This window comes from Lathyrus oleraceus, chromosome 7, assembly GCF_024323335.1.
Source record: "Lathyrus oleraceus cultivar Zhongwan6 chromosome 7, CAAS_Psat_ZW6_1.0, whole genome shotgun sequence".
NCBI lineage: Eukaryota > Viridiplantae > Streptophyta > Magnoliopsida > Fabales > Fabaceae > Lathyrus > Lathyrus oleraceus.
The window spans coordinates 339287809-339348756 of record NC_066585.1 but is presented as its reverse complement, the minus strand read 5'-3'; the positions used below and the strand labels follow the sequence as shown (position 1 = coordinate 339348756).

The 60948-nt window shown below is 35.1% G+C and overlaps 5 protein-coding genes and 1 pseudogene across 5 annotated transcripts; all 6 read right to left on the bottom strand.

Moving 5' to 3' along the window:
* Window positions 1–15979: 15979 nt before the first annotated feature.
* LOC127103716 (probable 26S proteasome non-ATPase regulatory subunit 3) lies at window positions 15980–16827 on the bottom strand (annotated as a pseudogene).
* Window positions 16813–18716, bottom strand: LOC127103715 (fimbrin-5). The gene is made up of 4 exons (XM_051040949.1): window positions 18580–18716; window positions 18184–18371; window positions 17752–17782; window positions 16813–17665 (listed from the first exon to the last, which is right to left on the bottom strand). The coding sequence occupies exons 1-4, from the start codon at window positions 18714–18716 to the stop codon at window positions 16813–16815; spliced, it is 1209 nt and encodes a 402-aa protein (XP_050896906.1).
* Window positions 18717–20347: 1631 nt separating this feature from the next.
* Window positions 20348–26500, bottom strand: LOC127103714 (probable plastidic glucose transporter 1). The gene is made up of 2 exons (XM_051040948.1): window positions 26478–26500; window positions 20348–21002 (listed from the first exon to the last, which is right to left on the bottom strand). Exons 1-2 carry the CDS (start codon window positions 26498–26500, stop codon window positions 20348–20350), a joined length of 678 nt encoding a protein of 225 aa, XP_050896905.1.
* A 4727-nt stretch (window positions 26501–31227) lies between these two features.
* Window positions 31228–32076, bottom strand: LOC127103713 (probable 26S proteasome non-ATPase regulatory subunit 3). Its single transcript, XM_051040947.1, has one exon. The coding sequence runs from the start codon at window positions 32050–32052 to the stop codon at window positions 31228–31230; it is 825 nt and encodes a 274-aa protein (XP_050896904.1). The 5' UTR covers window positions 32053–32076.
* Window positions 32062–33964, bottom strand: LOC127103712 (fimbrin-5). Its single transcript, XM_051040946.1, has 4 exons — window positions 33728–33964; window positions 33432–33609; window positions 32251–32897; window positions 32062–32193 (listed from the first exon to the last, which is right to left on the bottom strand). Exons 1-4 carry the CDS (start codon window positions 33962–33964, stop codon window positions 32062–32064), a joined length of 1194 nt encoding a protein of 397 aa, XP_050896903.1.
* A 1631-nt stretch (window positions 33965–35595) lies between these two features.
* LOC127103711 (probable plastidic glucose transporter 1) lies at window positions 35596–36286 on the bottom strand. The gene is made up of 2 exons (XM_051040945.1): window positions 36282–36286; window positions 35596–36238 (listed from the first exon to the last, which is right to left on the bottom strand). Exons 1-2 carry the CDS (start codon window positions 36284–36286, stop codon window positions 35596–35598), a joined length of 648 nt encoding a protein of 215 aa, XP_050896902.1.
* Between the last annotated feature and the right edge of the window lie 24662 nt (window positions 36287–60948).

Below are 60948 nucleotides of genomic sequence, written 5' to 3'. Positions count from 1 at the left end.
TTCATGGATTATTTAATCACAATTCCTCAACTAGTTATTTCTTTGGATAACATGTTAGTCTTGCCAAAATTGATAAATTTAATTAGAAAAGATATAGTAAATGAATGATGGACAAAAACACTAAAGTTTTATTAGTGTTTTGAAAATCAGTCCAACTTTACACAAAAAATTATTGTCTTATATTTTTGCTCTTGAATGAGAATTCTAAAAAAGCCATACAATCATTTTTTATCAATAAATAAAAATAAAATAAGGAAATAAAAAAACTAACAATCACTAGTTTTGTAGTAAATCGTAAAACAAAAAAGAAAAAAATAACCTATCTCAAGACCAAGTTATTCCAAACATAAGAGGAGAAGATGGTGAATTGTGATATTCAAAAATTAAAAATAAATTTTAAAATATTTTATTTAGAAAACTAATATGATGGTACAATCAAACGAAAGAGACAAAATGACTAATTAATATAAAAAGAGAAATACAATAGAAATAAAATACACGATGAAAAGTAAATAGATAAGAGATAGAGAGATTGCACCAATGACTTATACATGTCCGATCTAACTACTTGTCCTACTCATGTCTCCGTAAACTTACTCATTAGAGTTTCCCTAAAAGTGACTTGAACATTTTATATGACCAACTCATGAACCTTCTTACAACATATAGAGCTTTTACACATGTTAAGTGTCATACTCCAATTTTGCCCTACATATTTTTGCATTGATTCATTTTCCCAGTTTATTTCCATATGCATCAACACGACGATTTCATCCGGTCATAAATTATACTCAATTCAAAGATCATTCCTCCGCATATAGTGAATAAAGTCAATAATTTGATTTTCCTATGATCATCATATGTCCAGCGTTCATCCATGCCCAATTTCTTTTACAAACGTTTATATGTACTTTACTTGTCTTTATGCATATCTCATGTCATATGCTAAGTTGCTTCTTTTGCATATCTAGGTCAAAACATTTTGATCATTAAGTTTTTTTCGGATCTTCATAAAAATATATAAAGATTTACTTTTGGTTACATTATATATTTGTTTTTTTTGCATCTAGAATTTTAAAGATTTTATTAAGAAAACTCAAATGTATTTAAAGTCATCATATTTTATCATGTTTCAATTAATTAGTATTCTTTAATTTGAATAATTAAAATTTGGAATAATGTGATTAACATAAAAGCAAATCTTATGTTTGGTAACAAAGCAAATCTTAATTTCCTTAACCACAAATAAAAAGCAATGGTGTGCAGCTTTAACTTTTTAGTGATGAAACCTCTCTTGATTTGGAGATATAAATTCACCACCTAAAGCATGTAAAAAAAATAATTAGTTAATTAATTATATCAAAATATATTAAATATTAAATCATCCTAATCATCATTGCCTTGTTATTAAAATTATTTTTTTAATCCTAATCATCAGTGCCACAAAAGCAAAACTGGAGGGAGACCATGAAAATCTCAAGGAAAATAAACTCCAGGGATCAAAAAGTTGGGTTTTAAAATGGAGGAACTAAAAGCTAAAAAAACATCAAACTAGAGGGATCAAAAGTACATTTAAATATTTTTTTTATCATCCATTATCTCATTTTCCACAAGAATATCATCCAAAATTTATTTTCATATTATAAAAGGTGATTGAGGCTCATTTATCACCTAATTAATAACATATTATTCCAAAACTTTATCCAATAAATATATCAAGAAAATAGGCCTAAAAAACCACTCTTGGTAGATTAGCCACTTTAGAAATTAACACAATAAATGTGAAATAAAAACCTTTAAATAACTTCTATAACCCCAAAAGTAACCTCATAAAATCACCTTTAATGTCAAAGCATAAATATTTTAAAAAACAAAAATTATCTTGAGGTCCATGCTTTTAAAACTATCATAGTCACAAACAATTTATTTAACCTATTCTTCACTTAAATATATATCCAACACATATGTAATATAAGAACTATGAGATAAAAAAGGAAGATTCTCAATATATGATCTAACTAAAATAACATACTTAAGGTGATTCTCAAAATGATTGGAGATAACTTCAAGAAGACTAGGAACTCCTTCCACCCGAACGCCATTATCGTTTAGGTTGGTAGTTTAATAATTTCCTATCTATCCGACATTAGCCTATGGGATCTTTTTTTGAATTTGTGTCACCATCCTTCGGCAAGAATGCTAAAATCTTTTTCCACTAGATATTCCTTATAATTGCGTACTTAGTACTAAAATAATTTTAAATGTGTAATTGTTGGACATGACTACAGAATAATCTATTAGAGAAGTGTCATAATCCATATCCAACAATTTTTTTCTTCCAAATTGATAAGATAGGCTCCATGATCCATTAGTCATTGGCCGAAATCTTTTAAGAATTTTGAAAATATATGAAGTTTAGAAAAATCTTTGAGTGTGTATGTGCATTACATTATTACTTTGATAGCTACTCACACTTAATATAACATAAGATCCTATCAAACGTATTCTTTGATAGCTACTCACACTTAATATAACATAAGATCCTATCAAACGTATTAGTAGATAACGCAATAACCACTTGCATGCTTTTTGCAGTTGACTTTATTTTTTGGTGAAAATCTTTAGCTTTGAATATCTTTGGACAAATTATCAGAAATCTTTTTTGCTTTTTGGTTTATTTGATGTGTAAGTATTTCTTTAGTTTACGGAGTTTATCATTTTTCTTACTTTATTTTATTATAATAAAAAATAGTCAAAATTATACTAAAAGTCCTTTAAGTTATTTTTGTGTAACATGTTGGTTCTTTAAGTTTTTTTTAACAACTTGATCCTTTAAGTTACCAAGCGTGTGTATCATTATCCTTTTTAATAGGGTAAATATGCTAATTATAGATGCAATTATTTTGAGTGGTATGAAAATTATGAAATACATCCACAAATACAACAATAGCAGATTTGTAAATATTCAAAATATAAAGAAAATGATATAGGAATAACTCTAATGGACCAAATTATTAAAAAAAGACTTAAAAGACCAATTTGTTACAGAAAAGTAACTTAAAGAATGTCCGGTGTAATTTTACCTAAAAAATAAGAGTACCTTTAAACATATAGAACCACATATCTACCCTTATTATCAAGGACACAAAGATAGGTATAAAATAATAAAAATACGTTTAAAAAACAATAATATATATTTTTTCAAAGAAAAATATTATTAAAACTTTTAAGAGAAAACAAATTTCTAAGGCATACTAGGCCAAAACCCAAAAAATAAAATAAAATAGATTACATTGAACTACCTCGTTAAAAGTCTTATTAAAAAAATTCTTTGGAATAAAACCTTATCAAGGGAAAAAAAGTGTATTACATATAAAATAATAGAGCTAAATAGAATTTAATAGAGCTAAATAGAACTTAAAAGAGTATAGTTTAAAGTTATGTTTAATATAATATTTACAATATACTATATAATAGCTACTTTTTATTAATATATATTTGTAAGAAAAAAACAAGATCTGAATGAGGTAAAAAGTCCATTAAATTTGATTAAAAAGTACAAAGAATCATCAAGAATATATAAAATTTAAGAAATTCAAAATAAAACTGCTAATATTTTATTTTATTTATTTATAATTCATCATTAATTAATAAGAATATAATAGCACAAGCATATAAATCACTCCTAAAACTAAAAATCACAAATTTCAATAAAATATAATTGTAATTATTCATAAATAAAATATATTAATTTTAAATATATTTTAAGGAAAATGGTTCAAATCAATTCCTGGTGGACGATATGCTCTTCCGCCATGTGCCTTCACCTGATGAATATTAAGACCTACTTCAGATGAAAAGATTCGATTGCATGTTGGACATTGTTTTGGTTCTTTTTCGGTGTGAACTCCTTGATGACCATACAAACCATTAAGAGATGTGAAAGATCGGCCACATCCTGGTGCATTGCACTTGTATTCTTTGCTCATTGTTAAACTAAATAAACAAATAAACAATTAAATTATATATATTGAATTAGCATGGGAGATCAATCACGAATATACACCATTGTAAGAATTTGTTTTAACAATATAAATAATTTATTTAAACTTGTTTATGTTTAATCAATATTTAAATCTAAAGTTCATATATATATATATATATATATATATATATATATATATATATATATATATATTGCAAAAACATAAGAATCATAATAATGAAAAACAAACCAGTTATAAGAAATAAAGAAAAGCTAACTATCATTAGTTTTCGAGTAACTTATAAAACAAGAAAGAAAAAAAAAATGTATACCTAGCCTGAGACTTCCTTATTTCACTAGTTTTTCCTTGGATGGTTTTTTTATTGTGTCCTTTTCCAAGAATAAAGGTTCCTATTTATATTAGTAAAATTTGTTTACACAATTAAAAATTCAATTAATTTAATTTATTCTTTGCTAAAATTTATTTTAACGAAAAATCAAATAAAATATTCAAATAGCTATCTTAATCAAATCTTGAGTAAAGAGTAATATTATATTTTAGATTAAAATAAAGGTTTTTGCATTAAAATAAAAAGATCACTCTCACATTTTAGCATTATAAAGTTTTTGTTACAATTTTTTTTGACAAAAATATAAAAGTATAATTCTCACATAAATGGGCTAGTGACAAAATTTAATTAGAAGATATCTTAATGAGATTAATGAAAATCAAATAAGATAATCAATTAATGTTTTTTTGATTGAAAGTCATTAATAATATAATTTTATAATTTTTAATTAATTAATTTCATTATTTTTTATTTTTCATTATATTATTTTTTATTTTGTTATAAATAAAATATAATTTTAACTTTATTTTATAGTTAAGAAAATTACCCGCACATTATTTCAGATTTAAATTATCTCTATCTTATTTTACCTCAACCTCTATGAACATAAAACCACAATATTTAATTAATTTATTATAAAATAATAAAATCATACATATTGAGAGAAACACCAGTGAATTATTTTTAAAAAATTAAAATTTAAAAGACATAAAATATTTTTATACTTAAAATTAGCCGTGATTGGTCCAATTTTATAGAGAAAGTTATGTCTTATATTATTTCTCTTTACATACAATCATTTTATATCCTAAAATAAATATGATATTTTAGATTAAAATAAGGGATTTTGCATTAAAATAAATAAAAACCACTCTCCCATTTTAGTATTATAATTTTTTTGATAAAAATACATATAAATATAAAAAAATCCTAACCAAAATAGGCTAGTGACATATTTTAATTAGATGATATTTTAATGAGATTAATAAAAATCAAAGCAGATAATCAATTTATTTTTTATTCAAATTTACTCATCAATAAAATAGTTTTCATTAAATTTAATTATTTATCTAAATTTTTTATTTTGATTTTGATCATAATATTTTTTATTTTTTATAAATAAAAAGTAATTTTAACTTTATCATATAGTTAACAACATTAGCGACATGTAATTTGATAATCTCTATCCTATTTTACCTTAACCTCTCTCAATATCAAATCATAATTATTTAATTAATTCAATGATAAAAAATAAAAATATACATGTTGAGAGAAATACTACTGAAACATTTAAAAGAGAAATAAAATTTAGAAGAGATAAAATATCTCTATACTTAAAATTAACCATGATTCATGGATTATTTAATCACAATTCCTCAACTAGTTATTTCTTTGGATAACATGTTAGTCTTGCCAAAATTCATAAATTTAATTAGAAAAGATATAGTAAATGAATGATGGATAAAAAAATTAAAGTTTTATTAGTGTTTTGAAAAATCAGTCCAACTTTATACAAAAAATATTTTTGCTCTGGAATGAGAATTCTAAAATAGCCATACAATCATTTTTTATTGTGTTTTTTTTCAAGAATAAAGGTTCCTATTTATATTAATAAAATTTGTTTACACAATTAAAAATCCAATTAATTTAATTTATTCTTTGCTAAAATTTGTTTTAACAAAAAAAATAAAAATAAAATATTCAAATAGGTAATCAAATAAAATAAAATATATTCTTATTTTTAATCAAATTTTGAGTCAAGAGCAATATTATATTTTATATTAAAATAGAGGATTTTGCATTAAAATAAAAAGATCAATCTCACATTTTAGCATTATAAAGTGTTTGTTACAATTTTTTTGACAAAAATATAAAAGTATAATTCTCACATAAATGGGCTAGTGAAATTTTTTAATTAGAAGATGTCTTAATGAGATTAATGAAAATCAAATCAGATGAGTAATTAATTTTTTTGATTGAAAGTCACTCATTAATAATATCATTTTATTATTTTTAATTAATTAATTTCATTCTTTTTTATTTTTCATTATATTATTTTTTATTTTGTTATAAATAAAATATAATTTTAACTTTATTTTATAGTTAAGAACATTACCAGCACATTATTTCATATTTAATTTATCTCTATCTTATTTTACCTCAACCTCTATGAACATAAAATTACAATATTTAATTAATTCATTGTAAAATAATAAAAGCATACATATTGAGAGAAACACCATTGAATTATTTTTAAAAAATTAAAATTTAAAAGAGATAATATACTTTTATACTTAAAATTAGCCATAATTGATGGATTATTTAATAACAAATCTTAAGATAGTTATTTCTTTGGACAACATGTTAGTCTTGCCAAAATCCATAAATTTATTTAGAAAATATATAATAAATGAATGATGGATAAAAAACTAAGAAGTACATATTATTAGTGTGTTAAAAAACCGGTCCAACTTTATAGAGAAAGTTATGTCTTATATTATTGCTCATTACATACAATCATTTTCTATCATAAAATAAATATTATATTTAAGATTAAAATAAGAGATTTTGCATTAAAATAAAGAAAAACCACTCTCCCATTTTAGTATTATAATTTTTTTGATAAAAATACATATGAATATAAAAAAAAATCCTCACCAAAATAGGCTACTGATAAATTTTAATTAGATGATATTTTAATGAGATTAATAAAAATCAAAGCAGATAATCAATTAATTTTTTATTCAAATTTACTCATTAATAAAATAGTTTTCTTTAAATTTAATTATTTAATTAAATTTTTATTTTATTTTTAATCATAATTTTTTTTATTTTTTATAAATAAAAGTAATTTTAACTTTATTATATAGTTAACAACATTACCAACATATTATTTGATAATCTCTATCCTATTTTACCTTAACCTCTCTCAATATCAAATCATAATTATTTAATTAATTCAATGATAAAAAATAAAAATATACATATTTAGAGAAACACTACTGAAACATTTAAGAGATAAAATATTTCTATACTAAATATTAACCATGATTCATGGATTATTTAATCACGATTCCTCAACTAGTTATTTCTTTGGATAATATGTTAGTCTTGCCAAAATTCATAAATTTAATTAGAAAAGATATAGTAAATGAATGATGGATAAAAAAACTAAAAAGTTTTATTAGTGTTTTGAAAACTTAGTCCAACTTTATACAAATAAATTGTCTTATATTTTTGCTCTTTAATGAGAATTATAAAATAGCCATACAATATTTTCTATCATAAAATAAAAATAAATAAAAAACAAAAAAAACTAACAATCAATAGTTTTTTTAGTAAATCGTAAAACAAAAAAGAAAGAAAATTGACCTATTTCGAGACCAAATTATTCTAAACATAAGAGGACAAGAGGGTGAATTGTGATATTTAAAAATTAAAAATAAATTTTAAAATATTTTATTTAGAAAATCATTATGCTGGTACAAATCAAACGAAAGAGACAAAACAACTAATTAATACAAAGAAAGAAATACAATAGAAAGAAAATACACGACGAAAAGTAAACAGATAAGAGATAGAGAGATTGTACCAATGACTTGTACATGTTCGATCTAACCACTTGTCCTACTCCTGTCTCCATAAACTTACTCATTAGAGTTTCCCTAAAAGTGACTTGAACATATTATATGACCAATTCATGAACCTTCTTACAACATATAGAGCTTTTATACATGCTAAGTGTCATACTCTAATTTTATCCTACCTATTTTTGCATTGCATGATTCATTTTTCCAGTTTATTTCCATCTGCATCAACATGACGATTTCATCTGGTCATAAATTATACTCAATTTAAATATCATTCCTCTGCATATAGTGAATAAAGTTAATAATTTGATTTTCCTATGATCATCATATGTCCAGAGTTCATCCATGCCCAATTTCTTTTACAAACGTTTATATGTACTTTACTTGTCTTTATGCATATCTCATGTCACATGCTAAGTTGCTTCTTTTGCATATCTAGGTCAAAACATTTGGATCATTAAGGTTTTTTGGATTTTCATAGAAATATATAAAGATTTACTTTTGGTTACATTATATACTTGTTTTTTTTTTTGCATCTATCATTTTAAAGATTTTATTAAGAAAACATAATTGCATTTTAAGTCATCATATTGCAATTAATTCGTATTCATTACTTTGCATAATTAAAATGATGAATAATGTGATTAACATAAAAGCAAATCTTATGTTTGCTAACAAAGCAAATCTTAATTTCCTTAACCTCAAATAAAGCATGTAAAAAAATAATTAGTTAATTAATTATATAAAAATATATTAAATAACAAATCATCCTAATCATCATTGCATTGTTATTAAAATTATTTTTTAAATCCTAATCATCAGTGCCACATAAGCAAAACGGGAAGGAGACCATACAAATCTAAAGGAAAATAAAGGTTAGGGATAAAAAAGCTGGTTTTTAAAATGGAGGGACTAAAAACTAAAAAATATAAATTAGAGGGATCAAAAGTGCATTTAAGCATTTTTTTATCATCCATTGTCTAATTTTCCACAAGAATACCATCCAAAATTTATTTTCCCTTTATAAAGGGTGATTGAGGCTCATTTATTAGCTAATTAATAACATATTTTGTCAAAACTTTATCCAAGAAATATATCTAGAAAATAGGCCTAAAACAACCACTCTTGGTAGATTAGCCACTTTAAAAATTAACACAACAAATGTGAAATAAAAACCTTTAAATAACTTCTAATTTGACTAAAACCCCAAAAATAACCTCATAAAATCACCTTTAATTTCAAATCATAAATATATTTTTTTAAAATTAATCTTGAGGTCCCGGACTTTTAAAACTATCATAGTCACACACAACTTGTTTAACCTATTTTTTCACTTAAATATATATCCAATACATATGTAATATAAGAACTATGAGATAAAAATTAAGATTTTCAATATATGATCTAACTAAAGTAACATACTTAAGATGATTCTCAAAATGATTGGAGATAACTTCAAGAAGACTGGGAAATTCTTCCACCCGAACGCCATTATCGTTTAGGTTGATAATTTAATAATTTCATTTCTATCCGACATTAGCCTATGAGCTTTTTTTTTGAATTTGTGTCACCATCCTTTGGCAAGAATGCTAAAGTCTATTTCCACTATATATTGCTTATAATTGCGCACTTAGTACTAAAATAATTTTAAATGTGTAATTGTTGGACATGACTTCAAAATAATCTATTAGGCAAGTGTCATAATCGATATCCAACAAATTTTTGCTGCTAAGTTGATAAGATAAGCTCCATGATCGAGTAGTCATTGGCCGAAATCTTTTAATAACTTTGAAAATATATGAAGTTTAAAAAAAACTTTGAGTGTGTATGTGTATTATGTTATTACTTTGATAACTACTCAAACTTAATATTACATAAGATCCTATCAAACATATTAGTAGATAACGCAATAATCACTTGAATGCTTTTTATAGTTGACATTATTTTTTGGTGAAAATCTTTAGCTTTGAATGTCTTCGCACAAATTATCAGAAATCTTCTTGCTTTTTTTTTATTTGATCTGTAAGTATTAATTTAGTTGACGAAGTTTATCATTTTTTTACTTTATTTTATTATCATAAAAAATAGTCAAAATTATATCAAAGGTCCTTTAAGTTATTTTTGTGTAACAGGTTGGTTCTTTAAGTTTTTTTTAACAACTTGGTCCTTTAAGTTACCAAGCGTGTGTACCGTTATCCTTTTTTAATCCTGTTGAGATTAGCCGAATGATCATTTTCACTGAGATGTTTATTTCATCTTCAGTTCATCTACTATTGCCTGTTTTTGTCAGCATAAACACAACATGCATTTACGCATGCATATACATCATGTGTAACTAAATTCATAATTCATATTGCATCCCCTGTGTTGCTTTACTTAACTTGGCTGCGTTTATCCCCCAAGTGATATATATTTCCTCTCTTCAGTAGAGTCGTCGACTTTAAGCAGAAAGTGTATACCCTTTCTAAATTCCCACTAAGTTTATCCCTCATGGAAGATTTTGATTTAGCTTTCCTTTCCATATTTGTATAGGATAAATCTCCAATTTTAGCTCATTCCTCACTGAGAAGAGTCTTGTTTGAATATCCCTCTCCAGCTTATTTATGGATTTAACCTGATTATGACAGGTTTGATATTGAATCTCTCTAGGCCGTAAAAACCTGGATTGATGGTACATTTATTTTGTACTTCCAAATACTTCGATCCCCTATGAAAAACTTGCTTATGGTTCCCCATCAAAGACGAATTTTGTTCCCCAACAGCGTCCTTGTAACACTCCCTTTGAAATTCCGACAATAAGTGGCGGTCTCTTCATTTGAGAAGCTCATTTTGTTCCCGGATTTTGTTTCAAATGAAAAATGGAAGTCTCTTCTCTGAGAAGTTTGTCTCTTCCTAGTGAAGTTAACACACATATCAACTTCCTTATTCTTCCATCAAATGGTTATCTCTCCGGAAAATTCCCGTCAGAGAAGTTTGTCAGAACTCTTTTACCCTTTTCAAGAGGAAGTCTTGATTAAAGAAGAAACTGAAATTTGTTCGTGGCATACAACCCGAATCATTTGGGGAAGTTTATTTACCCTTTTCAAGTGGAAGACTTGATTAAAGAAGAAATTGAAACCCATTCATGGCATACAATCCGAATCGTGTGAAAATTTATTCGACAACAAGTGGCGGTCTCTTTATTTGAGAAGCTTGTTTCGTTTTGGATGACAAATTGGAGTATTTTCCGAGAAGTTTGTCTATCCCCAATGAGATCCTTTCATCAAATGGTTATCTCTCCAGAAAATTTCCGTCAGAGAAGTTTGTTATAGCTCTTTTACCCTTTTCAAGTGGAATACTTGAGTAAAGAAGAGACAAAGACTCGTTCGTGACATACAACCCAAATAGTTTGTTGAAGTTTACTTACCCTTTTCAAGAGGAATACTTGATTAAAGAAGAAATAGAAACCCATTTGCGGCATACAATCCGAATAGTGGTTGAAGTTTATTATCCAACGACAAGTAGTTGTCTCTTTATTTGAGAAGCTTGTTTCTTTCTGAGCGACAAGTGACAGTCTCTTCTCCGAGAAGTTTGTCCATTCCCCATTTGAAGTTTATCAACATATCAATTACTCTTCTGTTAGATGGTTGTCTCTCCAGAAAATTCCCGTCAGAGAAGTTTGTCGAAGATTATCGTTTTGCTTTATCTTCCCCAGAATGAAGTTAACTATGACTAATGGTAATTTCCCCAATAAGTCCGTTATCAAAAATCATCATCTCATCAAATGGCTATCTCTCAAGAAAATTCCCTCTAGAGAAGTTTGATGAGATTTCTTTCAGATGATGCTATTTTCTCTTTACTTGAGAAATTTGTTTCGAAGATCCCCGGTGGAGTCATTGGTTCCCATATCCTATTTAGTGATCACCCTTTTCTCAAATACAAGTCTATTAAAGAAGAAACTGAATCCTTTTTCCAATATTAGAAGTTTGTTCTCATTCAATTATCAGAACCTACATTCTCGTTCCCCGGTGGAGTGTTAATTTTACCCCCTATAATTTAAACATTTCCCCCAGTTTGTTAGCCTTTGGTGTTATTTCCCGGTGTTAGTCCCTTTCCTCTCTGTTTGGTTTCTCCAGCAATAGTGTGTCTCTTGTGGCATCATTACCCACAGAAATTCAGAGTTTTTCATTCACATCATATTGTAAGCATTATTGCGGTATCTGTATTTGAGAAGCTTGTCAAAATTATACCAGAGGTCCTTTAAGTTATTTTTGTGTAACAAGTTGGTTCTTTAATTTTTTTTAACAACTTGATCCTTTAAGTTACCAAACGTGTATACTGTTACCCTTTTTTAATAGAGTGAATATGTTAATTGTAGATGCAATTATTTTGAGTGGTATGAAAATGATTAAGTACAACTAGAAATACAACAATCAAAAATTTGTAAATGTTAAAATATGAGGAAAATGATGTAGGAATAACTCTAATGGACCAAATTGTTACAAAAAAAGACCAACTTGTTACACAAAAATAACTTAAAGAATGTCTGGTGTAATTTTGCGTAAAAAATAAGAGTGCCTTCAAACATATAGAACCACATATCTACCCTTATTATCAAGGACAAAAACATAGGTATAAAATAATAAAAATACGTTTAAAAAACAATAATATATATTTTTTCAAAGAAAAATATTATTAAAACTTTTAAGAGAAAACAAATTTCTAAGGTGTACTAGGCCAAAACCCAAAAAATAAAATAAAATAGATTACATTCAACTACCTCGTTAAAAGTCTTATTGGAAAAAATCTTTGGAATAAAACCTTATCAAGGGAAAAAAGTGTATTGCATATGAAATAATAGAGATAAATAGAATTTAAAAGAGTATATTTTACTTATGTTCCTAAAGTGTTACTAGTGAAGAAGAAGGATGGTAGTATGCGGCTGTGTATTGATTATCGCCAGTTGAATAAAGTCACCATTAAGAATAAGTATCCCCTGCCAAGGATAGACGATTTGCTACATCAGTTGAAAGGAGCCTGTGTGTTCTCGAAGATTGATTTACGATTGGGCTACCATCAAATCAGAGTTAAGAATTTAGATGTACCAAAGACTGCATTCAGAACCCAATATGGCCATTATGAGTTTCTTGTAATGCCTTTTGGTGTGACGAATGCCCTTGATGTTTTCATGGACTACATGAATCAGATATTTCAACCTTACTTGGACCAGTTGTCGTACCTCGATGAAAAATGTGAAAACACGACCTAGCGACGCGCAATCGTACGCTCGCAATGATGGACTGAACAGAGTCGCCACCGAGCTTTATTTATTCCTAAAAAGGAAAGGGGAAATATTGATAAAACCCAAGAAAGAACGACAATGATATTGGTCGTCGCAACCAAATCAGGGTTCAGGAGTCGATTACGCAAGGGGAAGGTATTAGCACCCCTCACGTCTGTTGTACTCAACGGGAACCGTTAGGTTAGTTGTGTGCGTTAGTGTTAGTTTGAAATGTTAGGCTTTTAATTTATTAAGTGAGAAAGAAAGGATGAGAGAAGAATATTTTTGGATTTTCGACGAAGGACTAAACCTAAGTTTTTTATTAGTGGACCTGACAAGATTTACAAATCCTGCTCCTACGTATCTCAACAGAGAAATCAAGGCTTACGTAGTTCTGGGTAGAAAAATGTTTGTTTGTTGGTCGATTTTAGCGGAAGCTACTTTGTGTCAAATCGACGAAAAAATTGTTGGACTACCCAAAATAGGTGGAGAAACATTGCTTTGCATTGTTTTGACACAAAGTACCTTTCGTTTGAGAAAAGGTTTAAGAGTCAATCGCACGGCGGCGAGAAAAGAAATTGATTGGTTTGAAGTGTTTTGAGTAATGGCGAGAACTTGGATGAGCGAGACATCCATCTCGAATCCTAGTCTCAGGAGTGCGTGGTATCCACCACGTTCCATTTCCATCTTATTTGCAAAAATGTTTAATAAGAATTAAGTGTTTTTGAGGTTTGATTGAGAAAGGGTTTGAAGAAACCGCATTGACAATTTTAAATGATAGCGAGAGATAAGATAGGCGAGGCATCCACCTTGAATCTTAATCTCAGGAGTGCACGGTATCCACCATGTTCCATTTCCATCTTTATTGAAAAATGTTTAGATAGGAATTAAGTACTTTGAGTTTTGTTGTGAAAATGACTTGACACTAGATCAAACATTGAGGGACGTTTAAGAGAAATTGGAATGAGTGTTTGAGAGAAACAGAATAGATAAATTTGGATGATGGCGAGATCTAGGATAGGCGAGATATCCATCTCGAACCCTAGTCTCAGGAGTGCGTGGTATCCACCACGTTCCATTTCCATCTTTATTGAAAAGGTTCTAAATATGAATTAATATTTTTTGAGTTTTTATTATGAAAAATGGCTTGACGTTGGATCAAGCATTTGATGAAGATTTGAAAGAAATGGAATAGAATGGGAGGAAGAAATGGATTGATTTGTTTATTGAGAAAATACTCGATATTGGATCGAGTCTTATTTTTGATCTTTTGGAAATGGTTGATTTTATTCTTGTGTTAGTAGCTAACTAAACAGTCAAGTAATAAAGAAATAAAACAGTAAAATTATTACACATCGGGGGAGTGGGGTACATTTTGTCAAATGGGGATTCAAAATAATGGAATAATTAAATCGGGCCCAAACAACAAACAATGCGATGTATGAGTGTAAGTGCAAGAGAACTGTCTCATTATAAGAAGGCCCAAGAGTAAGCCATGTGAAGAAAATAAATAACACGACAAGTTATATATACAAAACACTCAAAAATTTAATTGAAAGAAACAACATCGGGATGTGCACGGATACAAATCGGGATGCGAGGATGCGAATCAAAGTCGCATAATGCAAAGACGTGCAAGGCTGATGGAAATTGAAAAGCAAACAAGAAATCTAGATAATGTGCTCAAAGCCGGTTTGCACATATTGACAATAATTGAAATGTCATATGTGATTAATCAAAACGCGGCGAAATACCATCCATGTATCGATAAAAATAATCATGGATAAACAACATGGGAATTGTTGAATCCATAAATTAAAATCGATGTTTAACAATTAAAATAAATAAAAGGGGTAAACATTATGAGGGGATTAAAAAGAAATGTGAAATAGAAATTAAAGTGTTGCAAAAATCAAATATGGCGCACACGGGTATTAAACCCAGGACTAGGAGCTTGCCAAAGTATCCTTTTACCAACTCCGCCAGATAGGCATCCTTGTCATATGGTTTCAAACGCTAATACATAACATAACAAAGGACGCACCAAACCTTTTAAATAAAACACAAAGTTGAAAACAGTAGCAACGGATAACCAGAGATCAGTTTTCTTTCCATTTTGAACATCAAAATTTTACAGCAAGATAACATCACAAACAAACTGGCGGCGATAATGCTAAATCAAACATGGAGGCTTCTATAAAATCAAATCGGAACACAACCATGGTTCTCTCAAGAGGATGCAAAGCAGAATCGAAACATAGAAATAAAGCTCGGAAAGGAAGCTAACCGGTTGCGGCGAGCTCGACCGGCGAATGTAGGTAAGCGTTTCGCCTGAAATTTTTCCCCTAACGTTTCCTTTCTTCTTGTTCGTCTCTTCTGAGCTCCCGTTTGTCCTACGCTTTTTGTTTTTTGGCAGAAACCTTCCTTCCTTCTTAGTGAATAGTAGCAACTCTTTTTGTTTTTTCAGAATTCGCCCTTCCTGGTGGGTGAACAGTGACGGCTCTCCAAACTTAGGGTTTTTCCGTTCTTCCTCTTTATGAACAGTGGCCTCTCTTATATATGACTCATCTCCTCTCTGCTGTGTTGCTGTGTTTTCTCAGAGTAGTAGGAAGTGTCTGTACGGAAGACGTTTGGAACTTTGTCCTTATTCCAGCTTGTGGTCCCTCTCCTTACGTTAACCTTTGTGTTAGTAACAATTGCATTTACCACTGTGAATTTTTGAAAATGTTTTAATTACAACTCAACTAACTGTGTGCTAAACCAATGTCGCAGGGCCTGTTCGGGCACGATATCGTTAACTTGGCTTCACTACGGTAACCTTTGACATAATGTTTTCTGCATCAACAATGGGATCTGCAGAGCTCAACCTCAACTTCTGAGCTACATCAGCCAGCGAGATGCGAGAATATGATATACTGATGTTGCGCAAACCAGTCCTAATGACATTATGACGCAGTCGAACAATCAAATTATTGGTCCCGTCTGTCTTGAAAGTGGTAGCATACTTCTCTGCAACATTCCGAAACAACTCTAAATCACCAATCCTCACAACATTGGTAAGTCCAAAGTATGGCCTCAAAGCTTTCTCCATTCCTTTCTGCACGAATACAGTCCTCTCAGGAATTTCTCCTAACATTAACGAACTATAATGGCCCCCTTGTTACACTGAATTTGAAAACCCTGTGCTGCAACTGGTGTTTTACGAGCAGCCTGCAGGAGAGACTCCTTTGCATCGGTATACTCCAACTGAATAGTCTGAATTTTCCCAAGGTAGAAGAGATAGCGACAAAACTGCTGGTTTGAATGTGCCTCAAATCGCGGAGCCTTAGACCTCAGCTTCTCTGCTTGATCATATAGGTTATAGTGGAGGTAGTTACGCAGTAACAGATTAAGAAGTGTTTCCTGACCAAGTTCATCATGGCGCAGGGTAGCAATCCTGTGCAACTGAAACAGGTTTCCACGAATTTCAGCAAGATCTCCAGTAAGCTCATAGCTATATGAGTAATAAAAGTACAGTCTTGAGGCTATAACATCAACAGTTTTTCTGTTCAAGTTCTTGAGCCGGTCAATGCTAGCTGAGGAACAGGCTTCCTTTTTTAATGTCGGCGGAGATTCCATATTGGCAACTTAAGGAGAGCTGACTTTCACTGAAGCATTATCATCAATGGCTAAATCGGATACCTCATTGACTAAATCTATTTCATGTTCACCGTCTGCTGAAGCTACGGGCGATGCCTCTGGGGAGTTTTCTTCAGAATTCTGCAGACTCCAGTACATGATGCTAGCAGATAAAGTAAGTATCATCTTCTGGTTTACCTCTATAATGTCCTCAGGTAACAGGAAAATGGAGCATCCGATTTTTCGGGCGACACTGAGGATATATGTTGAATTCAACTTCTTGTCATCATCAGTCTCCCCTTTAGTAACTAGAGTCCAGTTGACCACTCTTGGCTCTACAGTGCTCAAAAGCTCAAGGAAGAAAATACCGTTGGAAATATTTTTATCCTTGAAACTCTCCATTTGAGACGTTCTTCCAGCTTTCTTCACTTTGTTGTTTGCCCAGTTTAATATATCAGCATCTGTAATCTCTTTACCTTGGGAGTGTGATCTTAAGTTTCTCAGAAGTTGAAGCATGGTAAATCGCATAAGCTGCCACAGAAATGCTAGTAAGAGCTTCTTATTCCCTTGTACAATATCATTACCAGCAACATTTACCAAGCAAAAGTTAAGGTCCTTCCCAATTTTTATAACTTGGTTGCAATTCTCCACTTTTTGAAATGGCATCTTTATAGGAGGCTTTGTTGCCTGCTTCCAGTTGACAGATCCAGGTGAAACCTTATCAAGAACTTCTAATAGAACCCATCCATTTCTGACATCCTCGAAAACATTATTGACGTAAGTAACAATTCCAAGACTATTAATCCAGAGTCTGAAGCATCTTTCTTCCCGAGATGTCTGTGCATCTATGGATGTACAACATAGTAGTTACTCATGGTCATAATGCTGATGAAGAATCCACTACACATGAGCTTGATTCGGTGTACGAGTTCCAGAGCGACAACTTACTTTGGTGCAATTACCAAACCAGCTAATTCAACTGTTAGCAATTCGAAGTTAGGAATCCATAACAGAAACAGAGCTGACAGTTGCGCCAACCAATCATCCAGTCACCGCAGTCATAACAGGTAAATCAAACTCGCTGCATGAGTGTTATCTTGGAAAGTGCCAAAACATTTCCAACGAAACAACATTGACCGATACCGGTAACATCATCATGGATATGTGAAAGCCAAGACAAATAGCCAATCGGTAACACGACCTTCCCAAATATCGCATCACATTTCATTTAACTGGCTAACATCTCTCAAAGAGAAAATTAACAGAAATCATTTGAACCAAGGCCTTGCATCGTCATCATCATGGCTGCCCTTTCATGGAATGGGGAATCAGGTTTATCTCCATTTATTCTGCCATTTCGTTCATGGTCTTGATGATTACCACGATCATCTCTCAATCGGCCCTCCTGACCCAACCTTTGCTTTAAAGGCTTGTCCTGAGCAAGTGAATCATTCTTCATATTGAAATCATTCGATAACATAAAAGCCCTTGGAGACCTTTGCACATCATCTCTATAATGGTAACTGTTTTTGGCATCCTGTAAATCTGCATTATCTCCCTTGATAATCCTGGTAATCGAAATATCAGTAGTTTGAGTAAGTCTTCTGCTGAACAGTATGAGGTGTACTTGCAGCCTGATATCCTTGTTGTGCGGCATCAGGCAGACTTTGAATTACCACTGGATTCTGTTTCATGTGTGAGAAAATTAAGGTTTGATGGAAGATTTGTTCCGTTAAATGAAGCAAATGATACTGCAAATGTTTGAGATGGTATAACCTCAACTCCTCGTATGTGGTCACATACTGTGAATAAGCATTGGTCAACCCTGCTATAACAACATGAGTGTTGCTACCAAAGCTTTTGTCACCACTTAGCACTGTCTTCACTGCATCACGAAGCCGTCTCCCAGCCATTGTTATAAATTCTCCTGGTACACTAAGAATAACAAACTGTCCAATTCGGAAGATCTGGATTGGAAGTATTGAAGGAACCCAATCATATGGAAGCTTCATTTACTGGTGGGGTAGATTGTTGAATAGTAGGCTGGCCAACAGTAGATGTGAACAAAGGTTGCGGTTGCTGATACTGCAAACTATGCCATGGGCCTGCATTATTGAAAGGTGATGCCGCTGTCAATCCAGGAGGTGTTAATGAAGCAACACTGGCTGGGAAAGTTGTGAAGTTGCCCGCAGCTGGAGCTGATCCTGCCAAAGGCCCTTGGGCTCCAGAAACGTGAGCAGGTAAGGATGATGGAACAGACAACTGGGACAACATAGATTCAAGCGAATTTACATTTGAAAGACCCTGATATGCTTTTACCACAGGTGCAACATCAAAGGAGGCCCAATTGCTATCGCCAGAACTTGTTGGATTCGCAAGTTGAACCACGGTAACTGGTGTGATTTGAGGAATTGCTGGAGCAAAAGGTGGTTCAGGAATATCATCAAAATCAATAAGGCTCCTGATAGTCTCAAGCTTAACTTCTGTTTGGGTTCCATTACTGGATGCCACACTACCGGAAGACGCTGTTCTCTGTGTGATTCCTGAGCCATTAACAACCTGTCCGCTGTTTGCTATCAGGTAAAGAATGAGTTTGCGGATCCCACTCTTTAAAGAATATTTCTTTTGCATGCTGATTTCCTCCTTCTTGAAGTGCACTAACTTCTTGTGCAGTAAATTTAACCATGGAAACTGATTTTACTCTATGAGTAAAATCTCGATGTATTCCACTACAACTTGTGCAAACAAACGTCCAGAAATTTGTGCATACATATTGCGGTCCCAAGCTATTGCAATTAATGCATCTTCGATTCTGTGTAAGTTTGAGGAGACCTTGAATGATTCGTTCATTTTTTCTTATCTTCCTTTACTCGACTTGTCATCTCCACTTCTAAGAACTTAGAAGATGATGAATGTGCAGAAGTAATACTCTGATTTTGCAGGAGATAAAGAAGCAGTTAAGCAGCCTTTTTTAAGCTGACGATGACGGACAATGAGAAAGATCCAGCAGTATAACAACCAGAGAGAGGAAGTGATTTTCTGAATTGGTAAATTACGGCATTGTACAGCTCAGAATTTGCATCCATTTTTGCCGGAAAGAATTTACTGTAGATTTTTCGAGTCTCCATTATTTCCTTACAAGAAAGGAAATTTTCCACTTTCCACGAAAATGAACTTCTTTTCCCAGAACTATCAAGAAGGGAACTGCTGCTGTTTAACTCAGAATCATGCTCAGTAAAATCCTGCATTATTGATGTCTCTTTCAATATAAGAACTTCAACTGAGAAAATGACAGTGTCTTGGACAAGAAAACCTGAATCTTGATCAAATAGACTAGTAAGCGTCACAAATTCACGCCAACCCCAATCCTTTGCAGCTTTAGAGTAGCGGTTCTGAGATTCCTTGGTGACAGATTTGTCCTCCATTCTCTCGGGGATAAACAATAAGACGACAGTCCCTATTACCAATCTGAAACCTTCTACTCTTAATGCAAAGACCCGTAATTTTCCTCTTTTTCAGTAAATCCTTCAACCTTGTGAAATTCTCAATCCTCCAAGTGAACTTTCCAATGTGACCATCTGCTGTCCAAATCACTGCCATCATTCTTGCTGACAGATTGAAATTCTTCAATTGTACCCTCAACTTCAGATGCTCCCCAAAGCTCCCGTATTACTTTTTTTGCATCATTTATTCTCCCAGCCTTGCAAAGCCAGCGTGGGCTATCAACAGCAAATTGCATACCTAGGCCAACAATAAAGCCATGGACGCTTGCAATATACAACATTGTCCTCCACCAGTGTGGATCATTCTCAGAAGGAATTCCAAGAGATAATGATGCAATAATACCAAGACAGGTACCAATTTGACATAAGGACCCTAGGGAATCCTTATATTTCGTTGGAGCAACCTCAGGTATATATATATATATATATATCGGAACAAGAACAACATTCACACCTATACCAAGATCAACAAGAAACCTTCCCCAAAGTATCTCATCCAAGGAGCGGGCATTTTCACTTATTATTGCACCAAGGATCAAGGGTATGGCATCAATTTGAAAAGTGAGGCGACAACCAAGTTTGTCAACCAAAGAACCAGTGCTTATGCTCCCAATAAACGCGCCAACAATAAATATACTAACAACAAGTCCCTCAATGGACGAGTTTCCCTGAAAGCCAAGTTGCTCGCGTGAAAATCTTCCATATATTCATGTGATAAGATGCTTTGTTCATATGCCACATCATGATTGAATGAACGAAATAAATGAAATATGAATGAGTATGTAGAATTCCTTCAATATGGATGGAATTTTTTCAATGTGAATGAAGAAAATATGAATGCAAATTTGGAATGTGAAAAACGTAAAAAAATATGAAATAGTAAATATGAACATGAATGAAGGATATGAAGGTGAATGAAGAAAGAATGTAAACGAGTGATTGATGGGGAAAAATTTTCAGGGTCAAAATCGGGGTATGACAGTTGCCCCTATTTAAACATCCTCCACTAGAGAAAAATGAAACAACACTTTTTCATCGGATCGCAGTGGGGGATGGTTAAATAACATAGAGACCCAGATTTTGATCCTGAAAAATGCAAATGCTATGATATGATATGCATGGGTGAAAGATTCTTTATTTATGAATTTATCTTGTTAGGGACACGGTGAATCCTTAACAGGAGATGCCACTGGACAAACCAATCTGTGGGGAATACTGATGGCCCACAGAGAAACAGACACAATAGGGTAAAACAAACCGCTGGGGATAACAATCATGTTGGAGAATCAGACACACACTAGAGAGTACTCAAAGTGAAATTCGATGAACGACACTTAGAATACAAGAGATTTCGGCAGTAAGTTCACACATGACTTACTAAACTCGAATAAGAGAAATTTCTACAACAGGTTCATACATGACCTGATAACACCGAAACAATCATAGAGAAAGATTCTTCAAAACAGGTTCATACATGACCTGGTAATACTGGAATGAAAGCTCAACAGCAGGTTCATACATGACCTAGCAATGCTGGGGAATATCAAGAAGTTCTGACAGCAGGTTCAGACATGACCTAACAAACTCAGAAAAATTCAAAAAGAGTATATCAACAGGTTCATACATGACCTGATGACAAACTTGAACATTTTGAGAAAATTTCCACAACAAGTTCATACATGACTTGACGATACTGGAATAATCAAAGAGAAAGATTCTCCAAAGCAGGTTCATACATGACCTGGTAATACTGGAATAAAGGCTCAACAGCAACGGGTTCATACATGACCTGACAATGCTGGGGAATACCTAGAAGTTCTGACAGCAGGTTCAGACATGACCTAACAAACTCAGAAAAATTCAAAAAGAGTATATCAACAGGTTCATACATGACCTGATGACAAACTTGAACATTTTGAGAAAATTTCCACAACAAGTTCATACATGACTTGACGACACTAGAATAATCAAAGAGAAAGATTCTTCAAAGCAGGTTCATACATGACCTGTTAATACTGGAATAAAGGCTCAACAACAACAGGTTCATACATGACCTGACAATGCTGGGGAATACCAAGAAGTTCTGACAGCAGGTTCAGACATGACCTAACAAACTCAAAAAAATTCAAAAAGAGTATGTCAACAGGTTCATACATAACCTGATGACAAACTTGAATACTTTGAGAAAATTTCCACAATAAGTTCATACATGACTTGACAACACTGGAATAATCAAAGAGAAAGATTCTTCAAAACAGGTTCAGACATGACCTGGTAATACTGGAATGAAAGCTCAACAGCAACGGGTTCATACATGACCTAACAATGCTGGGGCATTCAGAGAATTTTCAACAACAGGTTCATACATGACCTGACAACACTTGACTATTCAAAGAGTTCTCAATTAACAGGTTCATACATGACCTGACATTGCTTGCGAAAAATCAAAGGGAGTTTTATCAATAGGTTCATACATGACCTGAGAATATTGGAAAACATACAAAGCAAGTTTCATCAATAGGTTCATACATGACCTGACACTTTAGAATACATCTGATAGTCCTGGATATTTCTCACAAGAAATTCATCCAATCACAGATTTTGGAGATCCCTAACAGGGAATTTATGCAAAACAAAGATAAACGGAAGTCTTCTTATAAATAGAACATCCACGCAAAAGGCTACGATGATTATTTACAAAGAAAATCAAACAAAACCTCCAAGCTTCTGGGAACTCGTCAAGATGGTGAGTCATACATGACTTTCACGGAACCATCAGGAAAGACAAGGTATTCAAACTCTCTGTACGTGCCAACAACAATTGGACTTTGACCGTAAGCAATGGATTACAACCAGATTCTTTAACGGATTTTGCCAACAACAATTGGACTTGATGAAAGTCATTAGTAAACAATTACCGGCTACAACGGAGTTTGCCAGCAACAACTGGACTTGAAATGATGTTGGCGACAACCAAACTTCAGATATCAATCACAAATGTATTTACAAACAGACTGACAGTGATGCCAACAACAATTGGATTTAAAATGAGTTCTAGTAACAACTGAGCTTGGAATAATGCTAGTGACAGTTGAATTTTATGAGACACCAATGAGCCTTAAAATAGTGCTAGGGAATGGCATAAGGGTTCTGGAAGTGTGTCAGAACAAAATGACATGTTCGGGAATTCATCGGAGAGTAAAAGAAATGAATTCTGGAAATGCATCAGAATTACAAGTGACATTCTGGAGATACATCAGAATACAGACATATCCGATAATACGCCGAGGAAATTCTAGAAATACATCAGAATACAAGCCAAACATATTTGAGCATACATCAGATAGGTGAGGAAACATCTGGAAACACATCAGACAAGTTATGGAAATACATCAATAAACCAAGGAGTAATCCGAAAATTCATCGGATAATCCAAAAAGGAAATGAACCTCATGGACAAATTTTTTGATAGGTGCCAACTGAGTTGGATTTGAAAATGACTACGGAAACCGGATGATGGTTTAAGGGCACCAAAGAAAAACTAGAATTAAAGGTCAAAGAATATAGGATCAACAACAAGACCTGGGTCAATGCAAAATGAGTACGAAGTACATTTCGGTTATGCATGATTTGAATTCTTTTATGCATGATATATGAATGATCATAATTATGAGAATGTTGACACTTGAGTGGACTGGGAGTTGTAGAGGCTTTTTATGGATATCATGATTCCTTAACACCGAGAACTCAACCAAATATTTTGTGATAGATGTTGTCAAAGGAGAATTCTATCAAGTTTGACGGCCACAACTTAGCCAAATGGATCCTTTCAGAGGATTAATGAATCGTGCTAGCATAACTTTTGGGCACTCGTCTCAAACTCAATAGTTGTTGATGTATGGCAGAATTTGTTTGAGTAATTTGAAAATATGAAGGGGGTCTGCCCCTCTGTGGCTCATCTTGCCCTAGTCTGTTGGGTCCTTGAAAATGTTCACCTTGAAAGTGAGTTTGAAACAGCTCGACATGAGACGATCTCGAGATGGCTTGCCCCAATGTTTGCATACCGCAGTGACCTGACCCTAATTCACCAAAACCTGGAATGGTAGACTTCTGATTGAATGTCTTTGGGTAGTTGGACTCAATGAGCTTCCGAGGTGGCTTGCCCCGGTCTGAGTCTTGAAGCAAATCACTTTTTGCTAAGTGAACCTTGGGGTGATTGGATCGGATTGAATGATACTCAAAGTGATTTTCCCATGACTGGACTTCCTTCACCTTATCAAATTCCTCAATTGTATATTGTTGGAATTTCTTTAATGCTAGGTGTTGACTTGCAAATAAGATTGTGCATTCAAAAATGGTAATTTTAATGCAGTGCTTATGCAAAAATTTGAAATCAGAGTTTATTGATATGAACGGGTGAAATACAGCGAACGAGTCATTGATAAGAACACAATGATGATCAAGTCATTCACAACATGCAAATCTGTGCCATCAAATGGTTAACAAAAATCATTTGGAGTCAGGTTAACACAACCTTGTTGTAGTATGCTTTCAGAATAAACTCTGCCTCAATTAGGTCTTTTAAGGATTGTAACATGGTCTGGTTCACGGTTTTTTGAAACAAAAGGATATAAGGCTCAAAATTTATTTTTACCCACCCCTTCTTCTTGATGATCTCCAGTTCCTATGTTCGGTTAATTCAATACACGCATTCGACTTCGAAGGTGCGAAAGTGAAAATGAAGGTTCAAGGTGAGATTTTCTTGAAATGGCAGTCACCTTATTTTGTTTTTGTTGAGGATTTAATGACCTCTTTTGAATGATTTTCTTTATCCCTAATTTTACCTGGACCGCTTGTTTGAAGCTTTCGGTCCATCGGGATGCCCTGACTTTTGCCTAAGTCATTTTGTGGTGTTTGACTTAGCGGACTTTTTTCTGTTTTTTTTACGTGTTGACTGCCAGGTTATTGGTGGATGAGGATCAACCAACACTAATTTTAGCTTTTCTCAACTTCTTCGACACCTCAACATGTGCGCGAAGGATAACATGTGGTTGAACCTAATTGGAGGGCGTACATATGGACGAATTTTTTGAAAGATCAAATGCACGGTCAAACTATCTAAACACAACTACCCTGCCCCAGGTTAAGATTAAGGGTTTTAGACCCGAAATAAACACCAACTTCTAGGCTCAAAGTGGTTGTCTAGGGATTAACTCCTTATCACTTCAGTGTTTGGGGATTTAAAATAATGCCTTACATCATCAACAAGGTTTTACTCAAAAGCATACCACAACAATTTTAGGTGTTTCGTTTTCATCATCCTCCTTCCAATCTTTGTTAACACAATGGTTTGATAAATAAAAGTGAATGAGAGGAGTATTTTTGTTTTTAACATGAATGAAAAACGAGTGAATACAAATGGATCAATTCAAAAGATGCATAAACATTTCATTAATCTTACCAATTCAAAGAAAACAACAATGCTTAAAAGCAATTAACAGTCAACATGCGAGGAAACTACAAAAGAAATGCTGAAACAACCAAATAATTGCCAGCTTTAGGGAATGACTTCTTCAAACTTGATCCATTAACCTATGGGGACACCCCTTGAGACCTTCGCACTTATCCGGCCGATGGGTTAACATTTACCACCAAGCTTCCTTCTTGGAAGGATATGTACCTGTTGTCAATCAACTGTTGTACTTTGGCTTTGAAAGCGTTGCAGTCTTCAGTTGAGTTCCCTTCTGATCCGGCATGATATCCACATTTCTCATTTGGGTCATGCCCGGGTGGGTAAGGTTGTGGAACCGGCTTAAGAGACTTGGGAACCACCAACCAGTTTTGAATCAGAGGTTGTAGGAGTTGGCTATATGTCATGAGGATTGGATGACGAGGATCATTTCTTCTTTCCAAGTTATTTTGAGGCCTATGTTGATTTTGATATCTCGGGCCTTGGGCTTGTTGATTTGGATGAGGAGCAAACCAGGATTGTTTGTAATGAAGACCAAAAGGTAGTGTTTGCTGGTACGACACTTCAGGCATTGCTAACTGCTCATTTTCAGCCACTTGAAGGTTAGGATCAACAAACTTTTTGATATTGGCACGACGATCTTCAAATTCTTTTCCTTCAATCTGATCGTTGGATGCAACCCTCTTGGATCCACTACTCACTTCTCCTTTGCTTCCGTTGCCATGGGTAGTGACATTAGAAATCCGAGGTGATATCTCAATTCTCTTATCGGGACACGATGATATCTCATTAGCCACCTCCCTGACTTCTTCCTTGTGGTACAAAACCTTGAGGGGTTTCTGAGGTCCTTTGCCTTTCTCACTACTTGGCCCAGAAATCAAGATGTATGTACCTGAGCTTTCCTCCTTGAGTGTTGGTGACCTAATGTCAATCAACCTTTGCAGCTTAAACTTAAAACTCTTGCATTCCTCGATGGAATGCCCCATTGTTCCAGTATGGTATTCGCACTTGACCTTCGGGTGATCTTCTTCAAATACTAAGCTCTTTTTGTTAATCAGCTCTCGTACCAAGGCTTTCAACGCTAAGCAAGAATCTAGGTTATGTCCCACTGCCCCTTTATGGAATTCACATGTTGCATTTGGATTGTACCATGGCAGGTATGGTGACGCAGGTGTGAGAGCTCAAGGGGTCACCAAAGTATTCTGGATCAGTTGTGGGTAGAGCTTGCTATATGGCACCAGAATTGGGTCGTTGTGATTTTTGTTCCCCTTGTTCTGATTCTGATTTTTGCTTTGAACATGACTTTGGTGATTTTGAGGAGGAATAGTCAGAGGATGTTGATGATGACATCCTGAGGGAGGTCCATATGCTAGTAGGTGAGGAGTTTCCATATAGAATTTCCCTTAACTTGGGGTAACATCAGATGGATGTGGAGTAGTAGCTCCCTCTGTTGTAGCAATGGGTATGGGATGACCCTCTTTCCTCAATAAGGCTTGCAGGGTTTCCACGACCCATCCCACTTGGCTCTTCAAAAGATTGAGTTCCTCCTTCAATGCTTCTTGACCTTTCCTTAGCTCGTCTATCATCTCTTGAGACATGGTTCCTTGTTCTAAACGCGTGTCAAGAATCATTTTGCTGAGTCATGGACAAAGGATGGATGAGTTTTTTTTTGTATTTTGTCTGGAAAATGACATGCATTATGATGAGATGCAGATGCAATGGAATGTGAATGCAATGCAATGCAAGCCATGCATATTTGTTTTTTTTCTCAATACACGGGTTCAAAAAGTCTGAGGTACTGATGAATCTGATTGCTTTCCAAGAATAGGTTCTCACCAGGTATGATCTAGGGCTTTGTTACAAAGGATCCCTAGAGTCATTGATTCACAAGAATGTTTGACGCTTACGGAAAATACTTTTCGGTCGTCAACTCCATAAAGGGAATCTATTCTGGGTGAGGTTCTCGTACCGACTCTTACGAAGTATTCACCTCGGGAGTCTATACTACGCAACCATCGACTTGGTTCTAGACAGGGTACTCAGAGTCATGGATTCAAAAGAATGTTTGATGCTTACGGAAAATACTTTCCGATCTCCAACTCCATATAGAGAATCTATTCTGAGCGAAGTTCTCGTATCGATTCTTACGAAGTATTCACCTCGGGAATCCATACTATGCAACCATCATTTCTAGTTGGCCAAAGGTTCAATGTTCTAAAAGGTTCTTAGAGTCATGGGCCCCTTTGAAACATCGAATCTTACGAGGTATACACCTCGGGCGACAATATTTGCAAAAGGATCTACTCTAAGTGAGGTTCTCGTACCGACTCTTACGAAGTATTCACCTCGGGAGTCTGTACTACTCAACCATCATCCTATCTTATGTTTTTTTCCACTCTAGACTCGGGTGTAGAGTCTTTCCCACATGGTTTGCAATCAAATATCCAAGTACCCAACACAATATACAACAAATATATCCATATAAGAATAAAGATAATAAAAGCAATAAATAAGGAAGAGCCATACAATTAAACAAACAAAGGCACACAAGCGTCATAACTAGGCTTGACTCACTTAGGGAAAGGCTATGTCCCCAACAGAGTCGCCATCTGTCGTACCTCGATGAAAAATGTGAGAACATGACCTAGCGACGCGCAATCGTACGCTTGCAATAATGGACTGAACAGAGTCGCCACCGAACTTTATTTATTCCTAAAAAGGAAATGGGAAATATAGATAAAACCCAAGAAAGAACGACAATGATATTGGTCGTCGCAACCAAATCAGGGTTCGGGAGTCGATTACGCAAGGGGAAGGTATTAGCACCCCTCACGTCAGTTGTACTCAACGGGAACCGTTAGGTTAGTTGTGTGCGTTAGTGTTCGTTTGAAATGTTAGGCTTTTAATTTATTAAGTGAGAAAGAAAGGATGAGAGAAAAATATTTTTGGATTTTCGACGAAGGACTAAACCTAAGTTTTTTATTAGTGGACCTGACAAGATTTATAAATCCTGCTCCTACGTATCTCAACAGAGAAATCAAGGTTTACGTAGTTCTGGGTAGAAAAATGTTTGTTTGTTGGTCGATTTTAGCGGAAGCTACTTTGTGTCAAATCGACGAAAACAATGTTGGACTACCCAAAATAGGTGGAGAAACATTTCTTTGCATTGTTTTGACACAAAGTACCTTTCATTTGAGAAAAGGTTTAAGAGTCAATCGCACGGCGGCGAGAAAAGAAATTGATTGGTTTGAAGTGTTTTGAGTAATGGCGAGAACTTGGATGAGCGAGACATCCATCTCGAATCCTAGTCTCAGGAGTGCGTGGTATCCACCACGTTCCATTTCCATCTTATTTGCAAAAATGTTTAATAAGAATTAAGTGTTTTTGAGGTTTGATTAAGAAAGGGTTTGAAGAAACCGCATTGACAATTTTAAATGATAGCGAGAGCTAAGATAGGCGAGGCATCCACCTCGAATCTTAATCTCAGAAGTGCACGGTATCCACCATGTTCCATTTCCATCTTTATTGAAAAGTGTTTAGATAGGAATTAAGTACTTTGAGTTTTGTTGTGAAAATGACTTGACACTAGATCAAGCATTGATGGACGTTTAAGAGAAATTGGAATGAGTGTTTGAGAGAAACATAATAGATAAATTTGGATGATGGCGAGATCTAGGATAGGCGAGACATCCATCTCGAACCCTAGTCTCAGGAGTGCGTGGTATCCACCACGTTCCATTTCCATCTTTATTGAAAAGGTCTTAAATATGAATTAATATTTTTTGAGTTTTTATTATGAAAAATGGCTTGACGTTGGATCAAGCATTTGATGAAGATTTGAAAGAAATGGAATAGAATGGGAGGAAGAAATGGATTGATTTTTTTATTGAGAAAATACCCGACATTGGGCCGAGTCTTATTTTTGATCTTTTGGAAATGGTTGATTTTATTTTTGTGTTAGTAGCTAACTAAACAGTCAAGCAATAAAGAAATAAAAAAGTAAAATTATTACACATCGGGGGAGTGGGGTACATTTTTTCAAATGGGGATTCAAAATAATGGAATAATTAAATCGGGCTCAAACAACAAACAATGCGATGTATGAGTGTAAGTGCAAGAGAGTTGTCTCATTGTAAGAAGGCCCAAGAGTAAGCCATGTGAAGAAAATAAATAACACGACAAGTTATATATACAAAACACTCAAAAATTTAATTGAAAGAAACAACATCGGGACGTGCACGGATAAAAATCGGGATGCGAGGATGCGAATCAAAGTTGCATAACGCAATGACGTGCAAGGCTGATGGAAATTGAAAAGCAAACAAGAAATCTAGATAATGTGCTCAAAGCCGGTTTGCACATATTGACAATAATTGAAATGTCATATGTGATTAATCAAAACGCGGCGAAATACCATCCATGTATCGATAAAAATAATCATGGATAAACAACATGGGAATTGTTGAAACCATAAATTAAAATCGATGTTTAACAATTAAAATAAATAAAAGGGGTAAACATTATGAGGGGATTAAAAAAAATGTGAAATAGAAATTAAAGTGTTGCAAAAATCAAATATGGCGCACACGGGTATTGAACCCAGGACTAGGAGCTTGCTAAAGCATCCTTTTACCAACTCCGCCAGATAGGCATCCTTGTCATATGGTTTCAAATGCTAATACATAACATAACAAAGGAAGCACCAAACCTTTTAAATAAAACACAAAGTTGAAAACAGTAGCGACGGATAACCAGAGATCAGTTTTCTTTCCATTTTGAACATCAAAATTTTACAGCAAGATAACATCACAAGCAAACAGGCGACGGTAATGCTAAATCAAACATGGAGGCTTCAATGAAATCAAATTGGAACACAACCATGGTTCTCTCAGAAGGATGTAAAGCAGAATCGAAACATAGAAATAAAGCTTGGAAAGGAAGCTAACCGGTTGCGGCGAGCTCGACCGGCGAATGTAGGTAAGCGTTTCGCCTGAACGTTTTCCCCTAACGTTTCCTTTCTTCTTGTTCGTCTCTTCTGAGCTCCCGTTCGTCCTACGCTTTTTGTTTTTTGGCAGAAACCTTCCTTCCTTCTTAGTGAACAATAGCGACTCTTTTTGTTTTTTCAGAATTCGCCCTTCCTGGTGGGGGAATAGTGGCGGCTCTCCAAACTTAGGGTTTTTCCGTTCTTCCTCTGTATGAACAGTGGTCTCTCTTATATATGACTCATCTCCTCTCTTCTATGTTGATGTGTTTTCTCAGAGTAGTGGGAAGTGTCTGTACGGAAGACGTTTGGAACTTTGTCCTTATTCCAGCTTGTGGTCCCTCTCCTCACGTTAACCTTTGTGTTAGTAACAATTGCATTTACCACTGAATTTTTGAAAATGTTTTAATTACAACTCAACTAACTGTGTGCTAAACCAATGTCGCAGGGCCTGTTCGGGCACGATATCGTTAACTTGGATTCACTACGGTAACCTTTGACATAATGCTTTCTGCATCAGCAATGGGATCTGCAGAGCTCAACCTCAACTTCTGAGCTACATCAGCCAGCGAGATGCGAGAATATGATATACTGATGTTGCACAAACCAGTCCTAATAACATTATGACGCAGTCGAACAATCAAATTATTGGTCCAGTCTGTCTTGAAAGTGGTAGCATACTTCTCTGCAACATTCTGAAATAGCTCTGAATCACCAATCCTCACATCATTGGTAAGTTCAAAGTATGGCCTCAAAGCTTTCTCCATTCCTTTCTGCACGAAGATAGTCCTCTCAGGAATTTCTCCTAATAGTAAATGAACTATAATGGCCCCCTTGTTACACTGAATTCGAAAACCCTGTGTTGTAACTGGTGTTTTACGAGCAGCTTGCACGAGAGACTCCTTTTCATCGGTATACTCCAACTGAATAGTCCAAATTTTCCCAAGGTAGAAGAGATAGCGACAAAACTGTTGGTTTGAATGTGCCTCAAATCGCGGAGCCTTAGACCTCAGCTTCTCTGCTTGATCATATAGGTTATAGTGGAGGTAGTTACGTAGTAACAGATTAAGAAGTGTTTCTTGACCAAGTTCATCATGGCGTAGGGTAGCAATCCTGTGCAACTGAAAGAGGTTTCCATGAATTTCAGCAAGATCTCCAGTAAGCTCATAGCTATATGAGTAATAAAAGTACAGTCTTGAGGCTATAACATTAACAGTTTTTCTATTCAAGTTCTTGAGCCGGTCAATGCTAGCTGAGGAACAGGCTTCCTTTTTTAATGTCGGCGGAGATTCCATATTGCCAACTTAAGGAGAGCTGACTTTCACTGAAGCATTATCATCAATGGCTAAATCGGATACCTCATTAACTAAATTCGTTTCATGTTCACTGTCTCCTGAAGCTACGGGCGATGCCTCTGGGGAGTTTTCTTCAGAATTCTGCAGACTCCAGTACATGATGCTAGCAGATAAAGTAAGTATCATCTTCTAGTTTACCTTTATAATGTCCTCAGGTAACAGGAAAATGGAGCATCCGAGTTTTCGGGTGACACTGATGATATATGTTGAATTTAACTTCTTGTTATCATCAGTCTCCCCTTTAGTAACTAGAGTCCAGTTGACCACTCTTGGCTCTACAACGCTCAAAAGCTCAAGGAAGAAAATACCATTGGAAAGATTTTTATCCTTGAAACTCTCCATTTGAGACGTTCTTCCAGCTTTCTTCACTTTGTTGTTTGCCCAGTTTAATATATCAACATCTGTAATCTCTTTACCTTGGGAGTATGATCTTAAGTTTCTCAGAAGTTGAAGCATGGTAAATCGCATAAGCTGCCACATAAATGCTAGTAAGAGCTTCTTATTCCCTTGTACAATATCATTACCAGCAATATTTACCAAGGAAAAGTTAAGGTCCTTCCCAATTTTTATAACTTGGTTGCAATTCTCCACTTTTCGAAATGGCATCTTTATAGGAGGCTTTATTGCCTGCTTCCAGTTGACAGATCCAGGTGAAACCTTATCAAGAACTTCTAATAGAACCCATCCATTTCTGACATCCTCGAAAACATTATTGACGTAAGTAACAATTCCAAGACTGTTAATCCAGAGTCTGAAGCATCTTTCTTCCCGAGATGTCTGTGCATCTATGGATGTAAAACATAGTAGTTACTCATGGTCATAATGCTGATGAAGAATCCACTACACATGAGCTTGATTCGGTGTACGAGTTCCAGAGCGACAACTTATTTTGGTGCAATTACCAAACCAGCTAATTCAACTGTTAGCAATTCGAAGTTTGGAATCCATAACAGAAACAGAGTTGAGAGTTGCGCCAACCAATCATCCAGTCACCGCAGTCATAACAGGTAAATCAAACTCGCTGCATGAGTGTTATCTTGGAAGTGCCAAAACATTTCCAATGAAACAGCATTGACCGATACCGGTAACATCATCATGGATATGTGAAAGCCAAGACAAATAGCCAATTGGTAACACGACCTTCCCAAATATCGCATCACATTTCATTTAACTGGCTAACATCTCTCAAAGAGAAAATCAACAGAAATCATTTGAACCAAGGCCTTGTATCATCATCATCACGGCTGCCCTTTCATGGAATGGGGAATCGGGTTTATCTCCATTTATTCTGTCATTTTGTTCATGGTCTTGATGATTACCACGATCATATCTCAATCGGCCCTCCAGACCCAACCTTTGCTTTAAAGGCTTGTCCTGAGCAAGTGAATCATTCTTCATATTGAAATCATTCGATAACATAAAAGCCCTTGGAGACCTTTGCACATCATCTCTATAATGGTAACTGTTTTTGGCATCCTGTGAATCTGCATTATCTCCCTTGATAATCCCGGTAACCGAAATGTCAGTAGTTTGAGTAAGTCCTCTGCTGAACAGTATGAGGTGTACTTGCAGCCTGATATCCTTGTCGTGCGGCATCAGGCAGACTTTGAATTACCACTGGATTCTGTTTCATGGGTGAGAAAATTAAGGTTTGATGGAAGATTTGTTCCGTTAAATGAAGCAAATGATACTGCAAATGTTTGAGATGGTATAACCTCAACTCCTCGTATGTGGTCACATACTGTGAATAAGCATTGGTCAACCCTGCTATAACAACATGAATGTTGCTACCAAAGCTTTTGTCACCACTTAGCACTGTCTTCACTGCATCACGGAGCCGTCTCCCAGCCATTGTTGTAAATTCTCCTGGTACACTAAGAATAACAAACTGTCCAATTCGGAAGATCTGGATTGGAAGTATTGAAGGAACCCAATCATATGGAAGCTTCATTTACTGGTGGGGTAGATTGTTGAATAGTAGGTTGGCCAACAGTAGATGTGAACAAAGGTTGCGGTTGCTGATACTGCAAACTATGCCACGGGCCTGCATTATTGAAAGGTGATGCCGTTGTCAATCCAGGAGGTGTTAATGAAGCAACACTGGCTGGGAAAGTTGTGAAGTTGCCCGCAGCTGGAGCTGATCCTGCCAAAGGCCCTTGGGCTCCAGAAACGTGAGCAGGTAAGGATGATGGAACAGACAACTGGGACAACATAGATTCAAGCGAATTTACATTTGAAAGACCCTGATATGCTTTTACCACAGGTGCAACATCAAAGGAGGCCCAATTGCTATCGCCAGAACTTGTTGGATTCGCAAGTTGAACCACGGTAACTGGTGTGATTTGAGGAATTGCTGGAGCAAAAGGTGGTTCAGGAATATCATCAAAATTAATAAGGCTCCTGATAGTCTCAAGCTTAACTTCTGTTTGGGTTCCATTACTGGATGCCACACTACCGGAAGACGCCGTTCTCTGTGTGATTCCTGAGCCATTAACAGCCTGTCCGCTGTTTGCTATCAGGTAAAGAATGAGTTTGCGGATCCCACTCCTTAAAGAATATTTCTTTTGCATGCTGATTTCCTCCTTCTTTAAGTGCACTAACTTCTTGTGCAGTAAATTTAACCATGGAAACTGATTTTACTCTATGAGTAAAATCTCGATGTATTCCACTACAGCTTGTGCAAACAAACGTCCAGAAATTTGTGCATACATATTGCGGTCCCAAGCTATTGCAATTAATGCATCTTCGATTCTGTGTAAGTTTGAGGAGACCTTGAATGATTCGTTCATTTTTTCTTATCTTCCTTTACTCGACTTGTCATCTCCGCTTCTAAGAACTTAGAAGATGATGAATGTGCAAAAGTAATACTCTGATTTTGCAGGAGATAAAGAAGCAGTTAAGCAGCCTTTTTTAAGCTGACGATGACGGACAATGAGAAAGATCCAGCAGTAAAACAACCAGAGAGAGGAAGTGATTTTCTGAATTGGTAAATTACGGCATTGTACAACTCAGAATTTGCATCCATTTTTGCCGGAAGGAATTTACTGTAGATTTTTCGAGTCTCCATTATTTCCTTAAAAGAAAGGAAATTTTCCACTTTCCATGAAAATGAACTTCTTTTCCCAGAACTATCAAGAAGGGAACTGTTGTTGTTTAACTCAGAATCATGCTCAGCAAAATCCTGCATTATTGATGTCTCTTTCAATATAAGAACTTCAACTGAGAAAATGACAGTGTCTTGGATAAGAAAACCTGAATCTTGATCAAATAGACTAGTAAGCGTCACAAATTCACACCAACCCCAATCCTTTGCAGCTTTAGAGTAGCGGTTCTGAGATTCCTTGGTGACAGATTTGTCCTCCATTCTCTCGGGGATAAATAATAAGACGACAGTCCCTATTACCAATCTGAAACCTTCTACTCTTAATGCAAAGACCCGTAATTTTCCTCTTTTTCAGTAAATCCTTCAACCTTGTGAAATTCTCAATCCTCCAAGTGAACTTTCCAATGTGACCATCTGCTGTCCAAATCACTACCATCATTCTTGCTGACAGATTGAAATTCTTCAATTGCACCCTCAACTTCAGATGCTCCCCAAAGCTCCCGTATTACTTTTTTTGCATCATTTATTCTCCCAGCCTTGCAAAGCCAGCGTGGGCTATCAACAGCAAATTGCATACCTAGGCCAACAATAAAACCAGGGATGCTTGCAATATACAACATTGTCCTCCACCAGTGTGGATCATTCTCAGAAGGAACTCCAAGAGATAGTGATGCAATAATACCAAGACAGGTACCAATTTGACATAAGGACCCTAGGGAATCCCTATATTTTGTTGGAGCAACCTCAGATATATATATCGGAACAAGAACAACATTCACACCTATACCAAGACCAACAAGAAACCTTCCCCAAAGTATCTCATCCAAGGAGCGGGCATTTGCACTTATTATTGCGCCAAGGATCAAGGGTATGACATCAATTTGAAAAGTGAGGCGACAACCAAGTTTGTCAACCAAAGAACCAGTGTTTATGCTCCCAATAAACGCGCCAGCAATAAATATACTAACAACAAGTCCCTCAATGGACGAGTTTCCCTGAAAGCCAAGTTCCTCGCGTGAAAATCTTCCATATATTCATGTGATAAGATGCTTTGTTCATATGCCACATCATGATTGAATGAACGAAATAAATGAAATATGAATGAGTATGTAGAATTCCTTCAATATGAATGGAATTTTTTCAATGTGAATGAAGAAAATATGAATGCAAATTTGGAATGTGAAAAACGTAAAAAATATGAAATAGTAAATATGAACATGAATGAAGGATACGAAGGATATGAAGGTGAATGAAGAAAGAATGCAAACGAGTGATTGATGGGGAAAAATTTTCAGGGTCAAAATTGGGGTATGACACCAGTTCGTGGTGATCTTTATTGACAACATCCTTATTTATTCTCGTACTCCACAAGAGCACGGAGAACATCTAAGGACCGTTCTGTCAGTACTACAAGAGAAGCAACTTTTTGCCAAGTTAAGTAAGTGTGAATTTTAGATTAACGAATTGAGGTTTCTTGGTCATGTCATATCACAAGGAGGAGTATCAATAGATCCATCTAAAGTCGAAGCAGTTATTAATTGGGAAAGACCGAAGAATGCTTCTGAAGTCAGAAGTTTCTTAGGTTTGACAGGTTACTATCAAAGATTTATTAAAGGGTTTTCTCAATTAGCTTTACCAATGACTACACTTACCCGAAAGGAAAAATCTTTTAAATTGGATTCGAAGTGTGAGCAGAGTTTCATGAGTTTGAAGGAAAAACTAACAACTGCCCCTGTTTTAATCATCCCTGATCCTAGTAAGTCTTATGAAGTATTTTGTGATGCCTATAAGAAAGGATTAGGAGGGGTGTTAATGCAGAGTGGTCAAGTTGTAGAATATGCCTCTCGTCAGTTGAAGACTCATGAAGAGAACTATCCGACTCATGATCTTGAATTAGCTGCTGTTGTTTTTACATTGAAGGTGTGGCGATATTACTTGTATGGAGTATGTTTTGAGATGTTTAGTGACCATAAGAGTTTGAAATACTTATTTGACCAGAAAGAGGTTAACATGAGACAGAGGAGATGGATGGAGTATTTGAAAGATTTTGATTTTGAGCTTAAGTATCACCCAGGGAAAGCGAATAAGGTTGCAGATGCCTTAAGTCGAAAAGAGATGCATAAAGCTGAGTTAATGATGTTAGAATATGCATTGTTGGAAAAGTTCCGAGATCTTAACCTTCAGTTTAATTGGATGCAGAATGGTGTGATAATGGGAAATTTGAATTTTACTTCTAACCTAAAGGAAGAAATCCAGCAAGGACAAATGATAGATGAGAAGTTGCAAGAGATGTCGACTCAACCAGGTTTCACTCAATCACCAGATGGAGTTGTTCTTTTTAATCAAAGGATTTGTGTCCCAAATGATGTTGATCTGAAAAGAAAAGTTTTAGAGGAAGCCCACAAGGGGGTGTTTACCATACATCCAGGTTCATTGAAGATGTATCCAGACTTAAAGAACGACTACTAGTGGCCTGGAATGAAAAAGGATATTGCAGAATATGTGTTGGAGTGCATAGTGTGCCAGGAAGTAAAGATTGAACATCAGAAGCCATGTGGTTTATTGCGACCTTTAGAGATTCTAGTTTGGAAATGGGATAGTATTTCAATGGATTTTGCAGTAGAGTTACCTCGGACCCAAGGTGGTTATGATTCAATATGGGTGGTTATGGATCGGTTAACTAAGTCCATGCACTTATTTACCGTGAAAACTACTTACAAGGCAAGTCATCTGGCACGGTTGTTCATTTCAGAAATCGTAAGACTACTTGGTGTCCCAACCAGTATTGCATCTGATAGAGACCCAAAGTTTACTTCAAGATTTTAGAGGGAATTTCAACAAGCTATGGGATTGAAGTTGTGTTTGAGTACGTCTAATCATCCTCAAACGAATGGTCAAACTGAGAGGACGATACATACACTGGAGGATATGTTAAGAGCCTGTGCACTTGAAAGTGGAGGAAATTGGAAGGAGCTCTTACCATTGATTGAATTCGCATACAACAATAGTTACCATGCAAGTATCAGGATGGCTCCTTATGAAGCCTTGCATGGACGGAAATGTAGAACACCTTTATGTTGGATGGAAGTTGGTGAAGAAAGAATCTTAGGACGGAAGATTATTCAAGATACTACGAAAAAGATAAGGATGGTTCGTGATAAGATAAAGAAACCACAAGATCACCAAAAGAGTTACGCAGATCACAGAAGAAGACCATTAGAATTTAATGATGGTGATCATGTATTTCTAAAGGTGACTCTGAGATTGAGACTGAAGGGACCGTTTAAGTCACGGAAGTTAAGTCCGAGATACGTAGGACCATACCATATTATAGAGAGGATTGATGAAGTAGCTTACAAATTAGCCTTACCACCTTCTCTATCAGAAATGCATGATGTTTTTCACATATCTCAACTTCGAAAGTTCATTCCAGATTCTCTTCAGCCTATTCTTCCAGATTCAATAGAAGTAGAAGCAGACCTAACTTTCAAACCCATACAAAGTCGTATTGTAGGACGGGAAATTAAGGTATTGAGGAATAAGGAGATCCCTCTTGTTAAGGTTCGGTGAGATGAATCATATCCGGGCGATGCTACCTGGGAATTGGAGTCTGAAATGCGAGAAGGTTACCTTTATATCTTCCAGGTAATATTTAAATTCGGGGACGAATTTTATTTTAAGGGGGAGGATGTAATACCCCGTATTTCCTAAAATACTCAAATTCCTATTAATTGAGATCAACTGAGTTCCCATGTGCTCTAAAAGTTATCAGTTGGGATAAATAGAGTAAATAGTGAATTCAGATTGACTTAATTAATATTATGTGGGACTAACCTTTTATTAGTTGGGACATATTGGTAACACTAATAATGGGTCAGTTGCTCTAGTAGGACAAATATTAAAAGTGTAGTATCACTTGGGATATTTGCTACTACTAATAATCTTTTCTAATCATATATTCCTAATGGCAAATGGTGGCCACATGTTTTCTATCCGATACCTACCAACCTTATGTACCACTTCATTTTCCTCTAGTTATCAGTAGAAACATTAGTAGAGAAAGAAATTGGGAGAAAATAAGGGAACTTAGAAAAAGGAAGAAGCTTGGAGGAATAAGAAGAAAGCAAGCTAGTGGAAAGAAGAAGGAGGAAACAAACTTGGAATCCATCATCACTTCATCACCATCTCATCTCATCATCTTCTTCAACCTCCTCTTCCATTTTTAAGGTGGGTTCTAGGTAGAACTTTAGATTTAGAAGTTAGGGTTTGATAAAGCATGGAATTGATAGTAAGATAAATGATATTATGATGAGTTTCTCTATGAATCATGTGAATCTCCATTGATGATACTTCTATATGTGTTCTTGTATTTACTGGATTCATGTGATATGATGACATGGTTGTTGCTTTGAAAGTGTTTTTGATGTGTTTTTATGATTATGATAAGAGATTGGTTGCTAGAAATGAAACAAATATATGCAGGTTGAAAACTATGTTGTTGTGCAGAAGAAACTGTATTTTGTGCAAGGCCCAATCGATTGGTTCTGGAGTCCTTTCCAGACCAATCGATTGAATGGAGTTTCTGAGTTATGAAGAAGTGAAAATGTTTGGGACCAATCGATTGGTCCTTAGTAACAATCGATTGTATGGTTTTTCTATTTTGAAGGAAATGAAATTTTTGTAGGGCTAATCGATTGACAGTGGACTCCAATCAATTGCATGAACTTACTGACTTTGAAAATTGAAAATTCGTTCAGTTGTCAATCGATTGACACTCAGCATCAATCGATTGATCCTTTGCATTCTTTGAAAAATAGAAACGTGAGATAGACTAATCGATTGGGCCTCCCTAACCAATCGATTGGCTCATGCCTAAACCTTCAAACTTCATTTCTTTGATGTTCCTCAATGTATTGCATCAACTATTAATCACTTGTCATGTTATACTTGTATTGAATCAATATTAAATGTGAGAATTACCTGTTGAATCAAGTGAGTTAACCTAGTGATCATTTTAGGCTATAAGTTAGACTCATAACTTAGATAACATTAGAAAGCGACATTTGTTCGTATGCTGCCTATGTGAAGGTTGTGAATGAATGGTTGCTATAGCTGAGAGTGAGACGCTTTGTATGGAACATGTGTTATGGTTGTATTATATTGGTGAATAAAGTCACCAGTGATTTATGAATTTAGTTATATTTTATGGAACTAATCACGTATTCAAAATATTTTATCCTTGATGATGTACATCCCTATTTGAGATGCTTAGATGAGTAAGCAATAGGATGTGACTCCAATGATTCGTGCCTCAATTGAGTTTGAGCCCCAACCATGGAGGACATGGGGGATAGGTGGACATCGAAGTGGGTTAGAGGCCCATACGATGATAGATACCCTAAGTGGGTTAGAGTCCCATACGTGTGACAGTCGCTTGGATTGAGTTTGGAACTCATAGAGGACCCGATATCCACCGCGAAAGTCGAATCATACGAGCATGCATGAACTGGGCTTTCCCTAGACGTAGGTCCGCTCAGTGATTGATGTTTCATGAATCTGAATAGTGACTTATTTGAGTTTTGGGAACTCGGGAGCATTTTGCCATACATTACGAGACTTTTCCCCATCGCTTAAGTCTTCCTTCCCTTGTTGATTTAAGTTGGATATTGATTAGAAAACCATGTAGAGCCGAGTGGACCCATAAGATAGGGAACCCACTGGGATTATTATCTCACCCCATGTTGTTGATTATTTTTCAGGTAGTTTTGAGCAGGCAAATGGTAAGGACAAGATAGAGTGATGTCTTGGTTACCTGATGTTTTGGATGACTTTTCCGCTGTGTAGATATTTTTTTGAGATCATTCTACAATGATCTAGTTCCTAGTTTTATTTTGGGCACCTTTATGTATATTTAGTACCATGTAGCATTTTCTTTTAGGCATGTAATATGTACATTATTGCTGTTAGGCGCTTATGTATTTCAGTACCAGTATTACGCTATGTATAATATGTATTCTAGACATATATTATATGTGGGTGTTATAATCTTTAAACCTTGAACTTCAATAAACATCATTTTAATATTAGGTTTGGTTTGAATTACTTTTATAATAAATGTGACCATAAATATTAATATTTATTCAAAATGTATTTGTATCATGATTTTAAGGGTTCTAGTGATATGAATCTTTTATTCTATTGTAAAAAAATATCATGTTATACATTTTTAAAGTTATATTTAATATAATATTTACAATATACTATATAGTAGTTACTTTTTATTAATATATATTTGTAAGAAAAAAAGAATATCTGAATAAGTTAAAAAGTCCATTTAAATTGGATTAAAAAGTACAAAGAATCATCAAGAATATATAAAATTTAAGAAATTCAAAATAAAACTGATAATATTTTATTTTATTTATTTATATATTAATATGAATATAACAGCACAAACATATCAATCACTCCTAAAACTAAAATTCATAAATTGCAATAAAATAAAATTATAATTATTCATAAATATAATATTTTAATTTTAAATATATTTTAAGGCAAACGATTCAAATCAATTCCTGGTGGACGATATGTTCTTCCGCCATGTACCTTCACCTGAAGAATATTAAGACCTACTTCAGATGAAAAGATTCAATTGCATGTTGAACATTATTTTGGTTCTTTTTCTTTGTGAACTCCTTGATGACCATATAAACCATTAAGAGATGTGAAGGATCAGCCACATCCTAGTGCATTGCATTTGTATTCTTCGCTCATTGTTAAATTAAATAAACACATAAATAATTAAATTATATATATTAAATTAGCATGGGAGATCAATCACTATTATACACCATTGAAAAAATTATTATAACAATATAAATAATTTATTTAAACTTGTGTATGTTTAAAATATTTAAATCTAAAGTTTGAATAAGCATGAGAGATCAATCATATCAATTTTTAAAAGTATATCTCTTAAAATAAGCTTCTATAAATAATTTCTCATTTTAAATATTTTATAATTAAAAAAAATCATATATATATATATATATATATATATATATATATATATATATATATATATATATATATATATATATATATATATATATATATATATATATATATATATATATATATATATATAACATTCAAGTATTGATATGTTGCAATAACATGAGAATCATAATAATGAAAAACAAACAAGTTATAAGAAATACAGAAAAGCTAACAATCATTAGTTTTCGAGTAAATTATAAAACAAGAAAGAAAAAAAGTATACCTATCCTAAGACTTTCTTAATTCACTTGTTTTTCCTTCAATGATTTTTTTATTGTATCCTTTTCCAAGAATAAAGGTTCCTATTTATATCAGTAAAATTTGTTTACATAATTAAAAATCCAATTAATTTAATTTATTCTTTGTTAAAATTTGTTTTAACGAAAAAATCAACTAAAATATTCAAATAGCTGATCAAATAAAATTAAATATATTCTTATTTTTAATCAAATTTTGAGTAAAGAGCAATATTGTATTTTAGATTAAAATAGGGGATTTTGCATTAAAAGAAAAAGATCACTCTCACATTTTAGCATTATAAAGTTTTTGTTACAATTATTTTTGACAAAAATATAAAAGTATAATTCTCACATAAATGGGCTAATGACAAATTTTAATTAGAAGATATCTTAATGAGATTAATGAAAATCAAATCAGATAATCAATTAATTTTTTTTATTGAAAGTCACTCATTAATAATATCATTTCATAATTTTTAATTAATTAATTTCATTTTTTTATTATATTATTTTTTATTTTGTTATAAATAAAATATGATTTTAACTTTATTTTATAGTTAAGAACATTACCATAACATTATTTCAGATTTAAATTATCTCTATCTTATTTTGCTTCAACCTCTATGAATATAAAATCACAATATTTAATTAATTCATTATAAAATATTAAAAGCATACATATTGAAAGAAACACCAATGAATTATTTAAAAAAATTAAAATTAAAAAGAGATAATATACTTTTATACTTAAAATTAGCCATAATTGATGGATTATTTAATCACAAATCTTCAGATAGTTGTTTCTTTGGATAACATCTTAGTCTTGTCAAAATCCCTAAATTTATTCAGAAAATCTATAATAAATAAATGATGGATAAAAAACTAAGAAGTACATGTTATTAGTGTGTTAAAAAACCGGTCCAACTTTACAGAGAAAGTTATGTCTTATATTATTGCTCTTTAAATACAATCATTTTCTATCATAAAATAAATATTATATTTTAGATAAAAATATGGGATTTTGCATTAAAATAAAGAAAAACCACTCTCTCATTTTTGTATTATAATTTTTTTGATAAAAATACATATGAATATAAAAAAAAATCTCACCAAAATAGGCTACTGACAAATTTTAATTAGATTAATAAAAATCAAAGCAGATAATCAATTTATTTTTTATTCAAATTTACTCATCAATAAAATAGTTTTCATTAACTTTAATTATTTAACTAAATTTTCATTTTATTTTTTATCATAATATTTTTTATTTTTTATAAATAAAAAGAAATTTTAACTTTATCATATAGTTAACAACATTAGCAACGTATAATTTGATAATCTCTATACTATTTTACCTTAACCTCTCTCAATATCAAATCATAATTATTTAATTAATTCAATGATAAAAGTTAAAAATATACATGTTGAGAGAAACACTAGTGAATAAAATTTAGAAGAGATAAAATATCTCTATACTTAAAATTAACCATGATTCATGGATTATTTAATCATAATTCCTCAACTAGTTATTTCTTTGGATAACATGTTAGTCGTGCCAAAATTCATAAATTTAATTAGAAAAGATATAGTAAATGAATGATGGATAAAAAAACTAAAACTTTTATTAGTGTTTTGAAAAATCAGTCCAATTTTATAAAAAAATTGTCTTATATTTTTGCTCTTGAATGAGAATTCTAAAATAGCCATACAATCCTTTTCTATCATAAAATAAAAATAAAATAAAGAAATAAAAAAAAACTAACAATCACTAGTTTTTTTAATAAATCGTAAAACAAAAAAGAAAAAAAAAAACATACCTATCTCGAGACCAAGTTATTCCAAGCATAAGAGGAGAAGAGAGTGAATTGTGATATTCAAAAATTTAAAATAAATTTTAAAATATTTTATTTAGAAAACCATTATGTTGGTACAATCAAACGAAAGAGACAAAACAACTAATTAATACAAAGAAGGAAATACAATAGAAAGAAAATACACGACGAAAAGTAAATAGGTAAGAGATAGAGAGATTGCACCAATGACTTATACATATCCGGTCTAACCACTTGTCCTGCTCCTGTCTCCGTAAACTTACATATTAGAATTTCCCTAAAAGTGACTTGAACATTTTATATGACCAACTCATGAACCTTCTTACAATATATAGAGCTTTTACACATGCTAAGTGTCATACTCCAATTTTGTCCTACCTATTTTTGCATTGCATGGTTCATTTTTCATGTTTATTTCCATCTGCATCAACACGATGATTTCATCTGGTCATTCAAAGATCACTCCTCTGCATATAGTGAATAAAATCAATAATTTGATTTCCTATGATCATCATATGTCCAACATTCATCCCTGTCCAATTTCTTTTATAAACGTTTATATGTACTTTACTTGTCTTTATGCATATCTCATGTCATATGCTAAGTTGCTTCTTTTGCATATCTAGGTCAAAACATTTGGATCATTAAGGTTTTTTTGGATCTTCATAAAAATATATAAAGATTTACTTTTTGTTACATTATATACTTGTTTTTTTTTACATCTAGAATTTTAAAGATTTTATTAAGAAAACTCAAATGCATTTAAAGTTATCATATTTCATCATGTTTCAATTCATTAGTATCCGTTAATTTGCATAATTAAAATGAGGAATAATGTGATTAACATAAAAACAAATATTATGTTTGGTAACAAAGCAAATCTTAATTTTCTTAACCACAAATAAAAGCAATGGAATGCAGCTTTAACTTTGTAGTGATGAAACCTCTCATGATTTGGAAATGTAAATTCACCACCTAAAGCATGCAAAAAATAATTAGTTAATTAATTATATAAAAATATATTAAATAATAAATCCTCATAATCATCATTGCCTTGTCATTAATTTTTTTTTTTAAAATCCTAATCATCAGTGTCACATAAGTAAAACTGGAGGGAGACCATGAAAATCTCAAGGAAAATAAAGTTCAGGGATCAAAAAAGCTGGTTTTTAAAATGGAGGAACTAAAAGCTAAAAAACATCAAACTAGAGAGATCAAAAGTGCATTTAAACATTTTTTTATCATCCATTGTCTCATTTTCCACAAGAATACCATCCAAATTTTATTTTACCATTATAAAAGGTGATTGAGACTCATTTATCACCTAATTAATAACATATTTTTCCAAAACTTTATCCTAGAAATATATTAAGAAAATAGGCCTAAAATAATCACTCTGCGTAGATTAACCACTTTAGAAATTAACACAATAAATGTGAAATAAAAACCTTTAAATAACTTCTATAACCCCAAAAATAACCTCATAAAATCACCTTTAATTTCAAAACATAAATATTTTAAAAAACAAAAATTATCTTAAGGTCCCAGGTTTTTAAAACTATCATAGTCACAAACAACTTGTTTAACCTATTCTTCACTTAAATATATATCCAACACATATGTAATATAAGAACTATGAGATAAAAAAGGAAGATTCTCAATATATGATCTAACTAAAATAACATATTTAAGTTGATTCTCAAAATGATTGGAGATAACTTCAAGAAGACTAGGAACTCCTTCCACCCGAAGGCCATTATCGTTTAGGTTGGTAATTTAATAATTTCCTATCTTTCCCACATTAGCCTATGAGCTTTTTATTTTTAATTTGTGTCACCATCCTTTGGCAAGAATGCTAAAATCTTTTTCCACTAGATATTGCTTATAATTGCGCACTTAGTACTAAAATAATTTTAAATGTGTAATTGTTGGAAATGATTACAAAATAATCTATTAGGCAAGTTTCATAATCGATATCCAACAATTTTTTTCTTTCAAATTGATAAGATAAGCTCCGTGATCGAGTAGTCATTGGCCGAGATCTTTTAAGAATTTTGAAAATATATGATGTTTAGAAAAATCTCTGAGTGCGTATGTGCATTATGTTATTACTTTGATAGCTACTCACATTTAATATAACATAAGATCATATCCAACATATTAGTAGATAACGCAATAATCACTATCATACCCCAAAATTCACCCTACCCTTCACAATGATCATATATGTCACTAACCATAAAAATTTACATATCATCATAAGCATTCATTTCATCTGCATAAGCATGGTCTGACACAAGGAAATACGTGACTTGAGTTCATGACTTGTACTTGCATCCGGTAGATACTTTGGTTCGTCCACAATTTGGGGAGGATCAGGAAATCTAACCCTAATCCCTTGGCTTATAGTGTTGGTGAATAATTTAATGTGCTTGATAAATTGCTCGGTTTTGAGGCATTTGGTCAAGCATGATCATGCCTTAATTATTAGGGCTTGCCCTGTATTCTGTTAATCGGGTGTCCATGTGGTTTTGTACCTCATTTTTTAATCCGGGTCCATTTTAAAACAGCCATTTAATCCTTGTTTACATGTTTCTTAGTGCATTGATACATTCATTTCATTCAACCTTGGTTCAATCCGATTCACAAGTCGTGTCAGTTGAATTCACCAATCCATTACATACACGGTCACCATTTTGTCGTCGTGTCATAACATTGTTCCAATTTATTCTAACTTCGTGTTGATTTCAACTTCAAATTAATTTTTGAAGTTCAAATTGATCTTTGAGGTCAGATTCATTTTTTGGAATTTAAAAGGCGATTTTAGAAATCATTTCATCCCTTTTTCAAATTAATTCTAAGAATTACATTATTTAGGTTCGATTTGATTTTTAATGCAAAATTATTTTTTCAAAGATAGAGTCTATCTTTAAGTTTTGATCTAATTCTAGAATCTTAATCATTTTTTTATTTTTCTTCTTTTTGGCCATGGTTGTTTAGCAAATAAGCCCATTCATTCTTTTTTTTAAAAGACCCGTTTAACCATTTTTTTAATCCAATTCCCCCCCAAAAAAAAACCAAGTAATCCAATATCCACATTTTAAATCAAATCCAATTTACATCATTGAAACCAATATCCATTTAGTCATCCAATTAATCCATTATCCATCATCATCCATTATCCAGTTTATTAAAATTCATTTAATCCATGTTCATTTTATTAACTGCACAACAACAAAGAATGCAATGCAGCTACACTTCAAGCACAAAAGCCAAGCCAAAAGCTGCTACGGCTTAGCTGCTTTACACCAGTCCCAAATGACATTAACAGTACACTAAATGCAAAGCGCAGCGGAAAAGCAAACTGCAAAAGCAAAACGGCGAGCCAAAACCGAAACACCAACTGCACAAGCCAAAGCGGAAACATCATCAACGGAAAAGCCATAACAGTAATAAGATGCAAATCAAGAACAAGCGAAACGCAGCTTAAGCAAAACGGTGCAGAAAGTTCAAAATGCAGTAATGTCCAAAAAGCAAGTTGCAGTAGCAGAATCCGAACTAAAACGACAACACACATCAGTGCAAAACGGAAAGGAGAGTGCCGAGTCCAAAACGACGTAAGAGGCAAGTGAAGTTGTAGCAAAACGCAGAACAAACTCACTCACAATTCTATAAATACAGGTGTTTCCCAGTGGAGTCTTGGGTTTTTTTTCTCTCTTTTTTGGGCGATCGAACCCAATTCTGCAAAATCATCACCACCTGCACAATTAGCCTTCGATCTCCCACCTTCATCTCATTATTCCACCGTCTTCCTCAAACTGCATAACCAAACCATAGCGGCTACCGGAGCTTTAAGTTAACGTCACCGACAAAGTAGCCTCCGCCGTCGCCGGTAAATACCCTCATCTCCTTGTGATTCGCTGTTTCTTTGACACAATGGTGTGAATCTTACATTGCAGAACCATAACCATGTAGTCTTTAATTGAACTCGTGCTCCATTATCGATGTTGATCCTTCTGTTGTACGATTTTATGCGTTATTGCTTTGATTTGGTCAATTAGAGAGGAACCGTAGCAAGTGGAGGGTAGATTCATGATGAGGGGATGAAGACGGATTAGGTGACATAGGAAGGGGGAGGTTTAAGTCTCCACCGCTGCCGGTGGTGAATTCCGGTGCAGCGGAGTTTGTTAGGAGCTCAGGCGAAGTTTTGGGAGAGGAGATTGGCTTGCAACTGTTCTGAGTTTGGGAAGTGGATCGTGTATGTTAATAGTTTAGATCAATATTTGGTTAATAGTTTAGAATTGATATTTTAATAGTTTAATTTTGTTAATTGTTTTAACTTTAGAATTTTATTTTTTCCTATTGTTAGTTAATTTTAGAATTTTGTTTTGATACTAATTATTTATAATTTCTCTTTTGATTTTGATTAATCTTGATTAACATCTAACATCTAATTCTTTACAATTCCGCATCTAACTTATAATTTCAGTACTCTAACTCCTAACTTTTAAATTTCGCATCTAACTCCTAATATTTAATTTTTGTCATTTATTTTATTTGCTTTTATATTCCATATTTGTACACCCATTATCATTCACCTCATCTTAAAATGAACTTAAATAGAACTTAAAAATGGTCAAGACTTAAAAATGATAATTCCCAAACATATAATGGACTTTGTACAATGGATTTAGAGACTTATTAGGACCCTTGCAAAGGACTTTGGACAAGTATTCAACCCAAACATGGATGGAGCATTCAAGAATCAAGAAGAACTTGTAATCTTTTATGCGCTTTCTAGTTTAGGACACAATTGCACACACAAGGCTTTCTCTTGGGCTACCTGACAATGAGGCATTTTATTTCCTGCACTCCCTTGTACTTTACATGTACCCTGTCATACCCCAAAATTTGCCCATTAATATTTCAAGACATTTTTTTAGGGCACTCCGACTCATTTTTATGACACTGATCTTAAAGGAACGAAGGCCCAGCTCACGAATGACCCAAACTGGCCTGTTCGCTACACGCTCGCCTAGTGATAACATGAAATTATATCATATTTTAGGACTTAATTCAATTAAATTTTATCATTATTTATTTCAGTTCACTTTATGTTGTTAGATATTACGCGGTATTTTCTTCCTATTTGTCTCAGGTGGCTTATTTGGAAGCACAAGTAAAAATGGAGGAAAAGAGGTGCAAAAAGGAGAGAAAAAGAACCAAATGCCAAAGCCCAGCCCAAAGCGCAAGACACAAATGCTGTGCCTGTGACGGACGTCACAGAGGGCGTGACGAGCGTCACGCAAAACAGCCTTGTGACGAACGTCACACATGGTGTGACGAACGTCACACCATCCCCCTACTTTTTGGGCGCAAGTAACGCCTCAGAGACTTGAAGAGACGTTGAGGAGTGTTGGGCTCTATATCCACGCCATGCAATTAGCCACGTTGAAGACCTTTTGGCAGCAGGCAGTTACTTAATGACACCAATATAAATAGCCACTTTGAAAACCTAAAAAGGGGGAAGCTTTTCCACATTTTTTCCTTTGCCGTTTTCGCTTTTGCATATTTTCTTTTCCATCAGCTTAGGCATTGTTTTTCCTACGAGTTCTACACTATTTCCCTTGCAATTTCCTATTTCCTTTTTAGCATTTAGTTAATTCTTTTCGCACAATAGTTTCTACAACGGAAACTATTGTGTACCTTTTTACCGGATCTAACCTTACGTTAGGATCTAGTTTATTTCTTTCGTTTTAATTTGTTGTTTAGTTGAAGAATCCAAGAACAAATCCTACCGGCTTGTGGTGGAGTGTTCAGGACTACTGTTTAACTTATTCCGAGTAACCCTAAAGGAAACCCTGAAGGAAAAGCCGGCGGCACCGCTCAACTCAATCCGGCTCGCCAACTCAAGGTTGCAATTCGATTACAAACAGGTTTGCATTACTATTATCGCTTCATTTTCTTAATTTGCATGTGATATCGCTTTATGTTCTTAACTTGCATGTGATATCATAATTGAATTCATAAACATATTTGAGGTTTTGCATGTGAGTTTAAGTATGCCAGCCTATCCTGAATGTTTGACCATATTATTTCTGTAATTGAATACCATAAGACTTGCCGCATGCCGAGATTATACTGTTCTGAAATTCAAAACCCGCAGCCGCTCGCTAGCACATCGCTAAGCGAGCCCGTAGCGAATATTCGCTAGGCGAGGCAGAGGCGAACGGGACAGTAGCTTATATTTCGTTTGTTCTGTGCTATGCTTCTCTGATCTGTTCCCTTATCATCATACATTATTTTGCATGACATTTTTGCTGTTGTATTTCTTTTGCGGTGTAATCCTCGATTGCACCCTGATTTGGTATGCTAACCCGTTTGCTGAATTTTGCAAAGGTTCACACCCCAGGAAAGGATTGCTGTTTAGGTCTTCCACTTTATTTGTGGGATACCCTTGTGAAGAGCTGCCCTAAATTGCTTAATTAATTTTAATGTATTATTTTTAATGTATTGATTTTAATATGGACCTAATTACTTAATCGACTACGGCTATCTAATTAATTGTAAAGCTTTGCCTTTTGAACATGTGATCTTGGACCTCTCTTGGTTACCCCACGATTTCGGTATTACGGTATAATGGTCATGTCCCGCGAATGTGGGGATACACTTAGCAATGGCCCTTCGATTAAATCATCATAAAATAAATCATGGTCCCGCGGATGTTGCCTTCGAAAATACAATTTTGTCCCTCGATGACCCTTCGGTGTAGCCTACGGTTAAATGATGATCGTCCCTTCGAATGCTAAGGTATCCTTACAACTGTTGCCTTCAATGACCTATCGATGACCCTACGGTGACCCTTAAACATCCAAAGGGTAAGATTACTTACTTCTCAATAGTAAGGACAGTTTTACCCTCATAAGGATAGGAAATGCCCATAACGACCTCAGGAAGGTATAACTCTCAATTACTGGATCATAACCTAAAACATTTTCCACCCCTCACACTTTACACTTTACAAATCCTAGAAAATCACCACTTGGTATACATTCATACTAGAATCATTACCGAGTTATATTTTTCTAAACCATTTTCAAAATCAAACGAGATAAACACTTTGTATACATTCATACGAGAATCATTACAAAGTTAAACTCTCTTTCAAACATTTTTTAAGCAATTCACCAACACTTTTCAGACAAAAATATAAGTGATCCAGCAATTAAGAGCCCATGGATAACCATGGATACAAAGGGTGCTAACACCTTCCCTTTGTATAATGTACCTCCCGAACCCAAAATCTATTGAGGTCTTTCCTGTTCTTTTCCACCTTTCCTTATTGGATAAAAGAAAAGTCGGTGGCGACTCTTGCTATCCGCGACATTGCGATAAAAAGCAAAATACCCCAAGTCAGTTCACCGTATGACAGAACTGGCGACTCTGCTGGGGAAGACTTTAAAAAGAGAGGTTACCTTAAAAACAAGATCACTTATTCCAAATTGTCTGATTTACTTTTAAGGGATTGCTTGGGTATTTTTGAGTGAAAGATCCTACACCCGGATCTAGTGTACCTTAGGTAAGTAGCAATAGATCATCGTGACTATCCGGCGTATACTGGAATGGTTAAAATGATGGCTACGGTTAATGTGACACTTTGGATGTCCTGATGTTCCTCATGTTTACTTGAGGAAAAATTTGGCATCTGCGTGGTGTCATCAAAGCATTAACCAGACCTTTAGAACCCTAATTGACTCATCCTGGCCATTAGAAAGTAGTGAGATAACTGACTTCGGTTCCGACTGGGGTTGGTTGAGACTCGATACTACACTCTTTGAGATTGGACTTTAGGGAAGCTTTGGTCAACCACTTGGTGTTGCACTGAAGTGGACTTAAAGAAAGGTCAATGATTGGAGATCCTTCTAGAACCCGGTTACTATTCTAGGACAGGTTGAACCAACCAAACTTCAGTGGGGAGGGTACTTACCTATGGAACTCATGCAAGCCTTTAAACCTAGGAATGATTGTTGTGTGACTTGCTTGTTTAACATCATAACATCATAACATCATCATAACATCATGGCATTGTACTAACCATTTCGAGGACTTAGGGATTTAACTTTGCTCTATTTTATAAAAAAAAAAGAAAAAAAAAAAAAGAGTTTCCTTTTTGGTAGTTTATGCAAAGTTAAATTCCAAAAGTCCTTGAAAACATTTCATACATTGCATAGCATAACATTGCACAACAGGTGTTCTAAAGGGATCAATGTTCTCACGGTTTTCATGCAAACAGAAAAATGGACCTCGAACAAACTGTCAAAGATCTCCATGCTCAGAATGCTCAACTCCAGGAAATGATCTTGAACTTATCCAAGGGGCAGGAAGAACTGAAGGCTCTCTTGCTCGAGAAGAAAAAAGATAAGAAATCTGTGAGGCACACTAACCCGGGAAGAAGGCAGTTTATGAAGATCAATATGACTTTAGCACAGGCACTGCAGGGTATGCTAAAAGCAAATTTAATTACCCTCAGAGATCCTCCTGCAAAACCCAACACTACTTCTCCTAGTTATAATCCCGACGCCAGGTGTGCGTATCACTCCGATAGCCCCGGGCATAATACGAACGATTGTTGGTCGTTGAAGAATAAAATTCAGGATATGATCGACGCCGGAGAATTTGAATTGGATTCGCCTGAGACTCCTAAGGTCATCACTGCTCCTCTGCCCAATCATGACAAAACTCTTAATGCTATAGAGGATGCTGACAGCGATTGCGACCTGGATAGCTGGGTCTACCCAACAATTGGTGACGGACTCAATAACTGGAAGGCTGAAGACACTATCCCGATTTCCTTTAGTCGGGAGTAATTGTTATTGCTATTTTAGTATTTCAAAAGCATTGTGTCTATGCCCGGGGCACAGTAGCTAATTTGTTAAGGGTTTTATCATTTTATAAGCATATTCACATTCAATAAATCAATGGACCTTTTTGCATTCAAATATTGCGCTCTTTATCTTTCCTGTCATCTTTTAAACAAGCTATGTTTTCTTGCACACACTCACGTAACAAATTGCAGATCCATAGCCACTCTGGATCCTGTTGATAATAATTTTGCTACTGTTCGTTATGACTTTGAAAATCCGATCTACCAAGCCGAGGATGGAAGCGAGGAAGATTGTGAAGTCCCTGGAGAACTTGCCCGACTACTGCAAGAAGAAAAGACTATACAGCCGCATGAGGAATCAATTGAAATTGTAAATCTGGGTACTGAAATAAACAAGAAAGAAGTCAGAGGTTTCTTGGGGCACTCGAATTACATTGCCCGATTCACTCCACACTTGACTGCTACCTGCAAACCCATCTTCAAATTACTGAGACAAAATCAAGAGATGGTATGGAATGATGAATGCCAAGAAGCTTATGACAAAATCAAGAAGTATCTCCAAGAACCTCCAATTCTGATGCTACCAGTTGAAGGAAGACCTCTCATCATGTATTTGACCGTGTTAGAAAATTCAATGAGGTGTGTGTTGGGGCAACATGACGAGTCTGGTCGAAAAGAGCATGCCATATACTGCCTTAGCAAAAGGTACCGACTGTGAAACAAGATACTCACAGCCCGAGAAAGCTTGCTGTGCTTTGGCCTGGGCTGCTCGCCGACTAAGACAGTATATGTTGAATCATACCACCTTATTGACTTCTAAGATGGATTCTATCAAATATCTACTTAAGGAACCTGTTGTCTCCTGAAAGAGCTATCACTGACAATGGTACTAATTTGAACAACAAGATGATTACTGAACTCTGCACGCAGTTCAAAATAAAACACCATAACTCTTCTCCGTACCGGCCAAAGATGAACGACGCCGTGGAGGCTGCTAATAAGAATATCAAGAAGATCATACAAAAGATGACAGTAACGTACAAAGACTGGCATGAGATGTTACCATTCGCTCTCCACGGTTATCGCACTTCAGTGCGCACTTCGACAGGGGCAACTCCGTTCTCTTTAGTCTATGGAATGGAAGCTATCTTACCAGTGGAAGTTCAGATTCCCTCTCTAAGAATCGTGAAAGAGGCGGGCTTAGATGAAGATGAACGGATTCAGACTCGACTCGATCAGATAAATTTGATTGAAGAGACTCGCGGCTGTTTGTCATAGGCAGATATATCAGAAACGCATGACCCAGGCATTTAACAAAAGAGTCAAGAGACAGGTGTATCAAATTGGAGACTTGGCAATAAAGCGTATCATTCTACCACAAGGTGATCCCAGGGGCAAATGGACTCCCACATACGAAGGGCCACTTGTAGTTAAGAAGGTATTCTCTGGTGGAGCCATGATGCTTGCTACAATGGATGGCGAAGATTTCCCGCATCCTGTGAACGCTGACATAGTTAAAAAATACTACGCATAAGAGAGACCTGCTAGGTCGACGTACCTAGGCAAAAGTAAGGGCATCCCGGCGAACCAAAAGGGTTCGGGCAAAAATTAGGGATAAACATATAAAGACATACACCCGGCAAGTCGAAAACCTGAAAAGGCGGCTTGAGCAAAAAAAGGGTATCCCGGTGGACTGAAAACCTGAAAAGGCGGTCCAGGCAAAAATTAGGGATTAAAGCGTATGACTATGTCCCGTTCTCGGTCTGCTTCAACCAAGTTCAAGGGACTGAACAAGCCAATCACTTCTATCCGACAGCAGGAGATGAGATGCTTGAAGACATAATGACAGTGGTGGAATTAGAATCGATAGGACTTTTTCTGCATAGCTTTCTCTTTGCTTGCCTGACAATTTCCTCTTACTAGGATTTCTGTCTCCTTGTACTCAAATTGCCTATTTATAGGCCCTCTTTCAAAATCAATACAATTTCATTTCCAAAAAGATGCTTTTGTTTTACTTTCTCTGTTTTGTTTGCGTAAACGTCCATTGATTTAACTTGAATTGATATATGCATTTGAATATGATCAATGTTTACCAAAAATGCATGCCTAGAATAGTAATAGCAATTACTACACGACTTCAGGATCGAGGAGAAGGTCTAATCACGCTTCCCAATGAATCCGTTGCTAATTCTATTCCCCAATAAGAACCAGCTATTGCCCAGCAGAGGTCGGCATCACCAGACATACTGGTCATCTCTTCTACCCTCAGCCAGGCTCTGTCGAATGTTTCTACCATCAGACAGAAATCAAATACCCCAGCTGAGGAAGGGTCATCAATACGAATATCTCCGACCAGAAGACTGAGATTTATTTCCCCAGTAGAGTCCTCTGGAAGAATGTTTCAGACGCATAGTGCATTCATTACACCATTTCACATCACATACCTACATACAATTTTCATTCCGCATCATATACATTACATCATACAATGCTCTCATTTATTCCAGACACATAATTCACTCATTACATCATTTCACAGCACACGCATACATACAACATTTGCATCTCATGCATCATGACATGGCATGAAGCTAACTTTATTTTTCAGGTTAATCATCCTCCTGACACAGTCAAAACAAAGGTCCATTCAGACGGACATCTTTATCAATTACATTCAAAATTCAACTATAACCCTCAGACACTGCCTAGCATACGGTATATTCCGAGGTGTAGTCTAGCGTACGACTACTTTCTTCTTCAGATACATCTTTCAGATCTGCTCCATGTCAACATCCATTCTGACATACTCCTAACGATGGCATCTATAAGCCCATCCCAAATGTTCATTGCAAATACAGCATACACAAATACTATCAGATATAGCCTAGCGTACGGTCCATCCTGATTCATCTCAACACATGACTCCTTCAACTCAGATACGATCTAGCGTACGATCCATTCTGACCTTCAATAACTCAGATACAGTCTAATGTACGACCAAGTTAGACCTTCAAATCTTCAAATACCACTCAAATACAGTCTAATGTACGACCAAGTTAGACCTTCAAGTCAGATTCTGCAAATACAGTCTAATGTACGACCAAGTTAGACCTTCAAGTCCTCAGAGGCCACTCAAATACTGTCTAATGTACGACCAAGTTAGACCTTCAAGTCCAGTCATCAAAAACAGTCTAATGTACGACCAAGTTAGATCGTCAAGTCCTCGGATTCTGCCCAGATACAGTCTAATGTACGACCAAGTTAGACCAGATTCTGCTCAGTGACAGTCTAATGTGCGACCAAGTTAGACCGTCAAGTCCTCGGATTCTGCCCAGATACAGTCTAATGTACGACCAAGTTAGACCAGATTCTGCTCAGTGACAGTCTAATGTGCGACCAAGTTAGACCGTCAAGTCCTCGGATTCTGCCCAGATATAGTCTAATGTACGACCAAGTTAGACCAGATTCTGCTCAGTGACAGTCTAATGTGCGACCAAGTTAGACCGTCAAGTCCCCAGATGCTGCTCAGATACAGTCTAATGTACGACCAAGTTAGACCAGATGCTGCTCAAATACAGTCTAATGTACGACCAAGTTAGACCAGAAACCGCTCAAAAACAGTCTAATGTACGACCAAGTTAGACCTTCAACCGCTCAGATACGGTTTAATGTACGACCAAGTTAGACCTTCATCTGCTCAGATGCTACCTAGTGTATGGTACAGCTCTGAAGTGTAGTCTAGTATATGACTACCCCCTTTTATAAGCAGATTCAGCCTAATGGACGGCTCATTCTGCTTAGATACGGTTTAATGCACGACCCAGTTAGACCTTCATCTGCTCAGATGCTACCTAGTGTACGGTATATTTCTGAAGTGTAGTCTAGCGTACGACTACCCCCTTTCATCATCAGACACAGCCTAACGGACGACTCATCCTGCAACTCCTATACGGTCTAGCATAAGACCCATTTGGATCTTCAACTCAGATACGATCTAGCATACGATCCGGTCTGATCTCCTATCCCCAGTGAAATCACCCGCTTAATGGAGATTTCGTTCCGCAACTCAGAGACGATCTAGCGTACGATCCATTCTGATTTTTCATCCTCGGCGAAGTCATCCGCCCAATGAACAACTCACTCTGGTATTCGGATGCGATCTAGTGTATGACCCATTCTGATCCCTTATCCCCAGCGGCGTATGACCCATTCTAAATCCCCAGGGAAGTCGACGGCCTAATGAATGACCCACTATACGGTCTAGCGTATGACCCAGTGACACCCGTGACTTCAGATATCTTCTGACGTACGACGCACTCTAAAGCTCTCCTCAGCAAACTTCCTAGATGACAGCTTTAAGCCCATCTCCATCAAGATTAACTAATTGACAAGTGCAAATTTTTGGGGCGTTCTAAGTGTTCAATAATCTTCCACCTCCAGACCACGAATGGCGTACATGCCATTCTGACTCTCTCGGTTCAAGAATATTGAACAGGGGCAGCTGTCATACCCCAAAATTTGCCCATTAATATTTCAAGACATTTTTTTAGGGCACTCCGACTCATTTTTATGACACTGATCTTAAAGGAACGAAGGCCCAGCTCACGAATGACCCAAACTGGCCTGTTCGCTACACGCTCGCCTAGAGATAACATGAAATTATATCATATTTTAGGACTTAATTCAATTAAATTTTATCATTATTTATTTCAGTTCACTTTATGTTGTTAGATATTACGCGGTATTTTCTTCCTATTTGTCTCAGGTGGCTTATTTGGAAGCACAAGTAAAAATGGAGGAAAAGAGGTGCAAAAAGGAGAGAAAAAGAACCAAATGCCAAAGCCCAGCCCAAAGCGCAAGACACAAATGCTGTGCCTGTGACGGACGTCACAGAGGGCGTGACGAGCGTCACGCAAAACAGCCTTGTGACGAACGTCACACATGGTGTGACGAACGTCACACCATCCCCCTACTTTTTGGGCGCAAGTAACGCCTCAGAGACTTGAAGAGACGTTGAGGAGTGTTGGGCCCTATATCCACGCCATGCAATTAGCCACGTTGAAGACCTTTTGGCAGCAGGCAGTTACTTAATGACACCAATATAAATAGCCACTTTGAAAACCTAAAAAGGGGGAAGCTTTTCCACATTTTTTCCTTTGCCGTTTTCGCTTTTGCATATTTTCTTTTCCATCAGCTTAGGCATTGTTTTTCCTACGAGTTCTACACTATTTCCCTTGCAATTTCCTATTTCCTTTTTAGCATTTAGTTAATTCTTTTCGCACAATAGTTTCTACAACGGAAACTATTGTGTACCTTTTTACCGGATCTAACCTTACGTTAGGATCTAGTTTATTTCTTTCGTTTTAATTTGTTGTTTAGTTGAAGAATCCAAGAACAAATCCTACCGGCTTGTGGTGGAGTGTTCAGGACTACTGTTTAACTTATTCCGAGTAACCCTAAAGGAAACCCTGAAGGAAAAGCCGGCGGCACCGCTCAACTCAATCCGGCTCGCCAACTCAAGGTTGCAATTCGATTGCAAACAGGTTTGCATTACTATTATCGCTTCATTTTCTTAATTTGCATGTGATATCGCTTTATGTTCTTAACTTGCATGTGATATCATAATTGAATTCATAAACATATTTGAGGTTTTGCATGTGAGTTTAAGTATGCCAGCCTATCCTGAATGTTTGACCATATTATTTCTGTAATTGAATACCATAAGACTTGCCGCATGCCGAGATTATACTGTTCTGAAATTCAAAACCCGCAGCCGCTCGCTAGCACATCGCTAAGCGAGCCCGTAGCGAATATTCGCTAGGCCTTCGCTAGGCGAGGCAGAGGCGAACGGGACAGTAGCTTATATTTCGTTTGTTCTGTGCTATGCTTCTCTGATCTGTTCCCTTATCATCATACATTATTTTGCATGACATTTTTGCTGTTGTATTTCTTTTGCGGTGTAATCCTCGATTGCACCCTGATTTGGTATGCTAACCCGTTTGCTGAATTTTGCAAAGGTTCACACCCCAGGAAAGGATTGCTGTTTAGGTCTTCCACTTTATTTGTGGGATACCCTTGTGAAGAGCTGCCCTAAATTGCTTAATTAATTTTAATGTATTATTTTTAATGTATTGATTTTAATATGGACCTAATTACTTAATCGACTACGGCTATCTAATTAATTGTAAAGCTTTGCCTTTTGAACATGTGATCTTGGACCTCTCTTGGTTACCCCACGATTTCGGTATTACGGTATAATGGTCATGTCCCGCGAATGTGGGGATACACTTAGCAATGGCCCTTCGATTAAATCATCATAAAATAAATCATGGTCCCGCGGATGTTGCCTTCGAAAATACAATTTTGTCCCTCGATGACCCTTCGGTGTAGCCTACGGTTAAATGATGATCGTCCCTTCGAATGCTAAGGTATCCTTACAACTGTTGCCTTCAATGACCTATCGATGACCCTACGGTGACCCTTAAACATCCAAAGGGTAAGATTACTTACTTCTCAATAGTAAGGACAGTTTTACCCTCATAAGGATAGGAAATGCCCATAACGACCTCAGGAAGGTATAACTCTCAATTACTGGATCATAACCTAAAACATTTTCCACCCCTCACACTTTACACTTTACAAATCCTAGAAAATCACCACTTGGTATACATTCATACTAGAATCATTACCGAGTTATATTTTTCTAAACCATTTTCAAAATCAAACGAGATAAACACTTTGTATACATTCATACGAGAATCATTACAAAGTTAAACTCTCTTTCAAACATTTTTTAAGCAATTCACCAACACTTTTCAGACAAAAATATAAGTGATCCAGCAATTAAGAGCCCATGGATAACCATGGATACAAAGGGTGCTAACACCTTCCCTTTGTATAATGTACCTCCCGAACCCAAAATCTATTGAGGTCTTTCCTGTTCTTTTCCACCTTTCCTTATTGGATAAAAGAAAAGTCGGTGGCGACTCTTGCTATCCGCGACATTGCGATAAAAAGCAAAATACCCCAAGTCAGTTCACCGTATGACATACCCTATCCCCTTTCCGATGTATGCTTTTACTTGCTTTCTTTATTATTGCTTGCTAGCTATCCTTAGGCATTATGAACGCTCACTCTCTTGCAATCAATAAGCAAACCCTTGATCCAACGTCAAGCGGTCTTTTTTCAAATCAAACTCAATAAGCAAACACAATAAATACGATTAGGATTGTATGTCACGAGCCTTAAGTGGTAAAGAAGGGATGAGAATGGAGCTTTCCTACACTCTCCTGAATACTTCGAACACAAGACGTTTGGCTTGGTAGTTCGAGGTATTCACCTTTATCCATAGTCTTTAGTGCGATCCGAAATCAATAACACCTTTCTCAAAAACCTAAAAACAATTCAACGCATTGAGCCTTAGGGAGATACAATCGAAAACCCTTCTTCAAGGTAATAAAATCAACAAAACAAACAAACTTTTTAAACCCACGAACTACGGGGCTCTGATTTCCCACTTCAACAAGCGGGCATACGTAGGCACAAGAACCCAATCCTTGGCGAGCACACTAATTTAACATCTACCTCCACTTTGCAAACCTTTGGCAAACAAACATTCGATAAACAACATCCACTTAAGCGCAAACATCCTAGATGGTTCCCATGGAGTACCATGGATGTGAGGGATGTTAATACCCCCCCCCCCCTTGCATAACTGAC

Bases quoted from the DNA above. Each gene is read 5' to 3' on its own strand.
- LOC127103715 (XM_051040949.1), bottom strand. From the start codon at position 18,716: ATGGCTGGGAGACGGCTTCGTGATGCAGTGAAGACAGTGCTAAGTGGT. The intron at 18,372-18,579 runs GTTATACCATCT...TTCGATTACCAG, and splicing joins ACCACATACGAGGAGTTGAG to GATTATCAAGGGAGATAATG. The intron at 17,783-18,183 runs GTAATCATCAAG...AATTGCTAACAG, and splicing joins CCGATTGAGAGATGATCGTG to TTGAATTAGCTGGTTTGGTA.
- LOC127103713 (XM_051040947.1), bottom strand. From the start codon at position 32,052: ATGGAATCTCCGCCGACATTAAAAAAGGAAGCCTGTTCCTCAGCTAGC.
- LOC127103712 (XM_051040946.1), bottom strand. From the start codon at position 33,964: ATGGCTGGGAGACGGCTCCGTGATGCAGTGAAGACAGTGCTAAGTGGT. The intron at 32,898-33,431 runs GTAATCATCAAG...TTACATCCATAG, and splicing joins CCGATTGAGATATGATCGTG to ATGCACAGACATCTCGGGAA. The intron at 32,194-32,250 runs GTAAACTAGAAG...TGGAGTCTGCAG, and splicing joins TACCTGAGGACATTATAAAG to AATTCTGAAGAAAACTCCCC.
- LOC127103714 (XM_051040948.1), bottom strand. From the start codon at position 26,500: ATGGCAACGGAAGCAAAGGAGAA. The intron at 21,003-26,477 runs GTGAGTAGTGGA...AATATATGGAAG, and splicing joins GCAACGGAAGCAAAGGAGAA to ATTTTCACGCGAGCAACTTG.